Below are 53,819 nucleotides of genomic sequence, written 5' to 3'. Positions count from 1 at the left end.
CTGTACCCTTCAAGTACAGCTGGATATTTTTGATAATGCAGTCCTAAAGTCATAGTTCCTTTTAAGTATCTCACGACTCTCTCAATTGCATGCCAATGCTCCTTGCTTGGCCTACTTGTAAATCTGCATAAGAGTCCCACGACATAGGCGATGTCGGGTCTAGTACAATCAGTGGCATATCTGAGACTGCCAATGATGCTCGCATACTCAGTTTGTCTGACACCATCTCCAGTGTTCTTAAAAAGTTTTACACTTGGATCATAAGGTGTGCTCGCAGGTCTACAATCAAAATATTTATATTTCCTTAAGATCTTCTCAACGTAGTGAGATTGATCCAAGGATATTCCTTTATCTGATATAGTAATCTTTATGTCAAGAATTACATCAGCTTCTCCTAGGTCTTTCATATCAAAGTTGTTACTTAACAATGATTTCACAGAGTATATGGTAGGAATGTTTGACCCAAATATGAGCAAGTCATCTACATAGAGACATATGATTGTGCAAATGTTTTTATCATATTTGTAATAAATACACTTGTCACTTTCATTTATCTTGAACTCATTCAAAATCATTAAGTTGTCAAACTTTTCATGCCATTGCTTAGGTGCTTGTTTAAGACCATATAGAGATTTGTCTAACTTACAGACTTTTCTTTCCTGTCCATGGACTACAAAACCTTCAGGTTGTTCCATATAGATTTCTTCTTCCAGCTCACCATTCAAAAAAGCAGTTTTCACATCCATTTGGTGTACAATTAAATTGTAAACAGAAGCCAAAGAAATTAGTACCCTTATGGATGTGATTCGAGTGACTGGTGAGTAGGTATCTAAAAAATCTATATTTTCTCTTTGTCTGAAACTTTTGGCTACAAGGCGAGCCTTGTATTTATCGATGGTTCCATCAGGTTTTAGTTTCTTTTTCGAGATCCATTTACAACCTATGGGTTTGCAGCCTGGAGGCAGTTCAGTCAAATGCCATGTTCCGTTTGACTGTAGAGAATCCATTTCATCATTTATGGCTTCTTGCCATAAGTCAGCATCCAAGGAAGCCAATGCTTCCTTGAGATTTGATGGATCCTCTTCTAATGTATTGACCACATATTCAGGTCCATACTCTTTTGCAGTTCTTGCTCTTTTACTTCTTCGAAGTTCTGTAACATCGGTTATGATGTTTTCATCTCTACCTCTGATTGTTGGAGTTTGATCAGATGTAGAGTTCATGTGTGCACCCCCACTATTACCCCCACTATCTCTCGATAGAAAGGGAAATTTCGTTTCATAGAAATAAGAGTCATTTGATTCTATTATTACTTTAGCTTTAAGGTCATAAAACCTATATGCTTTACTGTTTAAGGCATACCCAATGATTACACATTCATAGGCTCTACTGGCTAGTTTTACTCTTTTAGGGTTAGGAATCCTAACATAGGCTAAACAGCCCCATGTTCGAATATAAGACAAGTTTGGTTGTCTTTTCTTCAAAATTTCATAGGGAGAAACTTTGTTCTTAGTTTTGGGTACTCTGTTTAGCACATAGCTAACAGTCAATAAAATTTTCCCCCACCAATGAGGCGTTGCACCAGAATTAAGCATTATAGCAACTACTAATTCGGTAAAAGTTCGATTCTTTCTTTCCGCTTTACCGTTCATCTCCGGAGAGTAAGGTGTAGTTGTTTCATGAATTATTCCATGCTCTTTATAATACTCATTGGATGTGTGTGATAAATATTCAGTGCCTCTGTCACTACGATAACGCTTGATTTTCTTATTGAATTGATTTTCAATTTCTTTGACAAATATTTTAAACATGTCAAGCGCATCACTTTTGTTTTTCATCAAATACACATAAGTGTAGTCAGAGCAGTCATCAATGAAAGTAATAAAATATCTTTGTCCGTTTCTAGTTAAGTTACCATCAAGTTCGCATATGTCAGAATGTATTAATTCAAATGGTTCAGTTACTCTTATTACTGATTTATGTGATTCTTTTGTTATTTTCGCTTGACTACAAAATTGACATTTTTCAAAAACATTAGATGGTAACTTTGGGATCAGACCTAGACCGCTCATATTAGAGATGATTCGTTTGTTAACGTGACATAATCGTGCATGCCAAATATTAAAATCACACAACATATAAGCAGAAGAAGAAATTTTATTCATAATATTCAATTTAAACATGCCTTCAGTGGCGTACCCTTTCCCAACAAAAACCCCATCCTTAGTAATAGAGTTCATATCAGATGTTATAATCTGTTGAAAACCAGCCTTATTTAAAAGATACCCATAAACTAGATTCTTCCTAATCTTTGGAGTGTGCATCACATCCTTCAATATCAGAGTCTTCCCGGAGGTGAACTTCAGCTCCACTTCTCCAATTCCAGCAACTTCAGTGGTGTGAGAATCTCCCAGCAGCACCTTCTGATCATCAGCAGTAGTGTATGTCTTGAACATAGCACGGTCAAAACAAACATGGCGAGAGGCGCCAGTGTCTATCCACCATCCATCAGATCCACCAACAAGATTGATTTCAGTTATCATAGCGGTGTACGACTGCTCCTTAGTTGTTGTCAAGTGAGCTTGAGCTGGTCTTGTAGATGGGTTCCTACACTTTCGTGCCATATGACCTGGTTGACCGCAATTGTAGCAATTGAACGGTTGAGCATGATCATTCTTTGGTGGTTGTTGATTTGGGACCTTTTGTTGGTTCCCATTCTTATTTCGATTGGAATTCTTATTTGCAGAGCGGTTCTGATTCTTGAATTGTTTGCCGTTAGGCTTCAGAACAACACCTACAGATTTCTTTTTAGTGTTGTTGTTCGAGACAGCAAACACCTCTTCATTCAGTTCATGTTTCCTCGCTTCTTCTTCAATTCGAAGTCGAGTAATCAGACTTTCAAGTGAGAACTCCTTAGTTTTGTGTCTAAGGATGTTCTTGAAGTCCTTCTAGGTCGGGGGCAGTTTATCAATTATCACAGCAATTTGAAACTGATCAGGTAACTGAATCCCTTCAATAAAAATCTCATGGGCTATTTTCTGAAGCTCCTGAGATTGTTCTTCAACAGACTTATCATCACTCATCTTATAGTTCAGGTACCGACTCTCAACAAATTTTTTCGAGCCAGCCTCTTCAGTGTTATCTTTGTTCTGAAGAGCATCCCAAACATTCTTTGTTGTATCGTGGATAATGTACAAATCGTACAGATGATCCGCGAGACAGTTCAAGATGTAATGTTTACATAAGTAATCATTTTCTTTCCAGAGGAGTATTTCTTTATTGACCTGTTTCTCTTTTTCAGCATGTTCAGCAATGAGTCTTTCAAACTCAGCCTTTCTTGTTTCCAACTCAACCTTTTTAGTAGGATCAGAAACATCTGTATCCATAGCTGTCACACCGTTACTATTCGATGCCGTAGGAATCGATAGTGTTGGAATCACAGGAATAGCATCGTTCAAGACATAGGCAACCTTTTTCGTAGTTAAGAAAAATTGCATCTTTGTTTGCCAACGCTTGAAGTGAGTCCCGTGAAACTTAAACGGTTTGTTGAAATCGATTGCTGTTCCAGTGGTAATTTCGTTGGCAGTCATCTTGGTTTTTCCGAAGCGTCTGAAAATTTCGTTGGCAGTCATCTTGGTTTTTCCGAAGCGTCTTAAAATTGTTAGTTTTGAAATTAGTACTGCCAAAGGAATTACCGGGTTGAGTCACGACCAGGTCGCTCTCTTTAAGACGTTTCGCGGCACTACCCAAGTTGTGCAAGGTAGACTAACAACCACGCCGTCTCTAGGATAAAACAGCCCAGATCACTGTTACGATTATATACTGCACAATATACAATCGCTCGTAGATATACACCTCAAATATAGTTTAATCGTTTGATTAAAACTATTCAATACGGTACGTAGCCGTTCTATTCGAAACCGAAAGGGACAGAAGAGGAGAAGGAAAAGAATGACTCGTTAACACAAGTCGAAGGGAGAAGAGAGGAATCGCACAGGAATCATCAACTGCGAAATTCGATGTAAGCAAACACGTTTTTGTTTTAATTGGATATATCCGGAAACTTCTGGATACTCGTTTTGGATCGGGTCGGACGCGTAGCGCTTTCGGATAATGATTAGATTAATTAAATAATTAATTTATCATTTTCAAGTGACAAAAAAATATATTTTATTTTTCACCCACGACCCAAGCCCAAGCCCGGCCTGGTTCGGTCGGACGGACGGCGGCGTCGTCGCGCGCGTGATATATATGTTTTTGTAAGCGTTCACCAGTTCACAAAAGTGGGTACCCCAAGGGCACACCCTTGGAGGTCACTTTACCCTTATATAAACACTTTCTAGTTGGTGTGGCTCACCAATGTGGGACATTTTTAAGTCACACACTCACACTAGTTCTTATATTGTGTTTTTCTTATCCAATTTTCTCACTAGATTTAACTAGTGTTCCAACAACATGTGAAGCTCCGATACTTCAAAATGGATGACGTACCGTATCCCTTGCGTATCCTGCACCGATACCTGACCGATACTTCCCGATACTTCAAATATTAAATTTTATTTTTTAAGAAAATAATTTCCCGATACGCATGGATACTTGTATTTTTTTATATTATTTTGATTTCTGCGTTTTTTTTGTTGTTGTAAAAAATAAGGAAAAAAACATTATATTACTATAATATATATACATTTCCTTTATCTTTCTTTGGTGCAGGTATGACCCACACCATACCATAGAAACAATTTCATCTTCCCCTTTTTAAAAAATTAGGGTTTCAACTTTTTCTTTCAAAATGGTCGCCTTCCACTTTAGATATAGTGCTTCTTTTTTGGATCGATATAGTATAGCATTAACAATGTTCCTTTTGGATATAGTATAACATTGATATAACCCTGATGGTACTCTTTTTGGTATATTTTGCGTATGTAATTGACTAATCACCACTCTCTTAATCGTCAATATTATTTATATTTATGTTAATGTGCTACGAGTCTAGTTTCTTGTGTTTGTTAATATATTTGCATATTAAAAAAAAGGTTATAATTATATTATACATTTAATTATATAATTTTTTTTATTAACGTATCTCAGCCGTATCGTATCTTGATTTTTGAAATTTTCCCGTATCAATGTATCGGTGCAGTATCGTATCTCGTATCTAGGCTTCGCAGTATACGACACTTATGCTTATGACAATTGTTTGTTCTTGTGTTAATAGTTGCATAATTGAGATGGAGAGATGTTTTTTCTTTACAAATTGAGATAGAGAGGTTAGTCATAGAGAATAAGAATTAGAAAGAAAAGAAACTCATAAACTAGAAAAAATATTGCGACTTTTAATATGACTCATCGGTTTAGTTGTTAAAATTATGGACGTAATTAATATTTTTTTGGTACATGTAATTGACTGATTTCATTCAGTTATTTCATTTATTATTTTTGACTTTGTAGTGCCCCTGTAATTTTGTCAGCAACTAGCATTTTACATTTTTTTTAAGCTTAAATGCACTTTTGACCCCCTATGTTTGTCATGGTAGCAATTTTGGGTCCTTATTAAAAAAAACCACTTTCGAACCCCCTAACTTTGCCCCCTTTTGCAATTCTTAGGTTCCCTCTGATTTTGACCCGGTCAAAGGAATTAAATTTAAATGGAAAAGAATGATAGGAATAATTAATAGCGTTAGGATTAAATTAGTGGTCAAGATTAAAAGTTATTGTGTTCCTTCGGTTTAATAAACGATCTATTTTCTCCTCTATTCTCTTGACCCCCACCCACAAAAAAATTTCCATCCTAATCCTCCATTTCCAGTTTCTAACAACATTCATCACAAGTCCATTTAGAACTTTGGTGCGGCAGAGTCGAAGAGGTTACTCCAGTATGGGCCGTCGAACTTCGCGAGTGCTTTGATGTCATTGTGGATGTCGAGAACGCTGCCGGAGTTGCTTTGGTAAACGATTTTTTGGCAGTGAAGTTGTTGGTGGTGAAAGGGTGACGGCGAGCATTGTCTTTGATGTTGTCGGAGAGTGGTTGTTGGTGGCGACAGTAAGTGTGCGGTTATGTGAGGGTTTTGGGGCGTTAAAAAGAAGGGTGGAGAATGAAGGATGAAACAGAGAAGACAAAACCATTTTTATTGTATTTTTTGTTTTGAAAAGATTATTATGATGAAACAGAGAATAAAGGAAGATGAAGAATGAAGGAGGGTGTGTGAGAGGTGTTGTTCTTCTTTTGGAGAAAGAAAGAGAAAATGAATGGAGGAGAGGGAGCATATACTTTTAATCTTAATCATAAGGCTATTAATTATTTCTAATTTTTTTTTGTTTTTATTTTATTTTAAATTATGCAGTGGAATTTGACCAGGTCAAAATCAGAGGGGTCCTATGATTGCAAAAGGGATGTCGTTTTAGCAAAAAAAAAAATTTGTTTCGAAATAAATGTCACTCTCAGTTTCCAATGTAATAATAACTTTTTCTTTTCAATTGTACCCTTCAATTAATACTATATTACACTACTTCCAAAATATTATTTTTTCTTTAATGAAAAACAAACCAGGTAAAATTGCTACTACTTTATTCAATTCCTTAATCTATGTGCAATTGACTAAAACAACACATATTTTGAAACGGACGGAGAAGTAGTTAAAGAAATTTGCATTCTTTGCGATTCAATTGTAAGGAAAGGCCTAATTACAAAAAGTATATTAATTCAGGAATCTGATTACAATTTTTTACTTTAGACACCTATTTAAAATTTCTCAAATAATTTAGTTACCTACAAAATAATTCAGCTTTTTATTAATATCTTTACTATTTAAAAAAAATATTGCAAAAATGGAAGACGTATTGTTTTCTAAGAAAAAAGCATATTGTAATATCCCACTCTTCGATTATTGGAATGTTACCAGTCAAACGTGTCAGAGGACAAATATTCATGGAAAGCAAGTACGGCGGAGAATGTTATCATGTAATGTCAGTTATGCACGGGTTTGTCATCAGTCAAGGGGTATATAAGGATGTTTGGAGCCAAAACCTTCACAACTTCATGTTACTTCTCTAGGTTGAGATTTTGGAACTCTCTCCTCCTTCTCTCTAGAATGGTGCCCCCTTCCCTCAATCTTCTTCCCTCAAGCTTCCAAATGCATGCACTTACACTTTGTTTGGTTGTGAAGAGAAGTTGTGAAGAGAGAAATAGGTGAGAGAGAGTAAGAGAAGAGAGAAATAAGTAAGAAATAGAGTAGATTTGATGGATTGTTTGTTAGAAGAGAAATATAGAAGAAATAGAGAAGAAAGAAGTGTTGATTACTTTTGAAAGTACTAAAATGCCCCAAATTAAAAATTATTTTTTTATAACAACTAAATTAAAAATCCTTCAATCAACATACACTAATTTATTTATGTATGTTAATTTATTTATTAAACTACAAACTAATTTTTTTTTTTAATTTGATTAGATTAATTATTTTTAGTTTTTGGACAGGGTTTAAATAATTTAGTTGTGGTAAAAAAAAAAAAAAGTTAACGAAATCAACTCATAAATCCATTTTTAATGTTGGTCTATCTACTGAACTATCACTTGGGTATCCAGTAATTTAGAAATCCTTCACGTACAGTGCCGAGAGATTATAGAAGGAACAACAAGATTAAATAGGAACAAGGGTAAATAATTAGATCTAATATTTCAATACAAGGGTAATAAAGGAATAACAAGATTAAAAGCCTTATCTCCCCACTTTCTTCCCTATTGTGAGGAGACATAAAAAGGTGGTGGGTCCCACTACTTTTTAATCTCTCTTCCCTATTTCTCTTCATTCCAAACAAGAGAAATTTGGTCTCTCTTCCCTCTTTCTCTCTTCTCTCTTTCTCTCTTTCTTATTTCTCTTCAACCAAACAGACTGTTAGTGATTAAGCAAGAATCATAGAACCTTCCTGAACAAGAAACAAATAGAAGGATGGATTAAAGCTTGGTTTGGTTGGATGAGCTAAGAATCATAGATGTATCAAGAACTAGGGTTTTATGGCTAGAGTTAGAGTTGGAATTGAAGCTTGAAGAATGCTGCAAATCATCATGTGAGTTCTTAGATTAGTTTACCACCTTTGGGTTTGTGTAATCCTAGTGAGAAAACATGATCTTAGGCTAAGTTGCTATGATGAGATTTTAGTACCCCAAAAGCCAATCTTGTTGTTTATATGTTAAAATTGCCATGTAAGTTTTTTTATGATGTTTATATAAGTTGCTGGATGTATATGATGCATTGCAAGATTGAATTGGATGTGGTTTAGGTCAAAAATGCAAAATCTGCACTACAGACCCGAAGAAATTCGCTATTAGTGAAAACATTTCGCCAATAGAGAAATTCCCTAGAAGCAACTCGCTAATGGCGAAATGTTGTTGTCACAACCAACTTCTCTTTGGCTTGTTGGCTCATCTTGGGGATTGTAGTACTGTCCGAGGCTTTTCTTACTATGATTTCCAACTCTATAACCCCCAAACAACATCTAAGCAATGCACGTAACATCAAACGATTCTTGAAATGAAAATCATGGCCAATATTAACATGTACATAAAGAATTACACAAGAGAGTTAAACATGTTTATTCGGGTAGCGATTAACTAAGTATGGGGAAGGATCATAGAACCTCGACATAGACTGTCGAGAACCAGAATGATAGCATGAATCCCTAAGTATGTCAAGACATGAATTGATGAGTGTAAACTCTTCACTATGAACAAGAATGACTATGCAAGCATGTTACCTTAATCGGATAGATCACGGACCCGTGGTACATAAGTATTCAAGTAATAATATAAGTTATCATGTATGAACAAGACTTTAAGTAAGATGTAGGTGTCCTGTCTCTTGCTATCCACGCCAGGGGGATACAAGAGGTTCACGCCAGGGGAACGCGATAAGCTCCGCAAGGGGCCCACATGACATTGAGGGAGTTCGATGTACCTTAACTAGGTTTTCATCGGTCATGTATGGGAGTGTACTCGGGGTTACTCCACCCGATACACCCCGTAAAATGAACTCAGATAATATTGTTTGTTCAACGCTAACCTCTAACATAATGAATGAACATGATTATGATATGATTATGATATGTTTCAAGACAAGAACAAGCTCATGCAATAGAAAAAGTTATGATGATGTACTGTCGACGGCCTTTGTAACTCCCTGATCGTCCAGTTTAGGAGCATGTCATGAATAAGTTATGTTTAGATCTTGATGCATTTAGCGTATCTCGACAAAGCGGTCCTAGGTTCCCTTGACCGCCATGACATATAGAATGTAAGACAAGCCTTATGACTTATGATACAAAGAACCTTATGACGGCTCTAGTATGCACGACCGTCTGGGTAAGCAAGCTCCTCACACATATAATCAACCGTCAGGTTGTATTCTAGACACGTGGTGACCCTAGGTTTCCCCCTAGAGCCAAGTCCTTAGCTTCTATTATGAGTGGTTTATGAACCTTTCATCTTGTAGGTTGGTTGATCTTATTTTCGAGGTAGAGGCTTGGCTCTTATCTTTGTTGTTCAAAAGTGTTGCATAAAAGAGATAATATGCATTCTTTTCTAGATAAAAGCATATTCAAAATTTAAAAGATTTAGTAGTATAAAGAAATTGGCACTCTGCGATTCAATTATAAGGAAAGGCCTAACATAAAGTATATATTAATTCAGGAATCTGATTACAATTTTTTACTTTAGACACCTATTTAAAAATTCTCAAATAATTTAGTTACCTACAAAATAATTCAACCTTTTATTAATATCTTTACTATTAAAAAAAATATTGCAAAATTGGAAGACGTGTTCTTTTCTAAGATAAAAGCATATTCAAAATATAAAGAAGAAAAAAGTGTTAGTAGATTAAACTCAAAATTATGTCAACAATATGAACAGACAGTAGTGAAGTATCAACTTTCCATCACTTATCATTCAATAATTGTATCAAAGTAAACTGATCAATTCGTCTTTTTTTTATTTTTTTTCTAGAAAAAAAAGTTGGAGAAAGTTACTCTTGTGGAATTAAGTGGTAAGTGGAAAGTGTAGATAACGTTGGTTTGATTAGATTATGTGGCAAATGAAATCTTATGAGAGCAATGCATTGTAGGATTTGAAACTGAAACCATCCTTCTCATGTCTTAATATATATCTACTAACATTTTTCAGATTAAACGGGTGTAAACTTTTTTCAGATCTTAATATATATTATATTATACTAACATATTAAATCTCACTCCAAGTTAGGGTACAACATATATATTAGATCTACTAGCATTTGAAAAAGGTTACTAAGTCAAAAATAAATGTTACTTAATTTGATCTATTAATAACATTTGATAAATGTCAGTGAAGCCCATGTTACTGAATGGTTTTAGTAATCTTTGAGGGTAGTATTAGTAACATGCAAAAAATGTCACCCGTTTAGTAGCTCAATCATCATAGCCAATCTCTAACAAACAATTTTACACCGGGCCGGCTCTTGAAATTTAGATGCTTTGGGCGAATCAAGAGAGTGGTGTCTTTATAAAAAAAAATCAACAAAAAATGATAAGATTAAGAGAAATGAATGAAAATACTATTAAACATTTCATTTGATATTGTGCGATATGAACACAAGTATGAATCTTTGAAATGTGAAACAAATAGCTCTAAGTTAGAATCCATGTTCCAGAGTCTGGACTTCACTCGACAAGTTTAATTAACTAAAGACAACATGTTTACCAAAACACCACACATGGATCATAATTCAATGTCGATTCCTCAAAAGTGAAAATTCGTTTGATTATTAAATAATAAATAAATTGTTTGGAAATTGCAATTGGCACCTACTCCTATATTATGAGTTATGATCAATGGTATAAGGCACTTATGCTCTTGGCAATTGATCGTTCTTGTGTTAATAGTTGCATAATTGAGATGGAGAGATGTTTTTTGTTTACAATTTGAGATGGATAGATTAGTCATAGAAAATAAGAATTAGAAAGAAAAATGAGGATTGCTATATCTCACGAATTCTAATTTCCCGAATTTATCCCGAGAGCTGTTTAACCAATCAAAACTCATTCTTTTCCACCATACAAGGAAGTTAGTGGTGTAGTAGTTTTATCTCAATTTCACACAATTCACGAAACCCCTTTTTTTTTTTTGGTATAACACGAAACCCTCTTTTAATGATACAACCAGAATATTTTGTGGAAAAAAGAACAAAAACAGCACAAAAAGACAACAAATCATTCGGGATACTCTGGAAATATTTTCTCGGGAGATATAACATTTTCAAGAAAAATATCGTGGCTTTTAATATGCAAAAGCAAAAAATCTGACTCTTATTATTCATAACACTTCATATCATTATTTTAATTTTAGTGCTTCAATTAGATCATTCAGCTTTTCACTCATGACTCATATGTTTAGTTGTTAAAATTATAGATGTAATTAATATTTTTTGGTACATGTAGTTGATTGATTTTATTTTATATTTTATTTAATCACGTCAATTATTAGTTTTGACTTTGTAGGCCCCTGATTTATTTTTATTTTTGTGGGAAGCATATATATATATATGGATAGTAAAAATATATTTTTTGGTGCCCCTAAAATTATGGTGCCTTAGGCCGTCGCTCCCTCGATCCGTGCTCAGGGCCACCCCTGATTTTACATACAGTTTTTGGTAATTCTGATGGCATAAATGTTACTAAATTTTAGATGCAAATTTAGTTAATTTTACTAGGATAAATAAACAAAGATGGAATATATCATTCATGATCACCATCTAGATCTTCTACTTCAAACTTACAAATACCAAAATAAAAAAATTACAAAGTGATCAAATTAAGAATAAAAAAGAAAATGGTTCTTGTCATGTCTAGGGGTTTAAAAATACATGAAGTAGAAAATAGAGCCTCAAATGCTCAATGGCTTCAATAACTATATTATTAACGTTTACACGTGAGACAAATTTTGCAAGAAAAATAATAAGATCATGAAGAATAATATGTTACGATTTCGTTTTTTTACAAAAATAAAACGATATTCATTCATTCAAATTGATAGAGTACATCAGATATAATAACATGTTCAACATCGTTAAAACGTCAACGATGAACGTGCGAAGAAATTTACAACATCTAAGTTAATAACATAAAACGACATAATGTCTATAAATTATAATATGCAAAAATCTAAGTCACATAAATTCATACTTCTAGATCTACAAAGTTGTCGCCCAAATCATTAATAGAATCTATGATTGACTGAAGTCGGTCTTTTAATAAGAATCAAACGAACACCGCAACAAGAAGTGCAGTTAAAAGTGTTTGTTATATGGGAGCATGGTTGGGACGTCCTAGCCACCCTGCCATGCCAAATGGGACAAATTATACGGGACACTGCCTTGGAAGGCTTAGCATTGGACAGAACGCGGGGAGAGAGGGAAGAATCTTACATTACCATGACCTAGACAATGCCTGAACAAGCGTTGACCACATGTTTAAACATGGTCTTCCCAAGTCATGAACAACGATATGATCCACTTTCTTCTAACAAATCTAACCATGAATTCCTCAAAATGGTTTAGTTTGATAAAAAAATTGATGAAATCAACTCAGATCAAGGCATGAGGTTTATATTTGGGGGGAGAAAAGTGTTAGGGCATGGAGTAATGGGTGGGTCAACTTGAAACGCGTCCAAGTCGTGTCTCGGCCTTACCCAGTCATGACCCATCAAGGTTCTCCTATATATGTTTGATGTCCCATTTTTCTGTAGATAAATGGGTCATTTTTCCCTGTAGACATACAATCTGGAAAAGTGACCTCGAGGTTGACAAGGGAAACAAATGAGAGAATGAGACGAAAAAAACGAAGAGAGATATAAGCAAGTGGGCTGGGGTAGGTTTGTCCTGGAGTACAACTTAAATGCATTTTTTACTCCTTAACTCTTAAAAAGTTGTGATTTTAGCCCTCTAACAAAATAAAATAAAATTATATCCTCTATCTTTGGGGAAATGTGTTATTTTGACCATCTATCTATATTAATATGTTCTCTAACCCTTTATTTTTAGCGAAATATGTTCTTTTGCCCCCTATTCATTACAAAATGTTGAGATTTTGGCCCCTTGTTTTGGTACATATGGCGTCTTCTAAGCAGTTTTACAACGTTTTGTAAAGTTAGGGGGCCAAAATCGCAACTTTTTAAAAGTTACGGGGTTAAAAATGCTTTTAAACCTACAAAAATTTTTGGCCCCATTTTTTGTCTTTCTTTTACAATTTTTTTTGGTGATGGACTAAGAAATTGTTTTACATGGATTATGATCTGATATAGACTAAATTTATCAACAAGAACTACAATGAAAACATACATACAATAAGGACCATTTCAGATTATTTTTTTACATACACAAAAATGAGTATATTTCATAAACCAAATCCATATTCAAGGGATTTTTTTACTTACATTCTAGCTTACATTTTTTCGACACTTCAAAGAAATATGTTTCAAATGAGTGTATGAACAATATATACTAGTGTGTTTATATATATATATATATATATATATATATATATATATATATATATATATATATATATATATTGATAATTTATATTTTCCCTTCTACTTCACATGAGGTAGAAATTGCTGTCGTAGAATAGGTGTCGGTGTCTTGCCCTTTAGAAGTTGTTTCCCCCTCAAAGATCTCTCTTCTAACATAAAATGCTGGCCTTCTTGGCAAGTTTGTGAGTTCATATTTGTTTGTCAACACTGATATAACTTCAGACATTGTAGGTCGATTATTTGCATATTGTTCTACACATAAGAGACCAACATGAATGCACCTTTTCACTTCATCAGGAACAAATGTGTCATTTAATGTTGGATCCATTAGCTTTAGATACTCACCATCATTCCATAGCTCCCATGCCTATTAATAATTGAATCAAATTAGGAGGAACGAATAATATTTATTAAAAAAAAAACTCAACGGAACGAATTGACATACATGTCCTATTAGATTTAGTGGACGATCAACATCATAAAAGCTATTGTTTTTTCTCCCACAAATAATTTCAAGTAGCAACACTCCAAAACTATAGACGTCAGACTTTGTTGAACATATTCCTTCCATGGCATATTCTGGAGACATGTATCCACTGCGCCAAAATTTAGTTAACAATCTCAACTCTTTTGCGTAATCATCGATAAAAAAGTAAAAACAGTGAAAGCTTAGAAAACTTACTACGTCCCAACAATTCTGTTGGTATTTACTACGGACTCCTGCTGCGTAAACATTCTTGCCATACCAAAATCAGCAATTTTTGGGTTCATATTCTCATCAAGAAGTATGTTGCTGGCTTTCAAGTCTCTATGAATGATTTTGAGTCTTGAGTACTTATGAAGATAGAGCAATCCTTGAGCAATTCCTTCTATTATGTTGAAACGCTTCTTCCAATCTAGCAGATTCTTTTTCGTACAATCTTCTCATTGAAAACATAATAATTAACGTTAAAATGTATACTACTAAAAAGTAGCAAACCAAAATGCTATTTTAGTTTTCCATGACCACCTCATGAGTCACATAAAACATGATATTTACTTGGTTATTTTCAAGTTAGGATAACAAGTTATTTTAGAGCAATTTCAGAAAATGTTTAGTAAAGAAAACTCAAAAGTTTTGTTGTAATTGTGTTTTAATAGTTACATAATAATGAACACAATATCATGAATTTGTCCAATAAAAATCACATACAAATATAGACTTCAACATATTCTCACCAAACAGATAGAAATCCAAGCTTTTGTTTGGCATATATTCGTAAATCAGAATCCTTTCTTCTTCATGAATGCAACAGCCAAGTAGTTCTACAAGATTTTTGTGTTGAAGTTCACATATAAGTACCAATTCATTTTTGAATTCCATAATTCCTTGTCCGGATGTTTTTGAAAGTCTTTTTACAGCAACTTCTTGTCCTGTTGCCAAGACTCCCTGAAGTCATGAAACAAGGAAAAATTTAGATCTATTTCCTTAGATACTTTTTGTATGGTTCTTAATAAAATACATTTTTTGTAGTTATAATAATAAACGTTGCGAAAATTATATATTTGAAGAAATCATAGATACTACTGTTTAGAAGAATACAAAAAAATACCTAAAAAATGCATATATGTTTTGTCCAAAACAATAATCACCAACCATAAAATCAATAGAAATATTTTTTTTCAAAATGAAGATGGTGCCTTAATTGTAATAGTAATTTACAACATGCTTTTAAACAAACTTATTTATTAATGTATAATTAATACAGTTTAACTATATATATGTAACTCAAAAAAAAAAAATTCAGTATAACTATAAAGTCACCTTATAAACAGGTCCATAGCCTCCCTGTCCTAACTTGTTTTCAGGTGAAAAGTCCATAGTTGCTTCCAAAATTGATGTATAGTTAAAAACTTTTATATCATGTCCCTTGAAGTCATCTTCAAGATCTTTGATATTATAGGATTCAGTCGAATCCGCCAAATCCTTTCTTTTACTTTTCTTATCTACATAACAAAAAAAAAAGACACAGATAGAATGTAAAACTGTAAAGGGATTTGATTTAGTACATTTGTACTAGACTCTTTTCAAGTATCCATATACCTTGTAGTGCATATTTTTGTTTCTTTTTTGCTAGGCATAGAATAAGTGAGCATAATATGAGTAAAGCAGTTGCGGTTGCAACACCGATCCATATCCACTTTTTTCTACCTGCATTTGCTATACAGAATCAATTTGATTTGTGATATAAGCATATTCATCTCAAAGTTTTACTTTTTTGTCTTATCTTGATGCTAAACCCTAGTCCTATATTTCTAATTCAAAATCCTCGTTATAAATATGATTTTCGGGAATCATTACAATTATTATTTTCCATCACAAGTTTAGTCATCAGAGACAAACTATACCGTCAACCACTCATAACTTTATCTTGGATCATCTGTTATGATATATTTGGAGGAACATCAAGAATCTTATAATAAAAGTTTGTCAAAATGGATTGCAAATTGTATTGCTATACCAGTGGCATTTTCATGTCTAACCCTCAGATTGATTTATTCTTCCTTTTCCTAAGGTTACTTTGAGTAAGTGTTATTGTGTATTACTAGTGTAGCTATATCATTAAAAGTTCACAAAATTGCTTTTGCGATAGAAAATTGATGGTTTTGTCCAGATAGTCACATAATTATCTTGATATAATGCGTATCGCAAATTGATACTTGCGCATTGGTTCGTAGTACTTGTGCGAATTGGATCACATAAACTCGCCTCTAATTCTTGAAAACTGACAAACCACAACAAGCGAATGAAGGTCGATTAAAGATAAAGAAGAGGTTGAGTGGATGATTAAAGAGAAAGGAAAATATACGGTGAAGCAAACAAATTTTTAGGAAGAGAACTGCTATATATCGTGAATGCAAATACTCACGAGTTTCACGAATAAGTTTTGATTGTACATATTTTAATATCTATAAACTTTTTAGCTGTTTTATATTAATTTAAAATGAAAATGTATTCGGCAGGTAACCGTTTGCGTCCATCTTGTGTTGCCCACAAACTTGTCTCCATGTACTTAGATAGATTTGCCAAAACAAAAACAAAAAAACATTAAGGGTGTAAGAACCAAACCAACAACCAGATAAACTCGAAGATCTAAACCAATTATCAGTTGATTCGTGAAATGTTGAATTTAATGTACCAACGTAATGCAAATTGGAGAGGACTAATAGAAAAGTAAATTAAAAAATAGAGCTTTTTTATGTTGACAGATGATTCATGAATATCTTGTGACCAAAAAATTCGTCACATTAAGCATTTTCCTTTTAGGAAAGCCTATTTGAAGCTTGGAGGAAGAAAACATCTCATGCAAAATAACACTAATAAATGAATATAAAAAAGGTTTTAGAAAGTGGGCACTAGTTTGTTGCAACTTGCTACTATAATCTTTGTGCTTGTTCGCAATATTAAGATAGCTTCGTATACTTGATAAGGTAGTATTAAATTTAATATCTCAAAGTCTATTTGATAACTCTAGTATATGATGAAGAGTTCTCTTTGCCTCTTGGAGAGAATGTTCACTTGTAAAAGTGATTATATTATAAGATAAATTTAAATAAGCAGTAAAGAACCGGATTATGCTCCATTGCCGTTAGTTTTTCATGCATTCAATATCAGTGACAGTTTAATCATAATGAGACGGTTCGAATTTAATCTTAGTATTTTAAATTATAAAATTTTAAAAAATCTACATTTCTATGAACTGTTTGATTAATATCAGATAGTCACCAATGTCCTGAATGCGTTAATTAAGTTGACTGTTGGGTATCCAATTTCTAAATAATCACTCCGAATCCATCTTATTAAAATGATATTATATACTTACGTACCATGGGAATTTGGGGCTGATTTTGTAGAGTTTACCAAGACGTAGAAGTTATTCTGACTCACCAAATCAACATCTTGTGTCGAATTCCATGAATAGAATATACATCCAGTCCCATTACCATAAAATTCCTGGAATCCATTGCAATTACAATTTCTCCAACATCTAATCTTGCAATCACTGTAACTATAAGTCACATCCTGTTCAAACGTTGTTGCATTGTCTACGTTTGGTGTTCCCGCAATTTTCTGAAAAACCTCACCATTTTCCCTACAATTTGGTATTTCCTCCCATTTTTGGCACCCTCCATTGCTATTATATCCATAACACATATCTGCATTCCCAATCTCTCCATCATGACCTACTAACCTCCCCTTCGAGGTTAGTTGCCATCGTGCAAACTTCCCATCTTTAACTTCGAAAGCGAAAGAATCTTCATTCTTGTTAGAGACAATAATGTACTGATATATACGTTGAACTTTTGTGGGAATGTTCTCGAATATTCCATTGCTTTTAAGTTTTCCGCTTTTCCAATGCACTTTGCCGCTTTTCCTTATGTTCAATTCACGTTCTTTTGGTTCCCATACAAGACTAAATTTACCTGGAGTTGGTAGCGAAGGAGTCAACCATGAAACCAATGACCAATTATGTCCTGTTTTTCGATTAACTCCCAACTTCATCGTTGAGATCAAAATGTATGTTGGATAATCAAAACTCTGCCATAATATACTCTTTGTCCCATTTGGGTGAAGTTGTTGAAGCACAAAGTTACCGGTGTCTAACATAGTGGCCACAGTGTCGTTGGTTGGTTGAGGCGAAGAGTAAATGATTATTGGTAAATTCCTATTTTGAAATTCTATTTTGAGCACACCAGAGTAGTCTAATGATAGAAGAACTGATGAATCTATGTCTATGGGTTGATTTCTATCATACATCCACACTACTGCGCCATCGAGAGTACGTATAATCAAGTGACCAATAGAACTGTTGAGACATAGACAATACTTGTCTTGTTTAGAACATAGCGTGGAATTGGAATTCAATGTATCACCTGGCTTCAAACTATCTTTCGTTGCATTACCACAAATACTAGTAGTAGTACTCCACCACAACCATAAGTATATCAATACAACTTGTTTCTTTATTTCGAAACTTATCATGATTGATGAAACCCCGAAGGAGAATAACTTGAACTCTTACAATCTGCACTCCCCAACTTTGGATAGGAAATTTGATACAAATGATTTTAGGCCCTTATCAGAGTTTGTTGTGGTTTACAAAGTTAATGTCAAATCAACTTTATCTTTATTTTTCCACTGCTAAATGTTGCACAAACTAGACTACCTTTCTCTACAACTTTTTTTAAAAGGAAAAAGAAACGACCAGTTTACATTAATACAATAATAATTGAAGGATTTGTAATGTATAGATAATAACGCCCTTGTTCACAAGGGACCTAAGTAAAGTTTGTTGGAACAAAATAATATGTGTTTAATATTGCCACCTTAAGTTTTGATGATAACAAGGTATTAAAAGTTCAATTTGATATGTTAATATTTGTTCAAGTGTGCAGGACTTTACACTAAATTTTTTATAAAGCAAGATATTGGTTCTGGAAGAACAAATGAGAGCAATGAAATTTAGAAAGGAAACTTATGTTGCAAGTCTGAGTCTGAAGACCATCAGAGTTTGAAGATTCATCAGAAGCTGACTGCCAAAGTCTGAAGTCACCCAGAGTCTGAAGTTTGTCAGAGTCTGAAGTCAAGAACCTGGAGTTAGTTAAAGTTGGTTATTTGAAGACACAAGTTTGCAGAAGGAATAGAATCCTCGAGCAACGGCTATTTCAGAGGAATTAGAAGGCATTGAATGCTTACCCACTATAGAGCTCATGAAAGGACAATAGTACAATTGTACAACCACTACTCCACTACTCCACTTTCTTGTCTGCATATAGTACTGCTACAGTTGTGTCTACACTGGTTAATTATGCAAACAAGGAATGAATTTAAAATTATTCCCTCCTAGGACATTAACCAAATCAAGCAACAGATCATTGGTGATAATCAAGCTTCAACAACGACTTTTTTGATGTGCTGGGACTTCTACAATGTATCTCTCATACCTCTATATAAATGAATGAAGACTTGAAGATTTGAAGAGACTCAACAACAATTTACTTGTGTCAAAACTCTATTGAAATTATTGCACATCAGTTCACTTAAATTTTTTTTATAAACTTTCATATCTTAAAAATTCTAGAGTCTTAAGAATCTGTATCTGATTTGTATTGTGAACACCACTGATTGTATATCAAATGTTTAAACCAAACATCTTTCTATGTAATTTTGTTTGTTTAGAAGTCTCTTACTTGTGTGTTTGAGCATTTGTAATCAGATTCTGATCTTAATGAACTCTCCTTGGAAGTGCAAGTGGAACATGACTACTTCCGGATTGTCGAAGTAACCTGTATAATTGCTTGTGTCTTTCTCTTCTCTTCTCTTCTCTCTCTCTCTCTCTCTCTCTCTCTCTCTCTCTCTCTCTCTCTCTCTCTCTCTCTCTCTCTCTCTCTCTCTCTCTCTCTTTACTTTATCCGCTGCTTTAGACTCTGAGCATTGCTTCAGGATCTAAAATTTATCGCACTCTGAACTCTGAATTTAGTTTAAAAAGAAGAAAAAACTAACACAATTCAACCCCCCTCTTGTGTTTTTCTCACTGATGACACTAGGTCATATCATATTGTTAATAGTTTTGTTTGTTCATTTTACTGGAGTTCAGATGAGTTCACAGGTGCCAGAAGCTAAAAAGGACAAAAAAAAATAAATGTTGAGCTAGAGAAAATTGAGCCACAATTTATTGAAACCGAGCCTCGATTTGAGCCATTCTAAAGGCATTTTGATTTGTAAAAAATGGGGCTGCGATTTATTGAAATCGAGCCACAATTTCTAGAGCGTCTGAAGTTAGTTTGGATTTATTGATGAAATCGAGCCACAATCTTAGCGCAACAGAATCTGTTTCTATAAAAGCCATACTTGTTTTTGAGGAAAGTGTTTGAAAATTGAAGAGAGAAAACACATATTTGAAGTTGAAGATCAAGAACGGTGGTGGGAGGCCATTAAAAAACCAACAGTTAGTCATCCAATTAATGTAATGAATCATATTTTGTCATTAGTTGTTTATGTTGTAGCCATGAGTAGCTAATTCTATTGTGATTAGGTCTTAATATGTATTTGTTCTGAGCTTGTTTGGCATGTAATCTGTAAAACTGCATTATTATAAATGTTATCCTAGTTTATTCAGTACAAATTATTCTTAATGCTTTTATGATTCTGACCAAATATAAATTGATTGCTGACCATAGCTTATATCTCAGATCTATTTGTATTGTTCAACTTAACAGACAATCTAGGGATAGAAAGTTGTTAAGTTGTGACAATTTAGGGACTATTCTCCCTAACAGCTTTGAATTTCAATGCTTAGATGCTTCAACTCGGAGGTCCTTTGATAGCTGAGATGCTCCAATTGGATCGTGTCTGACCCGATGCAGTTTCTTTGTCATAATCCTTAACTTTTGCATAGATTGTCTTTTTAGGTTTTCAACTTATCAGGATGATTATTTTCTGTTTATGTCTCTAATTTTTTTCTAGACCGCCATTTCGGATTTTCAGTCCACCGAGACGCTCATTTTTGCCCAAGCTGCCTTTTCAGATTTGCGACTTACCGAGATACTCTTATATTTTTAGACAAAGTATTTCTTGACTGCATCGACGTTCACAGGACGTGCGAGTTCGTCACCATCCATAGTAGCAAGTGTCATTGTCCCATTTGGGTGAAGTTGTTGAATCACCAAGTTACCGGTGTCTAACATAGTGGCCACCGTGTTGTTGGTGGGTTGAGTTGACAAGTAAATGATTATTGGTTTCCTATTTTGTGATTCTATTTTGAGCGCACCAGAGTAGGCTAGTGATAAAACTGCTGATTTTACGTCTACGGGTTGATTTCTATTACACATCCACACTCCTTGGCCATTATTAAAAAACAATACTTGCCTTGTTTGGAACATAGCTTGGATTTGTAAGTCACTGTATCACCTGGCTTCAAACTATCACTTGTTGCATTAACACAAATACTCGTAGTAGTATTCACCACAACCAAAAGCATATCAAAACAGTCTGTTTCTTTATTTTAAAGCTTATCATGATTGCTGAGTATTGTTTCAAAATGAAGAGAAATATACTCACCAAACCCCAAGGAGTATAACTTCAACTCATGCAATTTGTACTGCCCAACTTTGGATTGGAAATTTCAACTTTTATCAGAGTTCGTTTTGGTTCACACAATTAATCTCAAATCAACTTTATCTTTATTTTACCACTACCAAATGTTGCACAATCTAGAGTACCTTTCTCTGCAACTGTTTTTAAAAGGCAAAAGAAAAGATCAGTTTACTTTTAAAACAATAATAATTGACGGATAGTAACAAGAATGATGAATCAAGGAATGATGAATCTACGAACAAACTAACAACATCCATATTAATAGCATAAAACGTCCCAATACATATACCCATAAATATGACTATATTTAAGCCACCAAATACTTATGTTTTCGAATCTGCAACGTTGACTGAGCAAAAGTCATTGATTGAATTTGCACTTGATCAAAGTTAATCTTTCAACCTGAATCAAATAAACACCAGACTATGACGGAAAATAAAAAATTGTTGAAACATTTCTTGAACACTAAAAATTGTTGTTGCATCTGTCGAACACTTGAAATTATTTATGCAAAAACTAAAAGTAGAACAAACCAAAATAATTTCATCAAAGAAGAAATTCGGGCTGAGTCGCGGACTAGATTGCTCTCTACGTTTCGCGACTTTGCCTTAATGGTGAACAATTCTTTCTTGTTTCATCATTCTCAAGATAAAATAGTCCTCTCAAACTTGACTATGAGTACTATTTGCACAACGAGAACTCACAAAACCAACACCCTCAATCATATCAATATTGCTCGAAATACTCTCCTCAAATTAAGAAAACAGATTTTCTTTTTCTCTCGTTACTAACTTTTTTTTCTTCTTTTCTAAAGCAACCATAAAAAACTTATTGTATATTCCGCATGTCTTTATTTTGGTGTCAAAGTATATCCTCATTTTCTTTGCCAAAATGTGAACCGTACTTAATTTTTTTTTGTTGCTGTTCACCAAAAAATAAAAAAATAAATTGTTGCTTGGTCAAAGCCTTCTTCATATATGCATTAAGCCATTTAATTCATTCAAGGTGAGGATTAAGGACATTAAGATAACGAGTTTATTGGTTTTTTTTTTGTGGTGTCCGGGATTCGAGCCCCAGACCTTGTATATATTATGCATTGTCCTTACCAACTGAGCTATGCTCACGGGACGAGTTTATTGGTTTTCAATGCAAAGAAAAAGGTTATTAAATAATTGTATAATTAAAACATAGGCATTAAAAACAGTACTCTTGTGACCACAACTAAAAAAACAAAAGTTAGTGAGGGAAAATATGAAATTCCTCTCTAATTCCGTCACTAAATTTTGCGACCAAGGAATTTGTGAGGAATTTCATTTTTTCCGTCACTAATTTCCCTCGCTAATTTTGCTTTTTCTAGTAGTGTGGTTAGAATAAATATATGAAAATGCATTTATTTTATTTTATTGTTATTTTAATAAAATCATCAACAAAAACACACCGCACAAAAACAAAGTCGTGCTAGAAGATAAAATCACAAAAACAATATGAATTTAACTTATTTAACTAAAAAGAAAAACTTATTTAACTAAAAGAGAAAGAAAAACAATTTGAATTTTGAAGGGGTTATTTTCGGTCAAAATTGACTTTAAATTACCGCTATTTGATAGATCAAAAGAAGAAAAATTGTGATAGAGCTTGGAAAAAGGAAAAGAGAGAGAAACATAGCCTGTTATTCAAAAGCGTTGCAAATAAGAGAGAATATGCATTCTTTTCTAGATAAAAGCATGTTCAAAAATCAAAAGAGCCAGTAGCTAAAGAAATTTGCACTTTTACGATTCAAATAATTAAGGAGTCTGATTACAATTTTTTAGTTTAGACACCTGTTTAATTTTCTCAAATAATTTTGTTACCTACAAAATAATTTGCACTACTATTAAAATGGAAGACGTATTCTTTTCTAAGATAAAAGCATATTCAAAATATAAAGAACAGACAACAGTGAAGTATCAGCTTTCCATCACATATCATTCAATAATTGTGTCAAAGTTATAAACTGATCAATTCATCTTTTGTTTTTTTTTTTCTTATAAAAAAAGTGTTCGAGAAAAGAAAAGGTACTCTTTGTGAAATGTAGTGGAAAGTAAAGATAAGGTTGATTTGATTAGATTTTGTGCAAGGCACATGAAATCTGATGAGAGCCAATTGATTACTTTGTTTGCGAATTTCCTATCCAAAAAAGTTGGATTTCAAAGATGTGCAATGCATTGTAAGATTTGAAACTGAAACCATTATTCTCATGTCTTTGTGAGTATTTCTTTTAGCAAGCAAATTAAACGGGTCTATAAACTTTTTACAGATCTTAATATTTATAATATAATATATTAAATCTCACTCGAATTTACAGTACAACATATATTAGATCTAGTAAAATTTGAAAATAGTTACCAAATCAAAAACAAATGTTATTTATTTTGATTTAGTAACATTTGATATGACTCTGGACCCCGGAACTATTTGTAGAGTACTTCAACTTATTCCTTCAATGTGCTTTCCCTTCTCTACAGAAAAGGACCAACATAAGTTGAGGTACACATATTCGAGAGATTCAAGCTTTTTGTATATAATCCTCAAAAACTTAGGCAGACAGTAACAGAAGCTGCACAAGTTTTAAAATAAAAAATTATCGAAAGGATTCCAGAGGTAAATATGCCTTTTCATACAAGAAATAAGTATAAATTAGCTTTGGAACTCCATTGCATTAAATTTCCTCCTCTTCCTAGTGCTAATAAGTTACCATTTTTGTGATTGGCATGCTTTTTCTGTAGCAGAGATAAGGGATTGATTGACATGCTTTTCAGCTACCATTTTTATAGAAATACTTTGTTATGTGTGATTTATAAACAGGACTTGCTAGAAATTAAAAATGTTGGTGATGGACTATGAAAATCTATTAACGAGAACTACAATAAAAAAGTAGGTACTATAAGAACCATTTTGAGATTTTTTTTTACAGACACCGAATATTTCATAAACCAAAACCATATTCAAAGAACAAAATCTGTTTCAAACGAGTGTATGAACAATCTATATATATATATATATATATATATATATATATATTGATTATTTATATTTTCCCTTCCACTTCACACGAGGTAGAAATTGTTGTAGAATAGGTGTCGGTGTCTGGCACTTTAGAAGTTGTTTCTCCATCAAGAATGTCCCTTCTAACATAAAATGCTGGTCTTCTGGGTATTGTTGTGAGTTCATATTTGTTTGTTAACATTGATATAACATCAGACATTGTAGGTCGATCATTTGCATATTGTTCTACACATAAGAGACCAACATGAATGCACCTTTTCACTTCATCCGGAACAAATGTGTCATTTAACGTTGGATCCATTAGCTTTAGATACTCACCATCATTCCATAGCTCCCATGCCTATTAATAATCTAATCAAATTATGAAGAATAGGTAATATTTATTAAAAATACTCAATGAAAGTAATTGACATACATGCCTGATTAGATTTAGTGGACGATGATCATCATAAAAGCTATTATTTTTTCTTCCACAAACAATTTCAAGCAGCAACACTCCAAAGCTATAGACATCAGACTTTGTAGAACAAACTCCTTCCATGGCATATTCTGGAGACATGTAACCACTACACAAAAAAATTCATAACTTTAAAATAAAAAGTTTTCACAAAATCATCATAATAAAAATATTAATAACAAATAAATTTTAGAATACTCACTAAGTCCCAACAATCCGGTTGGTATTTATTGTGGATTCCTGTTGTGTAAACATTCTTGCCATACCAAAATCAGCAATTTTTGGGTGCATATTCTCATCAAGAACTATGTTGCTAGCTTTCAAGTCTCTGTGAATTATTTTGAGTTTCGAGTACTTGTGAAGATAGAGTAATCCTTGAGAAATTCCTTCTATTATGTTGAAACGCTTTTTCCAATCTAGCAACTTTTTTTTTTGTACAATCTACTCAATGAAAACACAACAGTTCATGTTAAAATGAATACTACTCAAAAGTAGCTAACCAAAATGCCATTTTAATTTTCTGTAACTAACTAATGAGTCACATAAAATATGTTATTTACTTGGTTATTTTCAAGTTAGGATAACTCATCATTTTAGTGAACTATCCACAATATTACATAAAATGATTAGTTAAGAAAACTCAATAGTTTTTTTTTGTAATTGTGCTTTAATCGTTACACAATAAAGATCACAATTTTATGAACGTTCCCTAAAAACACATCACATGCAAATATAGACTTCAACATATTCTCACCAAATAAATAGAAATCCAAGCTTTTGTTTGGCATATATTCATAGATTAGAATCCTTTCTTCTTCATGAATGCAACAACCAAGTAGTTGTACAAGATTTGTGTGCTGAAGTTCACATATAAGTACCAATTCATTTTTGAATTCCATAATTCCTTGTCCAGATGTTTTTGAAAGTCTTTTTACAGCAACTTCTTGCCCTATGGCCAAGATTCCCTGAAGTCATAAAACAAAAGGACAAAATTTAGGTGCATTTCCTTATATAATTTTAATACGACTCCTAACTCAATACACTTTTTGTAAATTATACTAACAAACTTTGCGAAAAAATTGAATTTGAAGAAGTTATGGATGCTACATTTAAGAACCATACAATAAAAATCATAAAAAAAAAATACTTATAAGGCTTGTTTAAAAAAATAATCACCAACCACAAAAAACAATACTACCACATTAGAAACATTTGCTTACATCATGAGATGGTGCACTAATTGTAATAGTAGTAAATTAAAACATGTTTTTAAACAAACCTAATCATTAACAAAATTTAACTTTAAAGTCACCTTATAAACTGGTCCATAGCCTCCTTGTCCTAACTTGTTTTCAGGGGAAAAGTCCATAGTTGCTTCCAAAATTGATGTAAAGTTAAAAACTTTTATATCATGTCCCTTGAAGTCAGCTTCAAGATCTTTAACATCATAGGATTCAATGGAGTCTGCCAAATCATTGCTCTTACCCGCCTTTCTTTTACCTTTCTTATCTACTAATTAACAAAAAAAAAAAAAGAAGATAAATATAGAAAATAAAAGGATTGGATATAGTAAATGCATATTGTACTATTTTAATGTATCCATATACCTTGTAGAGCATATTTTTGAATCTTTTTTACTAGGCATAAAAGGAGTGGACATAGTATGAGCAGAGCAGATGCGATTGCAGCACCTATCCATATCCACTTTTTACCTGCATTGACTATACACAATCAATTTGAATTGTGATATAAGCATGTTCATCTCAAACTTTAAATTATTGGTCTTATCACGATGCCAAACCCTAATCCTATCCTTCAAATTCAAAAACCTCAATTATAAATATGACTTTTGGAGTCATTAGGATTATTATTTTCCATCACAACTTTAGTCACCAAAGTGAAACTATATACTCAAACATTCAAACACTCATAACTTTCTATTGATTAATGAAATTCAATTCCATCCATTGCGTTATACCTTTAGGATCAAAAGAATCTCATAACATGTTTCGGGTTTCTGAAGTTTACATTGTGAATTGAGCGGCCAAGTTTCAGTTAGGTTTTACAACCACTAGAGTTATCACTCCATCCCATCTTCGCCAGAGATGAGCATGAGTGCGAGTTCTTAGTGATTTAGAGTTAGGATTACTTGAGTGATGCTTCAAGCTCACCTCATTCCTTGTTGGATTGCAATCTTTTATTAACTATATTTTATCTATCGATTTTGATTTTCATGTTTTCATTTCATTTCATCTGCATCTTTGTGGTTAAGCTCATCATGAGCTAAACCCCTTCTTGTACATTATACATGATGAGGTTATGATATTCTTTGCTTAATATTTATAAATCTATAACTTCGCGCTTCTTTCAAACAAACTGTTTTAACTCAAAATCTTTGAAAGTGAAACTTGATCACTTTATTTTTTATGTTATAGTTCCCTGAGACCGAGAGGGTATCAAATTGTAAAATGTTTGTTTGATAAGAGTTACGTCTCTACGGACCGAGAAGTGACAGAAACAAGAGATATTGTTTTGAACAAAAACTAGATCTTGGAAGAGTCTGAAGCGCTGAGATCTAATTAGGACTCTTGTCAAAGGCAATGATTCATCCTTTACCATCGTTGTTGAGTTACTTATGACATAACCTAGTAATTTGGCATGCTAAGTAGTTTGATTGTACCCCGAGAGGTGTGTCTTTACAAGCATAACACGACAGCTGAGTCGAAAGACCTCAAAGGCCACCAGGTTATGTGATTGACAGACACTTGACATCAGGTTATTGCTCTTTTATTTGGAGAAACTTGGTTACTTGGAGGAGTAAAAAGCAACCTGTTGTATCTCGTAGTTCGACAGAAGCCGAATTTAGAGCTTTGTCTCAAGGTATTTGTGAGGGAATATGGTTAAAAAGGGTGTTTCATGAAATTGGAGTCATCAATTATGTTCCTATAAAGGTGTTGTGTGATAGTCAGTCTACCATCAACATTGCTAAGAATCCAGTTCATCACGACATGACAAAACATCTCGAGATTGATCGTCAATTTATTAAAGAAAAAATTGAAAATGGGACTTTATCACTTTAATATACTCTTACAAGTCAACAACCTGCAGACATTCTCACCAAAGCAGTACCAAGAAAAACCTTTGACAAGCTTATATCCAAGCTAGGATTGTTCAACATCTACAACCTAGCTTGAGGGGGAGTGTGGAAATATGCCACAAATTATTAGCATTATTTATTTCCTAGAATAAGAGGGATCTGGGAATTATATTACTTTGACCCTTCATAGTTTATTTCCATTTTCATTCTCCATGTTTACGAGGAGTTATTTTTGTTTATGAGTAGTCATTGTATTTACTTTTCTGTTTCCTAGACTGATGGTGGTTGTGTGCCTGATCCCTCTATTTAAACCTTGTAACTATTTTATTCCAAACATATGAGAATACAAAATATATATTCTCTAAATTTCTACAATAATTCAACCTATAATTCTACAATAATGCATATGATGAAAAGAAAAGTAATAAAATGAATGAAAATAAATGTAGGATGCTAGGCTTGAATGAGGGACAGTTGTAGTTGACTTCCTTGTCGATTAAACTTTAAATTCACATACATAATTTATTGAATGAACCTACAACGTAGATTTTTACTTATAATAATGACCGGAGGATGTACCAATTATTGTTGATAGTGGAAAGTTTCGACTGAAATAATTTCTGTAGTTTAATTATCTCACATAGAAGTTTGGATTTATTTATGAGTTTGGTGAGTTTTTTATTATTTGGATTTAACTATGTTGACATTTTGTAAGACAGAGGGAGTAATAATAAAATATTCTTTTTTTTGAACTGTTTGATTAATATCAGACAATTACCGATGTCCAGAATGCGTGAACTAAGTTGACCGCTGGAAATCCAATTTATAAATAATCACTTGGAAGCCATCTAATTAAAATGACATTATAGTCTTACATACCATGGGAATTTGGGGCTGTTTTTGTTGGCTTTACCAAGGCGTAAAAATTATATTGATTCTCCAAATCCACTTCTTTTGTCGAATTCCATGAATAGAATATACATCCAGTCCCATTACTAAATAATTCTTGGAATCCATTGCAGATACATTCAATGAAATTTTTAGTGTTTCAGAATATCCAATGGAATTTTGAGTTCTTGTATGTTTTCTGTTTGATAAAATGCTTCAATGAATAGCCATTTTAAGATTTGTTTGATGTTGCCGCGTGCGTAAGTATAAGAAATTTAATTGAAGTTTTGTGTTGAGAAGTAGTAGTAATTAATTAGTAGTGTGTCGACATGTTGTGTTGAGAAGTTTTGTGTTGATATTGTTGAAGAGATTAAGGTGTTGTCGTGGAGGTGGATGTTGGAGAGGACTTTTACCTCATCGTGCCTTTTCTACGAATGGTGTTAGAATCCTAGGTTGTGTCTTGAAAGGTAATGTTGGCGGTTTATGAGTTTTTCTGTTAGAGGTTGCTGCAGGGAGGGTTTTTAGAGTATTGGGGTTTTGGTGGTGAGCTGCCGGTGCCTTTTGTTGCTGGCCTAGCTTCTCTGTGCTTTGGCTTCTGGTATAGTGCTTTGGGTGTTGTTTGTTAGTGCTGTTGTGGGTGTGTTTCTTTGGCTCGGCTATTTTGGTGGCATTTTATTTCCTGCTGTGCTAAGCAAGTTTCCTGCGGCTGTGGTGTTGTGCAGTTTTCTGGTTTGTGGTAGCAGCTGTGCTGTCCGATTGGAGGCTGGTCTTTAGAGGGCGTGGTAGTTTTTGGTTTTGACGCAGGGGTCTGCATGTGTTTTGTTATTTGTATATGCCTGCGTCATTACTCTTTTGGGTGTTCTTTTGTTTTTTGGGTGGTTTTTAGGGGTTTCAAAATAATATTTGCCGTTTCAAAAAAAAAGTGTTTGTTGTTCATAGAAATGAGTTTCTGTGCTAATCTGAAAATAACACACCTAAATATTACTTGGAAATTTGAATTAAGAAGAGATGTGAAATTGGTCCCAGATAACTAACAGTCCCTATAGTGTATGTTAGTATATATCCCTTTGGATTTGATCCTGCAAACAACTTCAGTCCTAAAGATTATGAAAGGAAATAGAAATAATTAAATTAGAGAGCATGACATGGCTACAATGAAATAGAAACAGAGAAAGTAGACCCATTCATATTAGGAAGTGACAAAAAGATAAGCAAATTCAATATCCCTACAACTCAGATTTCAGACAGAGAATGAAATAGTTTTAGATATAGTAATGAATTGTTCTAGATTTAGTTTATGGTATTAAGCTTTGTTACTAACAAACGATCTTTATATATGACTACAATGCAGAGGCAGAGAGCATCTATAAGGATGGATAATAATATATATGATATGACTGTGCTCTAGTTTTCTTGAGGCTTCTTTTGATTTGGAAATTCACAATCATATAGATGTTATTGGTTGTATTGGAGTTCCTTGCTATTGACTTGTTTCAGCAATGGTTAATAATATATACGATATGGAATTATGCATTTTTGGTTATTAAAGTTTCTTGTAGATTACTGCATGGCTATGAAAAATTGGAACATTCATCCTTGTTTTGTTGGATTGCATTATATTGTTTAAGAACTGATATGTTTAAGAACTTTTGATATCAGCTAGCATGCATTATATTGTTTATTTTGGCAGGACAAAAAGTTGAATATTGTAAAAGGATGCAAGATTTGATGAAGAAAGAGAAGGAAAATAAATTTGTAGAGTGTCAACAAGTTGGAACAAAAAGAATCAAGCATAATACAAAATGGAAGGCTGATAATATAGTTGGATGAATAGGAACAATGCAGTGAGATATTTTATAGAGTACATGTTATATTGGATGAAAACTTGTAATCATTTTAGTATGACATTCAAATTTTGTTGCATAGTTCTAATTGTGTTGCATATTTCATTTTCATTATGCAAGAATAAGAACAGTGAAGGGGAAATTGTAGAGTATGTAATTCAAACTTGTTATTAAAACTTGTATCTAATATTGGTTAATTCAAATATGAATGAAGTTTAAGTGAAGACAAATTTGGTAGATTCAAAAAAATTTAGTCTAGACAATTTTGCGACACTTTTTACAACTTCTCAAAAATTATAAATGTAACACTTTTTTATTGTTACTAGTGATACAAAAAGTGTTACAATAATGTAACATTTGCGACACTTTTTAATTGTTACAGATAATACTATAAAATATAACTAAAACTCTTTAGTAACACGGACTTTATCTAACAATTGTTCGAGTGTTGCAAAATTTAATTAGTAACATTTTTCTTGATTTAGTTACAATTTTCAAGTGTTGCTAAATGTCATTATTGTAGTAGTGGTTGGTAGCGAAGGAGTCAACCATGACACCAATGACCAATTATGTCCTGTTTTTTGATTAACGCCTAACTTCATCGTTGGGATCAAAACGTCTGATGGATAATCAAAACTCTGCCACAACACAGTCTTTGACCCATTGGGGTGAAATTGTTGAAGCACAAAGTTACCTGTGTCTAATATAGTGGCCAAAGTGTTGTTTATGGGTTGAGGTGAAGAGTAAATGATTATTGGTTTCCTATTTTGTGATTCTATTTTGAGCACACCAGAATAATCTAGTGATAGAACTGCTGAATTTAAGTCAATGGAATGATTTCTATCATGCATCTTCGTTTGACACTTACCATCAGGTGAGCATCTTCGTTTTCTAAAATATCGCTGAATAGTACACAAAACTTGCCTTGTTTTGAATATAGCGTGGAATTTGCATCAAATTTATCACCTGGCTTCAAACTATCACTTGTTGCTTCAACACAAATATTAGCAACAGTGTTCCACCACAACCATAGGTATATCAATAGATCTTGTTTCTTTATTTCAAAGCTTATCATGATTCATGAATATTTTTTCAAAAAGAAGAGAAATACTCACCAACTTGTTTCTTGCAATCTGCACTGCCCAACTTTGGGTTGGAAATTTGATACAACTGATTTTAGACACTTATCAGAGTTTGTTCTAGTTCACAAAGTTAATGTCAAATCAACTTTATCTTTATTTTTCCACTACTAAATGTTGCACAAACTAGACTACCTTTCTCTACTACTTTTTTTAAAAGGAATAAGAAAAGAGCAGTTTACTTTAGTACAATAATAATTGAAGGAAAAGTAAATGTATAGATAATAACGTCCCTGTTCACAAGGGACCTAAGTAAAGTTTATTTTAGTTTATTGATTTTTTAAGAACAAAATTTATTAGAAAGGAGAGAAGTAGAAAGAGTACTTAATTAACCCATAACTCAGGAAAAGTATAAGAGGTACTTGCCCCGCAAAAAACCAATCCTAAATACTCCGTATAAGGCGTTTGAGTGCCAAAATAAATCTTCAAAAAATATATTAATTCAGTAGCTAAAGAAATTTGTACTATTGCGATTCAATTGTAAGGAAAGGGCTAATTGCTAAAAATATATTAATTCAGGAACCTGATTACAGTTTTTTTAGTTTAGACACCTGTTTAAATTTTCTCAAATAGTTTAGTTACCTACAAATATTTCAACCTTTTATTACTTTCTTTTCTATTAAAAAAAAAATATTGCAAAAATGAAAGACGTATTCTTTTCTAGATAAAAGCATTTTCAAAATATAAAGAATAAACCAAGTAGCTTAATTCACTCAAAAAAAAAAAAACCAAGTAGCTTAACATTGTTAGTAGATTAAGTTCAAAAGTATTTCAACAGTAGGAACAGACAACAGTGAAGTATCAACTTTCCATTCCATCACTTATCATTAATTAATTGTGTCAATGTAGTGGAGAAAGTGTTGGAGAAAGGTACTCTTGTGGAATGTAGTGGAAAGTAAAGATAACGTTGATTTGTTTAGATTATGTGCATGGCAAATGAAATCTGTTGAGAGCCAATTGATTTCTTTCTTTGCAAATTTCCTATCCAAAAAAGTTGGAGTTCAAAGACGTGCAATGCATTGTAGGATTTGAAACTGAAACCATCCTTCTATGTCTCGGTGAGTATTTTTTTGGAGCAATCAAATCAACTTATATTATACTAATATATTAAATATCACTCCAAGTTACAATACAGCTTATATATTAGATCTAGTAACATTTGGAAAAGGTTACTAAATTAAAAACATATGTTACTAAATTTGATCTAAAAGCAATTGATAAATGTTTGTTAAAGCCTGTGTTACTAAATAGTCTTAGTAACCTTAGTATTAGTAACATGCAAAAAATGTTACCCATTTAGTAGCTCAACCATAGTTAATTTTCTAGGATAAATAAACAAAGATTAAATTTATCATTCATGATCACCATCTAGATCTTCTGCTTCAAACTTACAAATTCTAAAATAAAAAAAAATTCAAAGTGATCAAATTAAGAATCACAAAGAAAATGTTTCTTGTCATGTCTAGGTAAATACATGTAGAAAATAGAGCCTCAAATGCTCAATGTCTTTAATAACTAAATTGTTAACCACAATTGCCATTTAATATGAAGTTAACCTCAAAATGTTATCTTTACCATCAAACTTAAAATAGACTAAAATGCTTCTCTCCACCACTTGCTGTCTTGATCTTTACCATTCAACTTTAGGCAGAGCCTGAAATGCTTCTTTCTTCCCACTCAAGTTATGGTATCTTTGTTCATCAACTATCTCTATCCACACTAGTACTTAATTCGAAGAGAAAAGAAAACAATTCTAGGGTGTGTTTGGGCCAGCTTTTTTTATGGTTAGAACCAACTTTAAAATCAAAGTAAACTTGAAGTAAAGTTGTTTGGAAACTTTAGTTTTTTATTTTAAACTAAAATTTGTTTGGTAAATTATGTATTTTTTTTTTATTTTATAAAATGATATATTAAAAAAATTTCAAGAAATTGATTTGCGATAGAAACATTATATTTATGATGATTATATCCATGCTTTAAAATTTTATTTCAAATTATAAATTCTTTTACGATATATAAACAAATATCATGCCAAATTATATATTTAAATTAAAATATTTATTGTTTGAGATGTCATAAACTCTACAACTCTTGAATTAGAAAAAAAAAATTGAAAATTATATTGCCTGTCATTATAAAAATAAAGTTGACAAATTGGAACAGTCAAGAAAACAAAATAGTTGGAACAAGTTTTACGAATCCTCTAAAAAAAATAAACAAGCTTTGAATGTCAAACAAATAACAAAAGAAGAAGACAAATATGTTTCTAGTGGGATTCGAAACAGGAGTGGAAAATGGCAAGGCGCATAAGTTTGCCTAAAGTTCAATTTGCCGACTTCTCCTTTTTATGTTTTTCTTCCTTAATATTAAGTCACTTATTTTTATTAGGAGTTTCAAATGAAATGTGATTGGCCCATCTTCTTCTTTAAAGAAGAAGAGAAGTTAAAATTAAGTCAGGCCAAACACTACTATCCAAATTTCTAAGGTAGAAAATATAGACAGCATGTATCACATTTTTTGAGATACAAGACAAAAGTGCCAAAATTGGCAGCATGCTAAGGAACAAAAAGATGCAGAAGATTATGAATAATGCTATCTGCAAAACAATACGCCATCTACTACATATGTTTGCATGTGCCAATTCTATTCTAACACCTATCTGGCCCATTGAAGTATATAATTCCAACGTATGTTGGAGATTAGCATCGAATTTCATAGTCAAATTTGTAGTGAAGTTTTCATCGAGGTCCAAAAGAAAACGATAGTCGACAAACTAATTATTGTGAATTGATAAGATCGAACAATCATACACATTGTGCTCAAACATATAGTCAAGCGCGATCTCAGAAATATCCAATTTGGTCGGCAAGGGTTTCATTTGCAATCAAAATTTCAATTAGAAGAATAAATATATATATATATATATATATATATATATATATATATATATATATATATATATATATATAAATAATTAAACCATGAATCAAATTTTCGTAAATATCCAAAAGACAACAATTAAGAATTATAATACAAAAACCATGATAAAATAATATAGTTTCATAAATATGAACAAAAATCACCATACCTACTAAGTCAAAACATATACCTGCCATTTTTGTACATATATATAACTGCTCATATTGAAATAAGTTCTATTTATGTGAGCAATTAAACTAAAAAATTATCCATTTTCGTGATTGGCATGCTTTTTAAATAGTAGAGATGGGATTGATTGGAAAGCTTTTCAGAAACCAATTTTTATGGAACTAATTTGTTATCTGCCATTTATAGACAAAACTTGTTAGAAAAGTGATTGGTGATGGATTAAGAAATTGTTCAACAAGGATTATGAAAAATCTCATATAGACTAAAATATATTAACGAGAACTACCATGAAAAAATACACATTAAACAGAACATTGCGAGTATACTTTTACAGACACAGAAAATGAGTATATTTCATAAACAAAATCCATATTCAGGTGATTTTTATTACTTATATTTTCCCTTCTACTTCACATGAGGAAGAAATTGTTGTCGTAGAATAGGTGTCGGTGTCTTTCCCTTTGGAAGTTGTTTCCCCCTCAAAGATATTTCTTCTAACATAGAATGCTGGTCTTCTTGGTAAGGTTGTGAGTTCATATTTGTTTGTTAACATTGATATAACATCAGACATTGTAGGTCGATCATTTGCATAATGTTCTACACATAAGAGACCAACATGAATGCACCTTTGCACTTCATAAGGAACAAATGTGTCACTTAAAGATGGATCCAGTAACTGTAGATGCTCACCATCATTCCATAGCTCCCATGCCTATTAATAATATAATTAAATTATGAACAACGGTTAATATTTATTAAAAAAAACTCAATGAAAGTAATTGACATACATGTCCGATTAGATTTAGTGGACGATCATCATCATAGAAGCTATTATTTTTTCTTCCACAAACAATTTCAAGCAGCAACACTCCAAAGCTATAGACATCAGACTTTGTAGAACAAACTCCTTCCATGGCATATTCTGGAGACATGTATCCACTACACCAAAAATTCATAACTTTCAAAAAATAAAGTATTCACAAAATCATCATAAAAACATTTATAACAAATAAATTTTAGAATACTCACTAAGTCCCAACAATCCGGTTGGTATTTACTGTGGATTCCTGTTGTGTAAACATTCTTGCCATACCAAAATCAGAAATTTTTGGGTTCATATTCTCATCAAGAAGTATGTTGCTAGCTTTCAAGTCTCTGTGAATAATTTTGAGTCTTGAGTACTTATGAAGATAGAGTAATCCTTGAGAAATTCCTTCTATTATGTTGAAACGTGTTTTCCAATTTAGAAACTTCTTTTTTGTACAATCTTCTCAATGAAAACATAATAATTAATGTTAAAATGTGTATTTTAAAGTTAGGATAACATCACATACAAATATAGACTTCAACACATTCTCACCAAATAGGTAGAAATCCAAGCTTTTGTTAGGCATATATTCGTAAATTAGAATCCTTTCTTCTTCATGAATGCAACAACCAAGTAGTTGTACAAGATTTGTGTGCTGAAGTTCACATATAAGTACCAATTCATTTTTGAATTCCACAATTCCTTGTCCAGATGTTTTCGAAAGTCTTTTTACAGCAACTTCTTGCCCTGTTGCCAAGATTCCCTGAAATAGTAAAAACAAAAGTACAAATTTTAGGTGCATTTCTTTAGATATCTTTAATATGGTTCTTAACTTAATACATTTGAAGAATGCATATAAGTTTTTTCCGAAACAATAATCACCAACCATGAAAAACATTAGCACATTAGAAAACTTGTTTGCAACATGATACTGGTGCCATAATTATAATAGTAATTTAAAACATGCTTTTAAACAAACATAATCATTCACGTATAAAAAAATACAATTTAGCTATAAAGTCACCTTATAAACGGGTCCATAGCCTCCCTGTCCTAACTTGTTTTCAGGGGAAAAGTCCATAGTTGCTTCCAAGATTGATGCAAAGTTAAAAACTTTTATATCATGTCCCTTGAAGTCATCTTCAAGATCTTTGATATCATAGTATTCGACCAAATCAATGCTCTTACCTTCCTTTCTTTTACTTTTCTTATCTACATAACCGAAAAAATCAAAGATAAAGATAAAACCTATACATATCCATCTTTTCTTAACTGCATTGACTATTTTAAAGTATCCATATACCTTGTAGTGCATGTTTTTTTTTCTTTTTGGCTTGGCATAAAATGAGTGGGCATAATATGAGTAAAGCAATTGTGATTGCAGAAACTATCCATATCCACCTTTTAACACCTGCATTAACTATACAAGATCAATTTGAATTGTGATATAAGCATATTCATCTCAAATAGTTTATTCTTTTTGGTCTTATCCTGATGCCAAACCCTAATCCTATACTTCAAATTCAAAATTCTCGTTTATAAATATGACTTTTGGAATCATGAGGATTATTTTTTTCCATCACAAGTTTAGTCACCAAAGAGAAACTATACCCTCAAATGCTCAAACACTCATAACTTTCTCTTGACTAATCCGATTTCAATTTCATCCATTGCGATATATCTTTATAACATCAAGAATCTTATTACAAAAGTTTGTTGATGTTTCATTTTAATTTTGGCTATTGTTTCTATCACTGATCAATAGAAATATATCCCTTTGAAACCTTTCTGTTTTATTTGAGTTCTTTAGATCTTGTGAAATATATTTGATTAGAACGATTTTGAAGAAGTGATTGTGATGAGGATGTAAAAGTGATTGCGATAAAGCATATATGATGAGTAGTGATTCTGATGAAACGATTATGATTAAACAATTCTGATGAAGCGATCGTGAGGAAGCGATTGTGAGATGAAGTGATTCCATGTCGAGTTAAACCTTATTTTAAAATTTATTATAGAGGAGGGTGGTTGGGTAGCTCAACAATTGAGTTAAGGGGTTAAAAAAGTTGTCGAGTTAAAAGGCTATGATTGAAGTCATAACAAAGAAAAAAAATACTAACACGATAGTAATTACTATACTAACATTTGCGATTAAAATTACGGGTGTTCGTGGTGTGGGTTGGTTCGGTTTTGGGGCTAAAAGTTATCCGAACTTCAAGATAAAAATACATGCGGTTTGGTATGGTTGACTTTTAAAATAAAATCCGAACCAAACCAAACCAATGCGGATTGGGTTGGATCGGTTGGTGTGGTTTTTTTTTTTAATTTTTTTTTATATAAAATATAATTCTGTTTCCAACATTAATATCAAGTTAAAAAGTTAAAACACAACAAATTTTAAACAATGTTTCCAAAATTATAGTTTAATTTTCATCCAACGATGTTTCCAACAATGCAGTTGATAATTATTGTTATAGGTGGCATAGGTTTAATTATTGTTTTTCTTTTGTTTCAATTTGGTTTGGTTTGGTTTGGTTCGGTTGATAAGATAAAAACCGCAAACTGAACCATGCAATTGTGTAAAAAAATGATCCAAATACATCTGACCAAATGCAGTTTTTTGCGGTTTCGGATTAGGTTGGTTCGGTTTGTGATTTTCTTATTGGACTGGTTCGGTTTTGAACATCCCTAATTAAAATAACGATTTATAATGGGTCTCATTACAAAGATGTTTGATTCCAATATTTTTATTTTGTTTGTTTACCGATTCCAATCAATTTTATTTGTCCTTAGATTGACATCCGCTATCTAATGGGCTAAAGGAAGTCAATGTCTACGGTTGAATAAGCAGAAAATAAATAATCACTTAAAATGACATTATAACTTACGTACCATGGGAATTCGGAGCTGATTTTGTTGGCTTTACCAAGTTGTAAAAGGTATCCGCAACCACCTGAACATATTGTGTCGAATTCCATGAATGGAATACACATCCAGTCCCATTATCATAATATTCTTGGAATGCACTGCAATTACAATTTTTCCAACATCTCATCTTGCAATCACTGTAACTATAAGTCACATCCTCTTCAAACGTTGTTGAATTGTCAATGCTTGGTCTTCCCGCCTTTTTCTGAAACACCTCACCAGGTTCCCTGCAAGTTGGTATATCCTCCCATTTTTGGCATCCTCCATCACTATATCCGTAACACATATCTGCATTAGCAATATATCCATCATCACCTACTAACCTCCCTTTCGAGATTAGTTCCCATTGTGCAAACTTCCCATCTTTAACTTCGAACGTGAAAGAATCTTCATCCTTGTTAGAGACAATAATGTACTGATACCTATTTTGAACATTGGCCGGAATATTCTCGAATAATCCATTGCTTTTAAGTTTTCCGCTTTTCCAATACACTTTGCCGCTTTTCTTGATGTTCAATTCTCCTTCTTTTGGTCCCCATTCAAGATTAAATTTATCTGAAACCAATGACCATTTATGTCCAGTTTTTCGATTAACTCCCAACTTCATCATTGGGATCAATACGTCTGTGGGATAATCGAAACTCTGCCATAATATACTCTTTGTCCCATTTGGGTGAAGTTGTTGAAGCACAAAGTTACCCGTGTCTAAAATAGTGGCCATAGTGTTGTTGGTAGGTTGAGGTGAAGAGTAAATGATTATTGGTAATTTCCTATTTTGAGATTCTATTTTGAGCACACCAGAGTAGTCTAGTAATAAAACTGATGTATTAAAGTCAATGGAATGATTTATATCATACATCCACACTACTGTGCCATAATCAACATTAACACTTATAAACAAGCATGGGAAATCAGAACCAATGGAATTATTGCTAAATTGAAGACAAAACTTGCCTTGTTTAGAACATAGCTTGGATTTGGAATTCAATGTATCACCTGGCTTCAAACTATCATTTGTTGCATTAACACAAATGTTAGTAGAAGTAATCCACCACAACCATAAGTATATCAATACAACTTGTTTCTTGATTTCAAAGCTTATCATGTTTGATGAATATTGTTTAAAACAACTTTGGTTGGAAATTTGATACAACTGATTTTAGACCCTTTACAGAATTTCTTCTGGTTCACAATGTTAATGTCAAATCAACTTTATCTTTATTTTTCCACTACTAAATGTTGCACAAACTAGACAACCTTTCTCTACTATACTTTTTTTAAAAGAAAAAAGAAACGACCAGTTTACTTTAATACAATAATAATTGAAGGATAAGAAACGTATAGATAATAACGTCCTTGTTCACAAGGGACCTAATTAAGTAAAGTTTATTTATTTTTTATTTTATTTTTTAAATTGAAGTAATGAAATTAAATTATTACAAAGAGTACGTAAAAGCCTAAAGCAGGTGTTCTTATGAAAGCTATGATTTTTGTTTTGTTTTTTAACAACCATATCTATTAGAAAGGAGAGAAGTAGAAAGAGTACTTAACCTACAAGTTGGGAAAAGTATAAGGGTTACATGCCCAAAAAAAACCAACCTCTAACTTAAGTATTTAAACAAAGAAGAGGGTTTGAAATCATTATAGAAACATGGTCCCCTTTTTTTTAGCAAGAAATCAACTCTAAGATGTTACTTTGATACCTTCTACGATCTCCTGCACTCCCGCAATCTTTGAGGAGAAAATAACCTCATTTCACGATTCCCAAATCATCCACAATATTGCATGCTGGATAAGTGTTAAGCCCTTACAATGCCTTTTATTTAAAGAAGATAAATAATCTAGGAGGGAAACAACATTTCCAGGTAGAATGACCCCCGTTCTGATCCATTTAAAAAATGAATACCTCTGCAACGAAGTTACGTCTACAAAGCAAGTGATCCTTCACCTCGAATCCTAGGACACCACACACAATCTGAAATAACACCATCCACTAACACTCCTCTTTCAGATAAATTTGAGCAAGTCGGGAATCTACAAGAATTACTAGGCAAGAGAAAATTTGAACCTTTTGCGAAGCCAAACTCAACCATATTCCCATGAACCCCCTTCTTGTTGCTGCACTTAAGCTATGATCTGACTATTTGAAATTAATGCTTTTGCTCTAAAAACAGTGTTTACTGGTTTAGCGTTTTGTGTTGTAGGCATTCTAGGACCTTCAGAATTGATGTACTACTTTTGTAATTAGGTTACAAATTTTCGTTATCTAAAAACAGTGTTTACTGGTTTAGCGTTTTGTCTTGTTCGGGCAAAGTCAAGTCCTTAGCTTCTATTATGAGTGGTTTTTGAATCTTTCATCTTGTAGGTTGATCATATATTAGATCTAGTAACATTTGAAAAAGGTTACTAAATCAAAAGCAAATGTTACTTAATTTGACCCATTTGGGGTTGGCCTAGTGGTTGGCTTGGGATCTTGGAGTTTGCTCCTCCAGAGGTCTCAGGTTTGATTCCCTCTGGTGCCAATTTTGGTGAGCTAAGTCCATACAGAGCTTGCTCTGGCTTTAAACGGGGCCCCCCGCAAGTGGGCGATGGGATTGGTCCCCTCGAATTAGTCGATACTTGGATCGGATACCGAGTTTTCAAAAAAAAAAAAATGTTACTTAATTTGATAAATGTTGGAAAAAGTCCATGTTACTAAATTCGAGAGTAGTATTAGTAACAATGAAAAAAATGTTACCGGTTAGTAGCTCAATGTTAGCCAATCTCTTGCAAACAGATTTAAATACAGTTTTAGCTAATTTTGATGGCATAAATATTACTAAATTTTAGATACAAATTTAGTTAATTCTATTGTGATAAATAAACAAATATCGAATATATCATTCATGATCACCATCTAGATCTTTTGCATCAAACATACAAAAGATGCAAATTCTAAAATTAAAAAAATTATTACAAAGTGATCAAATTAAGAATCACAAAGAAAATGTTTCTTGTTATGTCTAGGTGTGTATAAAAATACATGAAGTCGAAAACAAAGCCTCAAATGCTCAATGACTTCAATAACTAAATTGTTAACCACAATTGCCATCTAATATGAAGTTAACCTCAAATGCTTCTCTCCACCACTTGCTGCCTTAACTCCACTTATAAACAAATTGTCAGGCCAATTCCTAACCGATGTGGGACTCTTAACACACCCTCTCACGCTCAGGATTGCACATCTGATGCGTGAACATAAATGACGGGTGGCCCGATAGCGGAAACCTGATAACAGGTGGCCCAAAGAATTGTGAAGAGGCTCTGATACCATGTTGAGAAACATGGCATCCATGAAAATAGAGAGAAAAAGCTTAAGAAATTATTATATTGAAAATAGTTGAAATGATACAAAAGTGAAAGAGTTACAAAAGAGTCAACTTGTGACTGATATAGTGACTACACTAGTACCCTTAACTAACTCTAAAATGAGTATTACTATCTATATTTCAACAGCCTCCCTCAAACTCAAGGTAAGAGAACTCTTAGCTTGAGTTTGAATTACAAAGCAAACACCAAACAGAAAAAAAATGTGACCAATACAAAGCTTCAAAACCATTAGAGAAAGCTTCCAAACAGAACTTGCTCTTCAATCTTCATACAAGGAACCTGCAGACCAGCTACTAACCAAAACAACTTTCCAGCAGATGTATAACCTCAATAATACTTCAGTTGCATAGGATAAAAACAAACTTCCAACAAGTATTAACAACCACTCCATAACAGGAAGATATCAATGGTGCAGGCAAGGCAAACATAGCACTCACAAACAACCAAAAGCTAACATTAGTAGAAAACCTTGTCCATATAACTCCTCCAAAACAATATAGGAGTAAGAAATGCACCACAAAACCAGATCCAAACAATGTCCAAAGTCTGGCAGAAAAACCATATAGAGAGAAATGCTTAACCATTAAGCAGAAGCCATAACTCAAGGTTTAACCACTTAACAGAAGCTAACATCAATAAGGCCAACAAAGGGCAAAATGCTTAACTACCATAGGTAGAACCCAAAGAGAAGAAAAAATGAATGTTAAAAGGTCTTGATGACTACAAAGTGATGCACAATACTCAAGCTGTGCTAAAAGGTAGTTAGCACATCTGAGGACAGAAGAAAAAATGAATGTTAAAAGGTCTTGATGGCTACAAAGTGATGCACAATTAAGTGTTTTAAGAAGAAACACTGTTTTGAAAAATCCCATTTTCAGCATTAATTTATCGAATTGTGTTTTAAGAAGAAACAAGAAAAGCGCTTTTGGGATATGCTGTTTACGGTTCAATTAAGTGATTCAATTTGCTGTTTTCAGAAAGGCGCATTTGGCATAAGTTGTATACTGTTCAGAATCGCGTTTGCTGCGTTTGAGAAGGAACCGTGCAAAATCAGAACAAGAGCTTCATGTATTACTTCATATAGGGACACTCATGTATTATTTCATCTTTCTTCTATCAATCTATTCATTCTATAATGAGTTTCTATGAGTATCTCCCACATGAGTACTCTTATTCTTGCTTTCTTGCTGATCACTATGATCTTTATCCTTGGGATTCCATGATTACTAACATAAAGTAAAGATAAAGTTGATTTGATTAGATTATGTGCATGGTATACATGAAATATGATGAGAGCCAATTGATTACTTTGTTTGCAAATTTCCTACCAAAAAAGTTGGAGTTCAAAGACTTGGTGAGTATTTCTTTTAGCAATCAAATTAAACAGGTGTATAAACTAAATCAAAAGTACAACATACATTAGATCATAATATTACATAATATATTACCGTATAATATATTAAATCTCACTCCAAGTTACTGTACAACATATATTAGATCTAGTAAAATTTGGAAATGGTTACTAAATAAAAAACAAATGTTATTTAATTTGACATAGTAACATTTTATAAATGGGGCGCTAGTGGACACGGGGAGGGAGCAGGCGAAGCGTGTTTTCGTAATGAACAGAAAGAGACCACTACTTCGCCTCTTTGTTGGAGCGCTTAGATAAAGCTCGTGTTACTAAATGGTTTTAGTAACCTTTGAAACTAGTATTAGTAACATGTAAAAACTGTTACCCGTTTAGGAAGAGTTTGCATATGTATTGCAAGAACAATCCTTCAAGCAATCCACCTCACATTCTTCAAAGCTCATGCTACGAAATGTCCAGCAATGCAGCAACATAGAAAATTTCACCTTTGTTAATTTTTAAATCTCTTGGCTTCTACATGTTGCAAATAATTATCGAAAGAGGGATCAACCTAGGTGTATGCTTCAGTCATTGGATTATGATGATAAGATAAGTTTAATCAGTGGCTCCCATATGTTCAAGTGAGGCGCATCAGTTCCTTTTCTTTTTCTCCTCTTGTTTTGCCGAAACCTAATTCGTGAAAGTGGAGATCTTCACAACTTCACTACCACCGATGGACTTGCACACTTCTAACAAAATAAATTTCAATAAGAATATTGGACGATAGCGAAGCTTCAATTTGAAATTATATATTATTATTATGGTACATGAAAATTAAAAGATATCGCATATTTTGAAAGAAAAAAAAACACATCGAGTATGATAGGGATTACTGCAATTGAAGTAATAACTGTGATGTTGTTGCAAGGCCACAAATTTTCTCAAACTTGAGACTCACAATTGTCCAATTTCATCTTATTGATTTAAGGTTCAGCAGACCACAAATTGATATGAATTCAGTCTAATATATGCTTGAAATCGAAAACCCAAACTGTGTCTAATTATCGAAATCTCAAATGGTTTAAGCAAGAAAACATTATGATTACCAAGAAGAAAGAAAATCCTGAATAGTCTAATGCAAATTTGGGAAGAGTTGTGCATTGGTTCAGTTATCCCACACCAGAAAGAGAAAGTAGAGGGAACTACATGTGCCTCACTTTAGATGTTTTTTAATTTGGAAGATGGAAGCCATTACATTAATTTAATTTAACGGCTGAGATTTGGTGCAAGTCATTAGACTTACACCTGGTGTCAACGGATACTGTCTCTCTCTCTATATATATATAATTAAACCATGAATCAAATTTCCATAAATATCTAAAAGACAACAAGAGTTATAATACATTAACCATGATAAAATGATAGTATTCATAAATAAATAGGAAAAAAAATTACCATACCTAATAAGTCAAAACATATACTTGCCAATGTAAAAGAAGTTATAACAATGATGAATTGGAGCTAAAAATTAAACAAAGGGAGGATAAAAAAAGAGCGGAAAAACATAAGAATGTTTCCTTGAATTGTAAAAAGTAGGGATTCATCGAGAAAGAGACAAGAACCCTAAATAAGAGTGAAGAATCCTAGGGATCGAAGTCAAATCGAAGAACTGAGATGATCGATAGAGCACTATATTTGTTACGCAACAAACGTCAAACCCAATAGAAAATGAATTCAACAAGAAGATGAGAATACATTCAAAATTGAGTTCAGACTTCAGACCAATGTTAATTATCTTCTTGTGATGCAAGCAACTCTCAAACCAATCGAAGAAAACAAATTCATAAAGAGAATGAAAATAACCTAAAATTGAGTTCAGTAAGAAGATTAATTAGCTTTCTGTGATGCAATCAACATTCGATTGATGAACGAACAAATAACAACATGTACCTTGTTTCTATGTTTAGCTATGCATCCATTGCTATGGAATTCGCAACATCCACTATGCATAACAGTTATTCTATAGATTCTCCAACGTCAAGCAATCTAATTGGTTCAAATTCTATATCATGATCAAATACATTGATTAGAATATTTGATTAGAAAGGAACATGCACTACAAGAAACTTGACCTCTAGTGACGGGCAAAAACCGTCACTAAAGGCTATTTTCCGTAGGTATATGTTGCCAAAACTTTCACCCACAGTCACATTGGCCGTGCACTATACTTAGCAAGTTGCAACGGATTTTTGTCTGTCGGTGCATGTTTTACCTACGGACAATACCTTTACCTACGGACGGGTTGTGTGTCTGTACAGGATTTTTCTACAGACTAGTACTTTTACCTACAGCGTCTCTGGCCGTGGGTAAAAACCAATCCCACAAATTATTTTTTTTTTTAAAATGTCCCCTTTTTTTTTTTTTTTTAAAACGTGAAACCCCCAAATATTTTTTTGAGGTATTATTTACTGTTGTTGCACTGTATTATATTTTTGTCCATCATACAAACTCGTTAATAACTATAAAAAGCATTTATATTTCATCAAAAAAATTGGTGGATTAATATTCTCAAGGTATTATTCACCAATCATCATATAAACTAAAATCAACACCAGAATATATTCTCGAGGATTATTCACCAATGTGGACAAATCATATAACTAAAGACAACACCAAAATACACAAAATGAGTTTTAGTACTTATAAGATGCAGAAACTGACAGACACAGTTTTTATATGGTTCTACCCTATCAAGAACAATCATATACTTTTCTTCACATCATCTTCCGCCAAAACCAGATCATCTTCCTCTTCTCCATCAATGCACCTTAAAATAAGACCAAAAATAATTAACAGTTAGAGAGATGGATATGTTGTCATGCAATAAGTTGCCAAATTATCAGCCCTCGTATTAAAAATATTAAAAAACCAAAATAACATATAACAAGTGCGATATATTCAATGGACATACCAGTCTGAATCAATTGACAAATCACAAGGTTCAAAAACTTGTCAACTCAAAATGTAACTAATTATCTCTGGCTATGACTTTCTTTCTCTTAGAGTATATCCAACCAAATCCTAGGTGACTAGGCTTATTATTGTTCAAGTCCAATGGCTAGTTCATGCTTGTTCTATTTCATTGCTCACATCATATTCATCTTCCTGTTCTCTATCTATGACACCTCAAACACCTATCTTCAATCTTTTACCCTGCCAAATTCAACATGCACCTTACGTCTGTGCATGTGCGCATGTGCAAACACACAAATTCATCTGCCAAGTGATAAACTTATCTTGCACAAACATTTTTGCCCCATCAAAGAATTCATTCAACTTTATCACACCTAATCTATCACAGACCACAAACTGCATCGGCTAACATAAAGATTACCAGCAGCATACATTGATTCCAAAATTCAGTTAAAAAACACACGCACATAAATTGATTCCAAAATTCTACCAAAATCCAGTTCAAAAACATGTACACATGAAGTAATTTCAAAATTTTCCCAAAATCTAGTTCAAAAACACATCTACGTATACTAATTTCAAGAATAACAACACTATACCTAATTACCACATTCATATCAAAAATTAAAACAAAGAGAATGAAAATTACTCACAGCGATTGAAAATAATCCAGAGCGATTTCGAAGATCGGCGGTCTGACGGTCGATGAAGGCGACGATTGAGATCGATACGGTTTGAACAAAATCGATACAGATTGATGTTGTGTTTGTTTAACGCGCGAATGGTCTCTAACGCGCGTTTCAGCTTAAGCTTGAATATATAGCTTTTCAATATCACGTCCAAATTGCACACAGAATTAGTGAACTCAACGTGTAACCAAACAAAGCATGAGATCGATTTAGTTTGTGCGCTTGAGAACGATTAAGAGCAAAATCGATTTGAAGATCTCTAAATCGATTCGAACAAAATATGAACAACATAATCGATTTGAAAATCGATACAGTAAGGAATTGATTCAGAGCTTGTTTGAGAAGATTGTTGAGGTGAGATTGATGAGGTTTGTGAGGTTTGAGATAAATGGAGTTTGTGAGGTTTGAGATCAATGGAGTTTGTGAGATTTGAGATAGATGAAGAAAAAGCGATTTTGAGTTTGTGAGATTTGAGATTGATGAGCGTGTGAATGGTACGTCTTAACACCATGAATCAACTTAACTTCGACTAGAATAATTTCCTATAGAGAACTATTAAAAACACAGGCCAACAAATTGCCCTCCAAAAATGTCATTTTCGACTGAAAATTGAATGAGAGATAAAGTGACAGACATATTTTCATAATGGCGCCACTTTAGGAATTAGTTGACCACGACATTAACGTACCTAAGACTTCCAACTGTCACTTAATGCTCATCATGCAACTGATGCTCTTCATAACTGGACCATGTGACAACAGTTTCCATTAGTTGAGAACTCAAAAGGTCCTTTTATTTTCCTTTCTTCAGAAAGTATAAACACATTTTTTCTGCAAATTTGAGAAATCAAAATCTCAAAACCTCTTAATCTTCTTCAAATATCTTCAATCAAAGCATAATTACTACATCATCTACAACCAACACTATTGACATTGTTCCTATGGTGGAAAATCTGAACGCACCTCTTCAAAAGATCAACAAGAGTTATGCTCCAAACCCTTCAATGGAGGTTGAAGAAGCCAAAATCTGGCAATCCAAGGTATTGATCCCTCATTCCATCTCTCACGTTGTTTACGCATTCCTAGGTCCTTAACATGATTTGAGCATAAATTCTGAACAAGTAACAACCTTTTTCCCAGGATGTGATAAATGTACTCCTAGGGTTTTCTTACAAGGTCCTTACGAAATGAATTTTACGAGTGCACCCAGTAGGTGTTTCGAGCATCCCCTTACACCAATCATCCCAGTTATATTGCATGGCTAGACAAAATACAAAGTAAGAAAGCCCAAGTAAGGAAAAATTTAGGTATTTTTGACCTAGTTTAGCTTTCCAAAACAGGTCCTAAATATGATGCCAATCTACTTCTAACTGCCATCCATTTTTGGGAGAGTTCGACCAACAACTTACAACTGAAATGTGGTATTCTCACCGCCACACTCTTCGACATAGCTGACATTATGGGGCTTCCACCAACAGGAGAAACATATATGACCCTAGCATAGTAAGCAAAGACTAGGCCACCAAGAACACATAGCTTACCATACCATTTGGCCTTTCCACTTTGTTTTATGCTCCAATTCCCTTCAGTTAGCCAAAAAAATTGTAGTGATGGTGACTCAACTACGTGAAGGACATAATTTTTGTTTAAGTTGACTCATCTTGTGATGCCTATATCTCAAGATCATGAAGATCATGAAGAGGAAATAAATTGTCGAAGGGTAGGACGAACAAGACTAGCTTTTCTCACTATGAGGCAAATAGGACTCTGGGCCCCGAAACTATTTTTAGAGTACTTCAACTTATTCCTTCAATGTGCTTTCCCTTCTCTACAGAAAAGGACCAACATAAGTCGAGGTACACATATTCGAAAGACTCAAGCTTTTCAAAACTTCTTTAAAGTTATATATAATCCTCAAAAACTTAGTCGGACAGTAACGGAAGCTGCACAAGTTTTAAAATAAAAAATGATCGAAAGGATTCCAGAGGTAAATATGCCTTTTCATACAAAAAATAAGTACATTGATATAGCAGAGATAAGGGATTGATTGACATGCTTTTCAGGTACCATTTTTATAGAAATAATTTGTTATGTGCGATTTATAAATAGGACTTGTTAGAAATTAAAAATGTTGTTGATGGACTATGAATATCTAATTTAGACTAAAATCTATTAACAAGAACTACAATGAAAAAGTACGTACTATAAGAACCTTTTTTTTTTTTTTTTTACAGACACCAAATATTTCATAAAACAAAACCATATTCAAGCTTACATTTTTTTATACTTCAAAGAACAAAATCTGTTTCAAATGAGTGTATGAACAATCTATATATATATATTAATTATTTATACTTTCCCTTCTACTTCACACGAGGAAGAAATTGTTGTAGAATAGGTGTAGATGTCTGGCACTTTAGAAGTTGTTTCTCCATCAAGAATGTCTCTTCTAACATAAAATGCTGGTCTTCTGGGTATTGTTGTGAGTTCATATTTGTTTGTTAACATTGATATAACATCAGACATTGTAGGTCGATCATTTGCATATTGTTCTACACATAAGAGACCAACATGAATGCACCTTTTCACTTCATCCGGAACAAATGTGTCATTTAACGTTGGATCCATTAGCTTTAGATACTCACCATCATTCCATAGCTCCCATGCCTATTAATAATCTAATCAAATTACGAAGAATAGGTAATATTTATTAAAAAAACTCAATGAAAGTAATTAACATACATGTCCGATTAGATTTAGTGGACGATCACCATCATAAAAGCTATTGTTTTTTCTTCCACAAACAATTTCAAGCAGCAACACTCCAAAGCTATAGACATCAGATTTTGTAGAACAAACTCCTTCCATGGCATATTCTGGAGACATGTATCCACTACGCACAAAAATCATAACTTTCAAAAAATAAATAGTTTTCACAAAATCATCAATAAAACATTTGAAACAAATAAAGTTTGGAAAACTCACTATGTCCCAACAATTCTATTTGTATTTACTACAGACTCCTGCTGTGTAAACATTCTTGCCATACCAAAATCAGCAATTTTTGGGTTCATATTCTCATCAAGAAGTATGTTGCTAGCTTTCAAGTCTCTGTGAATTATTTTGAGTCTTGAGTACTTGTGAAGATAGAGTAATCCTTGAGAAATTCCTTCTATTATGTTGAAACGCTTTTTCCAATCTAGGAACTTCTTTTTTGTACAATCTACTCAATGAAAACACAACACTTCGTGTTAAAATGAATACTACTCAAAAGTAGCTAACTAAAATGCCATTTTAATTTTCTGTAACTAACTAATGAGTCACATAAAATATGTTATTTCTTGGTTATTTTCAAGTTAGCATAACTCATCATTTTAGTGAACTATCCATAATATTACATAAAATGATTAGTTAAGAAAACTCAATAGTTTTGTTGTCATTGTGCTTTAATCGTTACACAATAACGATCACAATTTTATGAACGTTCCCTAAAAACACATCACATGCAAATATAGACTTCAACATATTCTCACCAAATAGATAGAAATCCAAGCTTTTGTTTGGCATATATTCATAGATCAGAATCCTTTCTTCTTCATGAATGCAACAACCAAGTAGTTGTACAAGATTTTTGTGCTGAAGTTCACATATAAGTACCAATTCATTTTTGAATTCCACAATTCCTTGTCCAGATGTTTTTGAAAGTCTTTTTACAGCAACTTCTTGCCCTGTGGCCAAGATTCCCTGAAATCGTAAAACAAAAGTACAAAATTTAGGTGCATTTCTTTAGATAATTTGAATATGGTTCTTAACTTAATACATTTGAAGAATGCATATAAGTTTTTTCCGAAACAATAATCACCAACCAAGAAAAACATTACCACATTAGAAATACTTGTTTGCAACATGATGCTGGTGCCATAATTATAATAGTAATTTAAAACATGCTTTTAAACAAACATAATCATTCACGTACAAAAAATAAAATTTAACTATAAAGTCACCTTATAAACGGGTCCATAGCCTCCCTGTCCTAACTTGTTTTCATGGGAAAAGTCCATAGTTGCTTCCAATATTGATGTAAAGTTAAAAACTTTTATATCATGTCCCTTGAAGTCATCTTCAAGATCTTTGATATCATAGGATTCCACCAAATCAATGTTCTTACCTTCCTTTCTTTTACTTTTCTTAACTACATAACCAAAAAAATAATCAAAGATAAAGATAGAACCTATACATATCCATCTTGTTTTACCTGCATTGACTGTTTTAAAGTATCCATATTGATATACCTTGAAGTGCATATTTTTTTTTCTTTTTGGCTAGCCATATAATGAGTGGGCATAATATGAGTAAAGTAGTTGCAATTGCAGCACATATCCATATCCACCATTTTATACCTGCATTGACTATACAAAATAAATTTGAATTGTGATATAAGCATATTCATCTCAAACATTTAATTTTGTTGGTCTTATCTTGATGCCAAACCCTAATACTTCAACTTCAAAATCCTCATTTATAAATATGAATTTTTGGAATTATTTGGCTATTGTTTCTATCATGACATCTTGGCCAAGTTTGGATTGTCCTTAGATAATCATTATCATATTTTTGATCGTGTTCCGGATTTTTCTTTATTACTGGTTGTTGCGGAGTCTTCAGCTGTAGCTTTTCCTCGTGGTTTCTAGTTCTTTTGAGGTTTTCTTAGCCCCTTTGTTTCACCAAAAATAAAAAATAATCATTGAGCAATAGAAATATATCCCTTTGACACCATTTTATTTTATTTGAGTTCTAGGTCTTGTGAAATAAATTTGATTAGAACGGTTGTGATGAAGCGACTGTGATAAGGATGTAAAAGTGATCGCGATAAAGTAGATATGATGAGTAGTGATTCTGATGAAGCGATGTGATTAAACGATTATGATTAAACAATTATGATGAAGTGCTTATGAGATGAAGCGATTGTGAGATTACATTTGGATTCTATTTCTATAAAAGAGGAATGATAGCAACACTCGAAAAGTAAATATAAAATAATTAAAGAGTAAAAATAAAATAACTAAATAGTATTAATATTATGACTGTTATTTTGTTACTATCGAATATAATAACCGAGACTACCCATTAATATTGTGTTGACTTTGTCCTACTAGGTAACAGGTTTTTTTTTTTTTTTTTTAGTCCTTTCAAAATGGAGTTGCATTACATCATTATTGTTGTAGTGAAAGAATTTCTTTTTCAATTGTTTTTAATCAAATTGCATTTTCCACCAGATAAGATACAAGGCAAGTTTGTCTCTTACGGTTTGTTCGGTAGAGATGAATTAGGGAAGAGAGAAATTGGGCCAAGAGAGGTACAAGAGAATATGGGCTTTTCTTCACTTTGGCAGAGGAAAGAAATAGAAGAGAGAGAGTCTAAAAGCATGGGCCCACACATTTTTTAGTCTTCGCAAGACAGTAGAGAAATAGGAGAGAAACTCTCATTTTCCAATTGTGTCCTTAATTGCTGCAACATAATACTTAATAAATAAAGAGAGGGATATTTCAAAAAAATAAATAAATAAATAAAAAGAAAGAACTGAAACGCAAAAGATTTTTTGACGACAGGTACATTTTGATGAAATGATTTGTTAAATTATTTAATTCAAAACACCAATTGTTTCGCTCTTTTTTTTAAAATTTTGGCATAAAAAATTAACTATCTAATTTAATTATATTTAACCTGTTAATTAAACTAATTTAGGTCAATTAAGTTTATTAAATTATAATTTATATTATAGGTTCTTTAATTTTTTTAATTCAAGGGTATATTAGACCTTTCAAAAATAAACATATTTCTCTCTTTCATATCTCTCTTCTTTCTCTTATAACAAACAATACATAAAATCAACTCTACATATTAGACCTTCCAAAAATAAACATATTTCTCTCTCACACTTTCTCTGCACTCATACTTTCTCTCACATTTTTCTCTTTTCACAACTTCCCTTCCAAACCAAGCACACCCTTAGACAATAGGTAGTTTAAGTAACTTTGTCACATCTGTAATTAATAGACTAACAGGTTAATATGCAAAATGAGATTAAACCTTATTTAATTTTTTTTTTTTAAGAAGCCAAATGAATTTATTAAAATCATAAAGAATCCTGACCAACACAAGAAATGCTAGATTAGGAGTCGTAAAGTAGCAACATACAAAGGAAAATAAAAGTTGTACCAAAACCCTCACCAAACGTACATAAAAAACCTCAACCAACATCACAAGCTGCCACAAAAAAAAACTTCCACCACTTACATTCCGGTGCTCGCACACAACCCCCAAACAACATAACAAACCTTATTTTAAAATTTAAAGTGACATTTTCGATAATCTAATTTATAGAGGAGGGCAGTTGGGTAGCTCAACAATTGAGCTAAGCGGTTAAAT

General features: G+C 32.8%; 3 protein-coding genes, 1 long non-coding RNA gene and 1 pseudogene across 6 annotated transcripts in view; all 5 read right to left on the bottom strand.

Annotated features, from left to right (window-relative positions):
- Positions 1-13,576: 13,576 nt before the first annotated feature.
- Positions 13,577-18,659, bottom strand: LOC11409818 (G-type lectin S-receptor-like serine/threonine-protein kinase CES101). Its single transcript, XM_039828735.1, has 7 exons — positions 17,426-18,659; positions 15,642-15,749; positions 15,363-15,544; positions 14,777-14,987; positions 14,241-14,478; positions 14,004-14,154; positions 13,577-13,925 (listed from the first exon to the last, which is right to left on the bottom strand). The coding sequence occupies exons 1-7, from the start codon at positions 18,579-18,581 to the stop codon at positions 13,605-13,607; spliced, it is 2,367 nt and encodes a 788-aa protein (XP_039684669.1). The 5' UTR covers positions 18,582-18,659; the 3' UTR covers positions 13,577-13,604.
- Positions 18,660-31,505: 12,846 nt separating this feature from the next.
- Positions 31,506-32,271, bottom strand: LOC120577409 (G-type lectin S-receptor-like serine/threonine-protein kinase CES101; annotated as a pseudogene).
- Positions 32,272-35,531: 3,260 nt separating this feature from the next.
- Positions 35,532-40,232, bottom strand: LOC25501187 (G-type lectin S-receptor-like serine/threonine-protein kinase CES101). Of its 2 annotated transcripts, XM_039828736.1 has the most exons (8): positions 38,974-40,232; positions 37,385-37,492; positions 37,106-37,293; positions 36,634-36,844; positions 36,303-36,540; positions 36,062-36,212; positions 35,964-35,985; positions 35,532-35,870 (listed from the first exon to the last, which is right to left on the bottom strand). In XM_039828736.1, exons 1-8 carry the CDS (start codon positions 40,112-40,114, stop codon positions 35,665-35,667), a joined length of 2,265 nt encoding a protein of 754 aa, XP_039684670.1. In that variant the 5' UTR covers positions 40,115-40,232; the 3' UTR covers positions 35,532-35,664. The 2 variants fall into 2 exon arrangements, with proteins under 2 accessions (XP_039684670.1, XP_013445348.1); XM_013589894.3 differs by having other exon boundaries at positions 35,532-35,985; positions 38,974-40,229.
- Positions 40,233-46,360: 6,128 nt separating this feature from the next.
- LOC112417038 (uncharacterized) lies at positions 46,361-46,964 on the bottom strand. Its single transcript, XR_003007487.2, has 2 exons — positions 46,701-46,964; positions 46,361-46,556 (listed from the first exon to the last, which is right to left on the bottom strand). It is a non-coding gene; the product is annotated as an uncharacterized lncRNA (long non-coding RNA).
- A 2,718-nt stretch (positions 46,965-49,682) lies between these two features.
- LOC25501188 (G-type lectin S-receptor-like serine/threonine-protein kinase CES101) overlaps positions 49,683-53,819 on the bottom strand; it is a 5,549-nt gene continuing 1,412 nt past the window's right edge. The window contains exons 2-7 of one of the 2 annotated variants that reach the window (XM_024771708.2): positions 51,683-51,799; positions 51,395-51,582; positions 50,924-51,134; positions 50,376-50,613; positions 50,133-50,283; positions 49,683-50,057 (exon numbers count right to left, since the gene is read on the bottom strand). In XM_024771708.2, the coding sequence (XP_024627476.1) occupies positions 49,740-50,057; positions 50,133-50,283; positions 50,376-50,613; positions 50,924-51,134; positions 51,395-51,582; positions 51,683-51,799 (1,223 nt within the window). In that variant the 3' untranslated portion in view covers positions 49,683-49,739. The remainder of the gene's footprint in view (positions 50,058-50,132; positions 50,284-50,375; positions 50,614-50,923; positions 51,135-51,394; positions 51,583-51,682; positions 51,800-53,819) is intronic. The other variant, XM_024771709.2, reaches the window with a different exon arrangement.

This window comes from Medicago truncatula, chromosome 8 (assembly GCF_003473485.1).
Source record: "Medicago truncatula cultivar Jemalong A17 chromosome 8, MtrunA17r5.0-ANR, whole genome shotgun sequence".
Classification (NCBI taxonomy): Eukaryota; Viridiplantae; Streptophyta; class Magnoliopsida; order Fabales; family Fabaceae; genus Medicago; species Medicago truncatula.
Note: the sequence above shows the minus strand (reverse complement) of the source record. Positions and strands in the feature narration are given on the sequence as shown.

What these genes read in the sequence shown, in the direction of transcription:
- LOC11409818 (XM_039828735.1), bottom strand. Translation starts at nt 18,581, where the DNA reads ATGATAAGTTTCGAAATAAAGAAACAAGTTGTATTGATATACTTATGG. An exon ending in AACAGAATTGTTGGGACGTA is followed by an intron (nt 14,155 to 14,240) that starts GTAAGTTTTCTA and finishes ATTTTGGCGCAG; the next exon opens with TGGATACATGTCTCCAGAAT. An exon ending in CACTAAATCTAATAGGACAT is followed by an intron (nt 13,926 to 14,003) that starts GTATGTCAATTC and finishes AATTATTAATAG; the next exon opens with GCATGGGAGCTATGGAATGA.
- LOC25501187 (XM_013589894.3), bottom strand. Translation starts at nt 40,114, where the DNA reads ATGATAAGCTTTGAAATCAAGAAACAAGTTGTATTGATATACTTATGG. An exon ending in GCTATGGACCCGTTTATAAG is followed by an intron (nt 36,845 to 37,105) that starts GTGACTTTATAG and finishes TTACTATTTCAG; the next exon opens with GGAATCTTGGCAACAGGGCA. An exon ending in CACTAAATCTAATCGGACAT is followed by an intron (nt 35,986 to 36,061) that starts GTATGTCAATTA and finishes TATTATTAATAG; the next exon opens with GCATGGGAGCTATGGAATGA.